The following is a 72089-nucleotide window of genomic DNA, read 5'->3' as shown; positions in this document are numbered from 1 at the left end:
CCTCGCAGCGCCGTTGCCGCCACCGCCGGCCGATGCCTCCGATCCATGCTCTGTGAAAGGATCAAGATGCCCAAGAGGGGGGGGGGTGAATTGGGCTAATTCTAAATTTCTTTGCAATAATTAAGTCCTACGTTTAGCTCAATTAACCCCTTGTGCCTAGAAAGTGTCTATTGATCTACCGCACAAAAGTTTAGCAACCTATGTTCCAATCCTTCTCTAGCATGGCAATTCTATGAAAGTAAATGACAAGAATTGAATTGGTCAAAGTAAAGAGAGAAGGAGGAACGCGACGATGTTTTACCAAGGTATCGGAGAGTCGCCACTCCCCACTAGTCCTCGTTGGAGCACCCACGCAAGGGTGTAGCTCTCTCTTGATCCACCCAAGGATCAAGTGCTCTCTACGGGTTGATTCTTTGACACTCCGTCAGGGTGAATCACCCACAACTGCTCACAACTTGAGTTGGGTCATCCACAAGCTCCGTCGGATGATCACCAAGCTCCCAATCACCACCAAGTCATCTAGGTGATGGCGATCACCAAGAGTAACAAGCACGAACTCTCACTTGACCATGACAAGCCTAATGAGAAGGGTGGATGCACACTTTGCTACTCTTGCTTTCATTAATGAGGGCTCTCTTTAGGATTCTCAAATCTCAATCACCTCACTAGTACCTTGCTCTTTTTGGCACTCTCAAATGTGTTTCTCAGCTGTTGGAATGAGCAAAAGTACCCCCTCACATAAATGGAGGAAGTATTTATAACCTTGGTTGAAAAATGAACCGTTATGTGCCTCTACAGGGTGATCGGACGCTCTGATTAGTTCTCCCCAATCTCCAGTGTTTAAGTTGTGACCGGACGCTGAACAGCATCCGGTCATGATTTTCCCTCTCTGGAACCTTACTGGAGTTGACCAGACGCTGGCACCCAGCGTTTGGTCACTCACCTCTTAGCGTCCGGTCGCATACAGACGATATCACCTTGATCAAATGAACTGATCGGACTCTACGCCAGCGTCCGGTCACTCCAGAACCAGCGTTCGGTCAGCATTTGACCCTCCATTCACTTCCAACTCTCAATCATACGTAAATGAAGTTTGCTCCAATGGATCTAAGGGCTTTTTAGGAGCTACCTAGTGCTAGATTTAGCAAGTGTGCATCACACCTAACTCACTAGACTCACCTAGGTCAAGCTACATATCCATACCCCCTTAATAGTATGGTCAAAGGAAAAACAAAGTCCTAAACTACTCTAAGTGTCTCCTCAACACCAAACGACACTTAGAACTAGTCCATCTTTAACTTTGTCATCCATCCTTTAAAACAGAAACAATTTTCATCGTAGGGGCATGACCACCATGATAGCCCAATCGATCTCCATTACCGTGACCTAACTTAATTGCCTCTGCAAAACACACGTTAGTCACAGTAATCATGTATTGTCATTAATCACTGAAATCCAACTAGGGGCCTAGATGCTTTCAATCTCCCTATTTTTGGTGATTGATGACAATACCACCTCGAGTATGTGAAAGAGATGAGGTTTTTAACATGCTTGGCTCATATAAGCTTTTGACAATAAGAACAAAAGAGTTAGGCAAGCTTATATGACCTAAGCCAACATAATGTACTCCAAAGATATGAAATAAGCATGAGTACAAGTAATAAAGCTCATTTGCATTGGAGTAAAACGCGGAAGCAAAGCAAATGAACATAACACAAGTGATATGACATATAAATAATTCAAAGTAGAGAACACACATGTCACATATCACATAAATATCACGATCACATTAATATCACAATTACGATCACACTTAAGTAGTTCAATGCATAATAGTAAACATGACTGCAAAATGTATCACACATAAAACTCCAAATGTAATAGATAAGCTAATAGATAGACTCCCCCTAAATGTATCGCTCCCCCTAAGACTAACATACTCGATCCCTCTCCCCCTTTGGCATCAAACACCAAAACCTAAGGGTCGGTCAGCGGGGTTGCAGCGGATGAGTCAGGCGCTGAGGTACGAGGAGCAAGATGGAACTATGTGCCATCATCATCTGATCCTGAGCTTTGAGCAGTCTGATCCTCTATAGCTAGAAGCGATGCTGAAGTGGTCTGGATCGGATCTATAACTAGTGCTACCTGCTCTGATGATGCAACTGACGAAGGGAGCGTCTCGGTAGTTCTAGTAATAGGTGCAACTATGGAAGGGCCTAGGACATGTAGCTCTGGTGGTGTAGGCTGCCCTATCAACTCACTGAATAAAGCACTAAGGCTTCTGGAAACTAGGGTGAGCACTGACGAACTCTGAGATGGAGTAAAGCCCGTATGAAGAGGAGTGAACTGCAGGGCTAGCACTGGTGAAGTAAACCACTAAGACACCTACTCTATAGGTGAAAAAAACTATGGCGCTAGCTATCCCTGACTCTGAATCCTACTGGGCTGTACAACTGGAGTCATAGAAGTGGTGGCAGGCTGACCAAGCTAGGGTGAAGGCTGTGGCGGTGGAGCCCCAATAGCTGTCACTACATGCTGCATAAACCCAAGTAGCTGCTGCTACATGAGAAGCTGCTACTGATGCATGGCCTACTGCTGCTGTTGTATAGCCTGGTACTGCTGCTGGATCGCCTGCTACTACCGTTGGAACTCATCCTGCCAAGTCTGTTCTGCTGACTGTGGCTGTTACTGTGACTCTCTCTAAGGCTGACTCTCATCAATAGCCATACGCCGTCCTCCAACCATGACAGTCCTAGCTAGACCATCATGATGGTGCTCAACCTGCTCAAGTGCAGCCCTCGTAGATAGAGAAAGCTGATCTACAATAACAACACCACTCCGAGTACCTCCCCTCTTTACGCGCTCTACGGCCTCTGCAACTGTGGCTTCTCTCGGTGTATCTGCATCAGGGTACTCATGCTTCTTTGTCGCCTTGCCTTTTGCATCTGTAGGTTGGCGAGGTGGGGGCCTCGGATCCTCATCACCGGGACCTCCTCCGACATTCTTGATACGCGCCATCTGATGAAGCTGAGAAGAACAACTATCGCTGACAAAGATCAACTACCAACTATCACTTCCGAGGCTTGGCCTCGATCTGTACTCACGAGCTTGGCCCCGAGTTGACTGACAACTGCCAATGTGACCTCAGAAACACCGACTCGCTGCATGTTAGAATAGATCGGATTTATAAATAGTCACAATATATCTAGAAATACAAAACCCTAAGAAAGCAACCAATAGATACAAAATTGGAAATGAGGGCTTGCTACCTAATGAACCAATGAACCAAAGAACAAGGAATGGATCATGGAGAACCACCGGGTCAGCTAGGGTTAGGGTTGGCACTGCATGGTGAATGTGGCACTGTTGGGTGGAGCAATGCAGTAGGGGAGGCGCTGGCGTGAGGTGATGGCATAGGGAGGTGGCACGGCGGCTCTGATGTGCTGCGGGCGATGCTAGGGCATGGCATGGGCGAGCTGCGGTGGCGTAGATGTGGTGGCGCGTGGGGCATGCGGCGACGCGTGGGCTCGGGAAGGCACGACGCGGTGATGCTGGCATGGGAAGGCGTGGCTATGTGGCGACGGTGTACGGGCGCTGGAGTAGGGCAGCGTCAACGAGATGCGTGGCTAGGGCACGGGCTCGGCGATGTTGGCGCGACGGTTGGGGCTTTAGGTCAACAGTTGACTCGAATATATGGTGGCCTCAACCATGATAGAATAGGAAACAAGATAAGAGTTGGAATCCCGCACAATTTCTACTGACCGGATGCTCTGGTGGCAACGACCGGACACTGCCACCCAGAGTCCGATCGATTCTAGAGAGATCCAAAACCCTGGAATCACGACCAGACGCGTCCAATCACCATTTGCTGGATGCAGCCAGAGTCCGGTCCAACCTGTCTCCTTCGTCTTTGATCGACTGGATGTAGGAACGCCTTCTGATCGGATGCTAAATAGCAGAGTCCGGTCACTCCTTTGTAGCAAGGTTCACCTCCTATGAACTAACTAGACGCTAGACTTCAGAGTCTGATGCAGCGTCCGATCACTATTTTTCCTACAAATCTTCAAAGTCCTTCGTGCTGCCTATTCCCAATCATGTCCCAACTCCAATAAGATCCAAATAAACACCAATTGAGACTAATGTGAGTGACCTCTCTCAAACCCTCATTTTTAAAAAAAATATTTTGCCTTAGGCTATAATTGTTTAAGAAAATAGGCAATAAGAGGGCAATTGAAGATAAACGGCAAAGCAACATTCATACATATGCAATGCAATACTTGAAAGTAAATCTAGTTGCTTGTCTAGTTTGATCCAAGGTTAAGCTTCTTCACATGCTTTACGGCAGTTATCTTAATCATGTAGATAAGCCCTAAGTGCATTACCATAAAGTAAACATGTTATATATTACAATACAATGCAAGGGACAACACAAGCTTATTTTTTAGTGAAGTTACTAAAATCAAGCACATTGAGCTCATTCCGCAATCGACAAAAAGTCACCTCATCTAGCGGTTTAGTGAAGATATCCGCCAATTGATCCTCGGTCCTTACACCTTCTAATGAAATATCATTCTTTGCAACATGATCTCTAAGAAAGTGATGATGAATATCTATATGCTTGGTGCGAGAGTGTTGAACCGGATTATTTGCAAGTTTTACCACACTTTCATTGTCGCACAAAAGAGGTACTTTTTCTAGAACTACTCCATAGTCAAGCAAAGTTTGTTTCATATAAATTATTTGTGCACAACAAGCACCCGCGGCAATGTATTCCGCTTCAGCGGTGGACAAGGCCATACTATTTTGCTTCTTGGAGGACCAAGACACAAGTGATCTACCAAGCAAATGGCACCCTCCGGATGTACTTTTTCTATCAACTTTGCAACCGGCATAATCTAAATCGGAATAGCCAATTAATTCAAATCTAGCTCCTTTGGGATACCAAAGGCCAATGCTTGGTATGTGCTTAAGATACCTAAGGATTCTTTTAACGACAATTAAATGAGTTTCCTTAGGATTAGCTTGAAATCTAGCACACATACACACACTAAACATGATGTCGGGCCTAGATGCGGTCAAATATAATAAGTTACCAATCATAGAGCGGTAGAGAGTTTGATCAACCGTGTTACCTCCCTTATCTAGGTCGAGATGTCCATTAGTTGGCATTGGTGTCTTGATTGGATTACATTCATCCATCTTGAATCTCTTGAGAAGATCATTTATATATTTCTCTTAAGAGATGAAAATCCCTTCTTTCATTTGCTTAACTTGAAAACCAAGAAAGAATGTAAGCTCTCTAATCATTGACATCTCAAACTCCTTTGACATCAATTCACCAAACTCTTTGCAAGAATATTCATTTGATGATCCAAAGATGATATCATCAACATACACTTGACAAATGAAGATATACCCATCAAGCTTCTTGGTGAATAGTGTAGTGTTGACCTTCCCAATGGTGAAACCCTTCTCAATGAGGAAGTCCCAAAGGCGCTCATACCAAGCTCTTGGGGCTTGCTTAAGCCCATATAATGCCTTGGACAACCTATAAATATGATTATGATATCTAGGGTCTTCAAACTCGGAAGGTTGATCAACATAGACTAGTTTATTAATAAAGCCATTTAAAAATACACTTTTCACATCTATTTGACAAAGTTTCATTTTATGATGTGATGCATATGCATGGAGGATACAGAAGGCTTCTAATCTTGCAATCAATGCAAAAGTCTCTCCAAATTCTAAACCTTCAACTTGAGAGAACCCCTTTGCCACTAGTCTTGCCTTGTTCCTCACAACAACGCCTTGATCATCTTGCTTGTTTCAAAACACCCACTTTGTTTCAATGACTCTTGCACCTTTTGGCCGCTCTTCAAGAGTCCAAACTTCATTGCGGGTGAAGTTGTTCAACTCTTCATGTATTGCATTTATCCAATCCAGATTTTGAAGAGCTTCTTCTACCTTAGTAGGCTCAAAATAAGAGACAAAAGAGTGATGTTCAATAAATGAAGTAAGTTTTTGTGAGCGAGTCATTACTCCCTTTGATGGACTCCCTATGATGAGATCTTGTGGATGAGCTAGAAGTAGAGGTGAATTTCTTCTATCAACCACTTGAGGGGGGTTGTGGAGCATCAACATCTTGTGCTTGTACCACCATTTACTCATGGGAGACATGAGTATCTTCATTTTCTACTCTCCCATCTTTTTCACCATCTTGTGGCACACTTGATGAAGGAGGATTGATCACTTGTACATCTTCTTCATCATCATTAGGCTTGATGTCTCCTATCGAAATATTCTTCATGGCCTCCCTCAATGGTTTATCACCTACATCATCAAGATTCTCATGTGCTCCTTGGGAACCATTAGATTTATCAAATTACACATCATATGTTTCTTCAACCAAGCCAGTGGCATGATTAAATACTCTATATGCTTTGGACTTTGATGAGTAACCAATAAGAAAACCAATATCACAATGTCTTTGGAACTTTCCTAGGTGTTGTCGCTTCTTGTAGATGTAGCATTTGCAACCAAACACCCTAAAGAAGGAGATATCCGGCTTCTTCCCATTGAGCAACTCATAAGGTGTCTTGCCAAGAAACTTTTAAAGGAATAGGCGGTTGGATGCATAGCAATCGGTGTTGATAGCTTCCGCCCATAGAGCTTCGAGAGTGTTGTACTCATTAAGCATTATTCTTACAAGAGTGATCAATGTCTGGTTCTTTCTCTCAACTACACTATTTTGTTGAGGAGTATATGTTGTGGAGACTTCATGCTTGATCCCAACTTCATCACAATAGACTTCTATGTTTGTGTTGTCAAATTCTTTACCATTGTCACTTCTAATCTTTTTGAGCTTCACTTCAAACTCATTTTATGCTCTCTTGGCAAACTTCTTGAAGCAAGATGTAACTTTGGATTTGTCATGAAGGAAGAATACTCATGTGTATCTTGAATAGTCATCAATAATCATAAGACAATAAAGATTTCCTCCCAAACTCTTGTATGTTGTTGGTCCAAATAAGTCCATGTGAAGGAGTTCTAGCACTCTTGTGGTTGACATGAAATCTTTTGTTGGATGAGTATTTGCAACTTGCTTGCCGACTTGATATGCACTACAAAGCTTATCCTTCTCAAACTTCACATCCTTCAACCCTCTCACCAAATCATTCTTCATTAGCTTCTTGAGTGAGCTCATCCCAACATGAGCAAGTCTTCTATGCCATAGCCACCCAAGAGTTGTTTTAGTGAATGGGCAAGTCTTCAAATTAGCATCTTCGGAGGTGAAGTCCACTAGATATAGGTTGTTATATCTAAATCCTTTGAATATCACTTGATCATCATCCTTCTTAGATACAACAACTTCCTTCTTGGTAAATAAGCATTGGAAGCCAAGATCACATAATTGTCCAATGGATAGCAAGTTGAAGCTCAATGAAGCAACATATAGCACATTTGAGATAGAATGATCATTTGATATTGCCACTTTGCCCAATCCTTTAACCTTGCCCTTTGAATTATCTCCAAATATGATTCTTTCTTGCCCATCTGCTTCTTCATCTAGTGAGGTGAACATATGAGGATCACCGGTCATATGTTGTGTGCAACCACTATCAATAACCTAATGACTTTCACCAGTCTTGTAGTTCACCTACACACAAGAGATCAAGCTTTAGGAACCCAAACTTCTTGAGGGCCCTTCATCTTCTCAACAAGTGACTTTGCTACCAAAATTTTCTTAGGCCTATTCTTGTTGGGAGGTCCTAAGAACATGATTTTCATCTTCCCACTAGAATCCTTTCTAAGCATGTAATGAGCATTGAAAGCAAAAGGTCTAGCATGCTTGGGCAAGGGTTGTGGTGGTGGAGTTTGGCACTCATGGGCAAAGTGGCCTTCTTGTCCACACTCAAAATATCTCTTTGGCTTTGGCTTTGACTTGTGTTGTTGTTGAGCTTGAGCCTTCTTCTCTTGGTTTGCCAAGTACCCAATGCCACTTCTATCCATTTTCATGATGGCGTTCATTAGTAGCTCACTTTAAAGATGCTTGCCTCTTGTGAACTTGCTCAATCCAATCTTAAGATGCTCTTTCTCCAACTTGAGCTTCTTGTTCTCTTCCTTGAGAGCATCATTATTTTTCTCTTCCTTGAGTGCATCATTATTTTTCTCTTCCTTGAGCTTCTTGTTCTCTTCTTTTAACTTCTCATTCTCAAGAATCAAATCACCATCATGATCAATAGTTTCTAGCACTATGGTGTTGGTGGTTTTGAGCTCTTCAAGATTTTTCTTTAGCTTTTCATTGTCATTCTTGAGCTTGATATACTCATCATAACTATCGGTCTCAACCACTTGCTTGCCCTTGCTAGTAGAACTTTGCTCAATGCTCTCAATGATCAAATCATCACATGATGTAGCTATATCAATCTTAACAACATTGTTAGTAGCATCATGTGGCTCATTGGATAAATATTCTTGAGCAATGACAAAATTATCATGATTAATCTTAAGAGTAGTATATTCTTCTTTTAGCATGTTGTGGCTAGTGATGAGCTCATTGTGTATCTTCTCAAGTTTATCATGTTTATCTTTAAGCTCTTTCTTAGAAGATTTGAGCTCCTTGAGTTTGGATGATATAACATCATTTGCTTCTCTAAGCTCAACACTAGTCTTTTCAGCTATATCACATTTAGCTAAAAGAGAATCATTTTTAGCTTCTAGGTTTTTATTCTTAGCTCTACTCTTTCTAATAATCTTAGTGTATTGATTTAGCAATTTTACAAAATCATCATAAGAAGGTGATTCATATTCATCATCATCACTATCGCTATCATCATTGCTAGCATGTTCATCACCACTACTATCATCATTTGATACCTTGCGATCACCCTTGGCCATAAGGCATATGTGTGTAGAGGATGATGGCGGTCGTGGCGGTGAAGATGATGAAGAGTCAATAACAATGGCGGCCACCTTCTTGTTGTTACTATCATCATTGGATGAGCCACTAGATGAATCAATGTTCGTGAGCCAATCACCGACGATGTAGGCCTTCCCACTTTTCTTCTTCTTGTGGAATTCCTTCTTCTTGCCATCCTTCTTCTTGTATGGCTTATTTTTCTTCTTTTTATCTTCTTCTTCATTACCTGAGTCATATTTCTTGCCCTTGTACTTGTTCTTGTACTTGTCTTTCTTGGGCTTTGTGCATTGGTGTGCTAGATGACTAAGTTCTCCACAATTATAGCAATCCATCTCTAAGATTGGCTTCCTTCTAGAGCTAGTGAAGAACTTCTTTTTCTTCCTATCAAACTTGATGCCACTCTTGTTGAGCTTCTTTAGCATCTTGGCGGTTCTTCTCACCATGAGAGTAAGACTAGCATCATCAACTTCATGATCACTTGAGCTCTCATACTAAAGCCTTGCTTTGCCCTTCTCTTGGCTAGCTTTGAATGCTAAGTCTTTTTCTTTCTTCTTTGTAGAGGATGAGCCATCTTGAGGTGTGATGTGCATGTACATCTCATGAGCATTGATCTTTCTCAAGATTTGTGTTGGTGTAGTGGTGGAACGATCACCTTGATGAAGCACGGTCATAATATGCCCATATTTGTCAATGGGGAGGACACTCAAGATTTTTCTTACAACATCGGATGGTTGCATTTGAGTGAGTCCAAGCCCATTGACTTCCTCTACAAGAACATTCAAATGTGAGTAAATCTCATTAGCACATTCTTTAGGAAGCATCTCAAAAGAGTTAAGCTTTTTCATGACAAGATGATAGCGTTCCTCATGCTCACTCTTTGTTCCCTCATGGAGCACATAAACATCCGACCATAGTGCATGTGTGTCCTTGTGGTTCCTCACCTGGTTAAACACATCTTTGCAAAGGCCTCTAAAGATGGTGTTTCGAGCCTTTGCATTCCATTTCTCGCAATTCACCTCATCGCCTTGTAGGTGTGTAGCATCCCAAGGTTTTGGGAAGCCTTATGAGGCGGCTCTAAGTATTTCAACATCTAGAGCTTCTAAATACGCCTCCATGCAGATTTTCCAATATGAAAAATCATCCCCCTCAAAGATAGGAGGAGGTCCATCCCCATGAAACATCTTTCTCTAGACAATTAAGTCTAATTTGTGAGCATGAGGCTCTGATACCAATTGAAAGGATCAAGATGCCCAAGAGGGAGGGGGGGTGAATTGGGCTAATTCTAAATTTCTTTGCAATAATTAAGTCCTACGGTTAGCTCAATTAACCACTTGTGCCTAGAAAGTGTTTCTATTGATCTACCGTACAAAAGTTTAGCAACCTATGTTCTAATCCTTTTCTAGCATGGCAATTCTATGAAAGTAAATGACAAGAATTGAATTGCTCAAAGTAAATGCTCAAAGTAAAGAGAGAAGGAGGAATGCGGTGATGTTTTGCTGAGGTATCGGAGAGTCACCACTCCCCACTAGTCCTTGTTGGAGCTCCCGCGCAAGGGTGTAGCTCCCCCTTGATCCATACAAGGATCAAGTGCTCTCTATGGGTTGATTCTTTGACACTCCATAACGGTGAATCACCCACAACCGCTCATAACTTGAGTTGGGTCATCCACAAGCTCCGCTGGATGATCACCAAGCTCCCAATCACCACCAAGCCGTCTAGGTGATGGCGATCACCAAGAGTAACAAGCACAAACTCTCACTTGACCATGACAAGCCTAATGAGAAGGGTGGATGCACACTTTGCTACTCTTGCTTTCACTAATGAGGGATCTCTTTGGGATTCTCAAATCTCAATTACCTCACTAGGACTTTGCTCTTCTTGGCACTCTCAAAGGTGTTTCTTAGATGTTGAAATGAGCAAAAGTACCCCCTCACATGAATGGAGGAAGTATTTATAACCTTGGTTGAAAAACGAACCGTTATGTGCCTCTGCGGGGTGACCGGACACTCTGGTTATGTTGACCGGATGCTCTGGTCAGTTCTCCCCGATCTCTAGTGTTTAAGTTGTGACTGGACGCATCTGGTCATGATTTTCCCTCTCTGGAACCTTACTGGAGTTGACCGGATGCTAGGTCTCTCAGCGTCCGGTTGTGTCCAGATGATATCACCTTGATCAAATGAACTGACCGGACTCTACGCCTGCGTCCAGTCAGCATTTGACCCTCCATTCACTTCCAACTCTCGATCATACGTGAATGAAGTTTGCTCTAATGGATCTAAGGGCTTTTTAGGAGCTTCCTAGTGCTAGATTTAGCAAGTGTGCACCACACCTAACTCACTAGACTCACCTAGGTCAAGCTACCCATCCATACCCCCCTTAATAGTACGGCCAAAGGAAAAACAAAGTCCTAAGCTACTCTAAGTGTCTTCTCAACACCAAACGACACTTAGAACTAGTCCATCCTTAACCTTGTCGTCCATCCTTTGAAAACAGAAATGATTTCCATCGTAGAGGCATGACCACCATGATAGCCCAATCGATCTCCATTACCGTGACCTAACTTAATTGCCTTTGCCAAACACACGTTAGTCACAGTAATCACGTATTGTCATTAATCACCGAAACCCATCTAGGGGCCTCGATGCTTTCACTCTGCTTTTGGGGAGTGAGAGCAGGTGAGAATATAGAAATAGAGAGTTTTTAGGGTTTCCAACAATAGGACTGTGACTCATGAACAGTACGTACCGATTGGATAAAAGCAGGGGGACGTTTTTGCAAAATGCGCGTCCATGCCTGGGCCATGCCACGTGGGTCAACCTGTTGGGTTGATTCGCCCTGCGCCTCTATGGGCATGGTCTTCTCGTCGCCCCATGGGGCCGGCCTTTCATCGCTGTAGCTGGTCCGCTAACGCCACGCCCGCCTAGGCCGACCTGGTGCCTTCTGGGCCGCGTGTCTGCATTTGGCTTGCTAGGCCACTCGCGCACCGTGCCCCGCTGGGCTGAATTGGTGGCCACTGGTCTTTAGTTTTCTAAGCACTTGTTAAATTAGTTTTGGAAATAAACTTGTACAATCAATATAAAATTGTGTAGGTGTCAAAAATGGTGAAACGAGTTTTGTTGAGCTCCAATAATTATGATCTATCTAATAGTGTATTTTGTTCATATAGATTCGATATGTTTTTAGGGTTGCTCTAATTAATTTAAAATGCTTAATATTGTTAAAATGTGAACTTGTAGGAACTTCCGTGATAAATCTGCGATAGGGTTGACTCTAGAAATTTTATAGTAAATTACTAATATTATTAGCTACTCACTGTAATTTTTTTAGCTCTAGAATAATTAGTTTGCTAGATAGATAATGATGTCCTATTTCGAATAATGATTAAATTGATAGAATGAAATAAAGAAACAACTTGAGTTTATGTAACTAAAATAATTATTGGGAATTAGCATCTTATTCGACAACATGGATATGTAGCCTAAGTACAGTCGTCGTTAGAACTAGCTCGTTAACTTGAGAGGCGTAAATCATATTTTTACGAGTCACAATTGCTGTCGATTAATTACGTCTTTGCATTGCATCGCGTTGCATATCATATAGGTACGATGATGGATCAACAGAGCAAGTGAAGGATGAGTGGGAATCTAAAGATGGTGTCTTGATGATCGTGTTACCAAGATGGAAAGCTAACATCTGATTATATTTTACCCAGGCAAGCCCCGGTGCATAACCCCTATTTTTGCTGCACTTTAAATTATCTTTGTGCATTAAGTTTTAAGGAGTTGAATGAAACCCAATTGCACATATATATATATATATATCTTTATCCTATGAGTCTTACTAGTATTGTAGGATCGTGTAGATTGCTGTGCTACAGGACTCCGGTAGAAGTCGAGTGATTTCCTGTCACTCGCGAGAGATAAGAAATATATTACTGTATTATTATCACTTGGAAAATATAAATGGTGGAAAAGAAAAATGGTGACCAGGTAGGGATATGGTTTGGGTATTGGTGGGTGTAAGAGGTTGTGTCGCCGTGAACGCGGGGCATAGCTTAGTTACACTACTTTCCCTGTCCGTGTCGGTTAAGGACCGACCATTGCATCAGACGCTAGGCAAGTCACATACTTATTATCCCGAGCATATACTTGGGTATGGGCGCTTGGAAGACTTGTTACTTTCTTGTCATGGGTTCCAGCTCTTTTCGGACCGACTGTCTTGGTGGTTTTTGGGTTAGGAGGTCCTTGCACCGCACTGAGTCTGGGACTCAGGGGCGGGGGCTTGGAGTCCTAGTTTGGATGATGACCTGGACCCCATGACAGGAGGGTAGTTGGTTGGTCCTGCTTGTGCCTGGGGTACAAGCGGGGCATGTGTTTTCGAGGTACCCAGCTAGGGGCATTGAGTCACGAATCGCTGAGTAATCTGGTATGGCTTGTCTTAACTCTAGCACTATAGTAAGAACTGAAAGATGGAAGATAGAAAAAGAAAATATGATTGCTTACCACCTGCTTGAAAGTAGTATAGGTGCTTACATAGAATGGTTAGCTAATGAACTAATGCATTGCTAATAAAAATCGAATATAAGGACGCACATTTAGTAATGCTTTCTGCAGATGCAATAAACCCACAAGCTAGATAGCCTTGCATATTCTTGGAGTCTTTTCTTTCCTCCTGTCGGGTAAGTCTTGCTGAGTATAATTGAGTACTCAGGCTTTTATTTCCCTCTGTTGCAGGTGATAGGTGGATGCTAGAGCTGACCTTTGTGTGTGGATTCCTCCTAGTGGGCTCAGAGAGGATTTCCTTTACGCTGCGATCATAGTTTTTATTTATAACTCTCACTAAATGTTTTTATAAATAAAAGTTTATAATCTGTTGTCATAGTTTATATATCAATGCTTCATCATGCCATGAATAGATAATCATTTCCACTATAATTTTGTTCACATGTTATATCCCGCTGTTAAACTAAATTGTTCATAACTCTGATAATATGATTACATTCCGCTGTTATACTAATAAATATCATACTCTGATGTTGTATTAAAAGTGATGTAAGAAATGGTTAAGAATGATGTAATCTTAATTCTCTCATTTGTGATCCTGATGGAAAAATGTGGATTTTTGGGTTCTCCCCTGGGGTGTGCCCGACGGAACCAAGTCATTTAGTGTTCTCCCTTGAGTGCTTAGTGTCTAATGGAAGATGAGCACTTCTAGGAGGCATTAGATTAGATAGTTCTACCACATTGCCCGACCTTGAGGGCATGGGCCCCGTGTCGCCTGACCATGAGGGTACGAGAGCCGACTTCGACCTTGAGGGCATGGGCTCTAGCCCGCCCGACCCCGAGGGCACGGGCTCTATCTCGCATGATGGGGATCCATACTGCCTCCAACCACTACAGGTCTAAGGGTATGACCCTAGGGTCAAACTTCTGACACTAGGAGGGAAGCAGGCACGTCTTGACGTGACCCGTGGCCACGTCAGGCCATGCTCAAAAGTTCACATCACCAACAGTGATGGGTGCATGGTCGCTGTGCTTCCTAATCCCTATACGGCCGCTGACAGGCATGTCGGTTCACCACATCGTCCGCTGAGACAGGATGGGAGGCCACGACTAGCTGATGATATCGAGGCATGGCACCAATGATGAACAGGAGCCTGACATCATCATCTACAACATCGGCGGGACCCGCATGAAGGAGAAGGAGGATGTGGTGGCCCAGGAGGCCTTCTTCTCCTCGCTTTTTCCCTTTTCTCTCTCTGTAACCTATGCCTTGCCCTTCACCTATAAAGGGGAAGCAGGACGCCCCATGAGGGGCATGAGCACATGGCTGAGTAGTTGAACAAACTCTCAGCACTCTTCAATCCTTCTGCCAGAGACCTAGGATCCGCTTCCTCTCTAGCCCATTTGTAATCCCTACTGCAAACTAGTGCCGGTAACACGAGCAGCAGGAGACTGGACGTAGGGACATTTCACCCAAACTAATATAAATCCTTGTGTCCTCTGAGCACACCATCTGGGCCAGATACGCAAATTCAAAGTCACTAGCCGATGATCTAAAACACCGACAGTTCGTGCCCCAGGTAGGGGCTTTTTATGCATCTCGATGTCCACATCAGGCCTTGTGTAACACCCCTGGTGTTACGAGTTCATTTAGCACCGGGATTTAGGCCTAAGAATAATTTCCAGAACGAGTTTCTCAGATTTTAAAAATTAAATATTGAGCTTATGTTTAAAATATCATTTTTAGCAAACTATATTGAGCAAAGTAATTAAATAGCACTTAAATATTTTGTCTATATGGGTTAGTGTGAAGTATGAACTTTTGCGTGAAATAATTATTGGTGGAAGTTAATCGGGTTAAAACTTAAAATAAAATAGAAATAAAAATGAGAGTGCTGCTGGCCACTCGTCCCACCTACCTTGCTGGTATGACGGTGGTATTTTCCCCTGCTCTGAATCAGTCACCAAATTTATTTGCATCGCGCCGCGTTGTCCCTGCCTTCACTATTATTATTCAGCATCAGCAGCATGACAAGCGGCGATTGCTGGCAATTGATGTGTCATCCGCTGTACTAAGGGTAGTGACTCTACATGCAGCGTTTACCACTCACCAGGCTTTCCAGCATGTGTGCCATCACTGTCGCTCAATCGTGGTCTACCTTTGTTGTCCCGTCGTGCTATTGTCCTGGTCATAGTGCCAAGGTCTGTCTTCATGTCTAGCTAAGTTGAGTCGTCTCACCATGATACTTCACGCACAAGGATGGCCAAGCCAAGTAAATGTCATCGCCCTATTTTTCTCCATCTCACTCTCTCAGTGTCTGCCCCTGTCTGCCTCTGTTTGTCTGCCAAGTTCGGTCGAACCCTCATGCTGCCTTCCTCCCTCCTTTTCTCTCCTGCTCTTCCTGCCTTGTCTACTTGTCTTGCGGCCATGCGTGCACCCACGGTGGTAGCTCCCATCACCGCTGGCCGTCGTGTGCGTGCGCGCGAGTTCCCGTGGGCGCATTGGACCGCTCCACCTCTGGCTCACCATCCCCGCAGCACCCATCAGGGCCAAGCTATCCAGGGTCAGCCCTTCCTTGCACGAGCGCACATGTACCCATGATCCCATTGCTCCTCAGACCGTTGCCGCCTGTGCCTCCATCGCTGCCCCTCCTGTCATCGCCATGGCACAACTCCTCGTTTCGTAGTCCCACTGTGGTGCCCCGGGCCCCGCGTGCGCTGCTCTACCACCCGGCCAGCGCCGCTGCATGCCATGGTCACTGTGCTGTGGCTACCATTGTTCATGCCGGTATAGCTTCACCATGCGTAGCTCCGTGCCCTCCTCTTCCTCCCTGCGCCATGTTCCCATCCAACACGCCCACGGCCGCTGCTGCTCTTGCTGCCAGCCTATCGCCACACACCTGTGGCTCCACCTTGCCTCGCCATTATCGCACCCATGGCTCCTCCTATGCCCATAGCGCCATCCCTTCCTTCCCCGCTGCTCGGCCAAGCGCGTGAGCACATGTACCCCTATGGCCACACTGGATCTCTGACCTCACAGCACTGGCGCCCCTTCTCGCTCCTCCATGGCTTCACCGTCATAGCACCCCGCATTGCCCGTCGGTCGCTTCAGCGCCTGTTCTAGCACCCCTTCCGCACATCATGGCTTCGTGGCGCTCCACCTCCAGTGCCGGAGCCCCCACTGCCGCAAGGGTGAACCTCGTGCGTGTTGCTCATCAGTAGCGCCCGCCATGGCTGCTGCACCTTGCCGCCATGGCTAGTCACCGGTGCACGGCATGCTCGTGCTTTAGCGCTGCTCCGCCTCATGCTGCTCTTCCTGTCCCTGCTCTCCACTTCCCGTGTGTAGTACCGACTGCTCCTTCACCACTGCACCTCTAGCTCTAGACTGCTGCCCTGCCAAGCGTCTCCTCTACTATCTCCCAGCCGTCGACCCCGCTGTTGCCCTATTCCCCTCATGCGCGCGTGCCTCCATGGCCACACTAGAGCAGCAGCCGGTGGCACTGTTCACCGGTCCGCACACCTCTCGTCGTAGTGGCCTCGCCCACCGACACCCGTGCCGCTCCACCATAGTGCCCCATGTTGCTTTGCCTTTGGCTGTCGCCTAGCTACAGCACGTGAGCGCTACCCTCCTTGGTACCCCGGCATCTGCGCTCTGCCTAGTGTCCATGTCATCATGCCATGGCTACGACCCGCAGCGCTGCGCCGATGTCCATTGCCGTTGGGTGCCCTTGCTGGCCACCCGCGCTCATGTCAGGTCCATCTTGGGCGGTCCCTGGCCTTGCCACCAATACCTTCGGGTGCGGCAGGTACCTGCTGCCCCACATGATGACCCACGATGGCACCACCGTCGGCGAACCGCTCTCTTGGCCCGTGGATGGCGTCCCCTGTCAGTGCTCTGTTTTGTGGGAGGAGCCGAGGTGAGAAATCCAAGTGAAATTTTATACAGGGTCCTTACTACAAAATACGTGACCCAAGTGAATAGTGCGTATGTCACATGGATTGATTTAAGAAATGTGCAGGGACCACAACGCAAAAGTGCCACCACGTTGGGTTGCCTAGCGCTTGGACCGGCAAGCTCTCGCCCGTTTGGGCCACCGGCCTCCTCTGTGGGCTGCGCGCCCTGGCTGGGCCGCTGCCTGTGCGTCTGTGGGCCATCCGCTGCTGGGCACCTGGGCCACGTAGCTGCTAGGCTAGTTAGTTGCCGCTGGCCTTTTCCAATTCTAAGTGCTTTTCTAATATAAGTTTCTAGTTAACTTGTAAAATCAATATAAAACAGTATAGGAATCCAAAAATAGTAAAACCAGTTTTGTTGAGTTTCTAAAATCATGATCCATCCAATAGTGTACTTTATTCACATAGTTTGATAATATTTTTTAAAGCTATATAATTAATTTAAGGTGCTTAATATTGTAAAATATAAACTTGTAGGAATTGTTGTGATAAATTGGTAATAGTGTTGAATCTGAAATGTTTATAGTAGGCTCCTAGCAATATTAGGTACTTACTGTAATTTTTGTAGCTCCAGAATAATTAGTTTGCTAAATATATAATGATGCCCTATTTCGAATAATGATTAAATCGATAGAATGAAATAAAGAAACAACTTGGGTTTATGTAACTAAAATAATTGTTGGGAAGTAACGCCTTATCCGACAACATGTATATGTAGCCTAAGTACGATCGTCGTTAGAACTAGCCCATTAACTCGAGAGGTGTAAATCGTATTTTATAAGTCACGGTTGTAGTCGATTAATTGTGTCTTTGCATTGCATCGCATTGCATATCATAAAGGTACGATGATGGATCAACGGATCAATTGAATGATGATTGGGAATCTGAAGATGGTGTAATGGTATTCTCTTCAGAAGATGATGCAATAGGTTTTCTATTTAGATGATGGTGGATGATCTGAAGATGCAAATACTAACTTTTGGTTATATTTTACCCAGGCAAGCCCCGGTGCATAACCTCTACTTTTTTGTAGTTTAAATTATTTTTGTGCATTAAGTTTTAAGGAGTTGAATGAAACCCACTTGCATATATACATCTTATCCTGTGAGTCTTACTAGTATGACTGTTGCTCTCTTGTCGTGGATCCGGCTCTATCCGGACCGACTGTCAGGATTTTGTTTTTGGTGGAGGAGGTCCTTGCACCGCACTGAGTTCGGGACTCAGGGGCAGGGGCTTTGAGTCCCAGTTTAGATGGGGACCTAGACACCCAAGACAGGAGGGTGATGGGTTGGTCTTGCTTATGCCTTGGGTACAAGCGGGGCGTGTGTTTTCAGGGTACCCAGCTGGTGGCTTTGATTCGCGAATCGTCGGCGTTCTAGTACGACTTGTCTATGGTTTTGCATCATAGTAAGAACTGAAAGATGAAAGATGGAAAAAGGAAATCTGATTGCTTATCATCTGCTTGAAAGTAGCACAGGTGCTTACATAGAATGGTTAGTTAATGAACCAATGCAGCTATTAATAAAAATCAAATATAAGGATGCATCCTTACTAATGCTTCCTACAAATGCAATAAACCTATAAGCCAGATAGCCTTGCATATCCTTGGAGTCTTTTCTTTCCTCCTGTTGGGTAAGTCTTGTTGAGTAGAATTGAGTACTCAGGGTTTTATTCCCCTATTGCAGGTGACAGATGGATGCTAGAGCTGACCCTTGTATGTGGATACCTCCTGGTGGGCTCAGCGAGGATTCCTTTGCGCTACGATCGTAGTTGTTATTTATAACTCTAACCAAATGTTTTTATAAATGAAAGTTTCATAATCTATTGTCTTAGTTTATATATCAATACTTCATCATGCCATGATTAGATATTTATTTCCGCTGTAATTCTGATCACATGTTTATATTCCGCCGTTCAATTAAATTGTTTATAACTCTAATAATATGATTACATTCCGCTGTTATAATAATAAATATTATACTCTGGTGTTGTATTAAAAGTGATGTAAGAAATGGCTAAGAATGATGTAAGCTTTATCCTCTCATTTGTGATCCTGATGTAAAAATGTGGATTTTTGGGTTCTCCCCTGGGGTGTGCCCGATGGAACCGAGTAATTTAGGGTTCTCCTTTGGGTGCTTAGTGTCTAATGGAAGACGAGCACTCCTGAGAGGCATTAAATTAGGCGGTTCTGCCATAGGTGGTATCAGAGCATAAATGAGGAAATAAAGCTTCGAAAACCTTTTCTAAACTAAAATTTGACAACCCATTTTTGCAAAAAGTTAGGGCGTTCAACTGTGAACTTATATAAGTAACCCTATTACTATGGTTATGTATCCAGGATAGATGGCACTCTGTTGACTTAGGTAGACTTAATCAATTTTCTGCAGGTACACTGACTCAAGCATAGTCCGATAGTATTGACTAGCTATAGGGATAGAACATTGTGCCAAAACTCTGAGAATGATTGCCCTATATGTTGGCAACAGTGAAAGAACGTATAGGACGTGCATTCATGTATATCCTGTTTGTGCATTATAGCGCTCGTATTGCTTGTAGATATGCCATCCAAAGGTCTCACACATGTCATATTTGTGCATGACTAACTCGTTTCTATTCTAGAGTTAGGTCTGCACTGTGGCTTCATGCTCCGTGTTCACTCGTGGTTCACACCGGTCGTGACCCATGTCTCCCCGTACCCCTTTTTGTGCTCTTGTTGGACCCTTGCCCTGCAGTTGTACTAGTCAGTAATGGCCTCAGACATCGCTCGCCATGAACATGCTGAATTTGGTTGATTCGTCATAGTGATCCCACATGGGAACCCTAGTGGACCATGCCAAGACCACTGCCGCTTCGCCTTTATAAGTAGAGCCTGGCTTAGCCATTGGTATAACCACTCGGCACACTTTAGCTCGCTTAGCTTTTCCTTTTAGCAAGCTTTTCGCTTAGCCTTCCTCACTACCACCGCCAGAAATGGAAGGAGCCTGGGTTAGTAGTTACTGCCTGAACGTTGAGGGTTTTCCTAGAATCCTGCATGCCACCTTGCAAAAGCTTGGAGTCAAAGATTGTCCCGAGTATGAGGGCCATGAATATGAGGAGCATGGCACTGAGCGGTGTGAGGTTACCGTCTACATCGACAGAGTGAAGAGTTCCCCGACCTCACTAAAGCCTGGAGTGTGACCGCAACTGGGCTTGGCTTCATCGACACCTACTAGGTTGTGGCCTGCAAAGCCTTGTGGTACCTCTACCAGATCTATGAGGAGCCCATTGCTTGTACCCCATGCGGTTCTTTCCACCTTTGGATAGGAATCGGTGGGCATGGAGGGCTCTCATGGAGGCCTTGCAAGGGCGGGATGCGCAAGAAGATAGTCCAACCGTGGTGCACTTGATCACGTACCTGCTTGCTCTAGATGAGCAGTATGATCGGCAAGCCTTGGGACTGAGGATCTGCCTCTATCGAGCCAAGGAAGCCGAGATCTTCAACCGGATGCTCTAGGTGCAGCTCACTGAAGCGCATGCTAGTGCTGCAGCTGCTGAGAGCCAGGAGACTACCATGTTAGAAGCTCTGAAGGAGGCTGAAGATCGGTATGTCCATCAGTTGGGTGAGACCTATCTGTTAACTAGGGCCAAGCGGAGGACACTGGTTGATGAAAGGCAAGATGCCTCGATCTTGGAGGGGATCCCTATCCACCCAGCACCTCCATCTTTAGAAGTGTTAGAAATAGAACCCTTGATTCCTCTCACTCAGCCATGCCCCAAGAAGATGTAGATCCATAGCCATTGCGGTAGAAGAATCCGCCAAGCCCAGGAATGAAGATGCATGGTCTAGAGTAGATTAGTTGCCTTAGGATGCTGTACTCGTAGTAGTAGCGCTTGTTGCCGCTGTTCTCTTATCTTGTACTCTTGCCGTTGTTGTCCGTCCATAGTTGTTGGGATTGTCCGTCGTAGGGAAGGTGAATGCTGTGTCATGAGTGGGAGCCTAGATGCCTGCATGATGTACCCACATAAGACCATTGGAACATGCATTTTAGTTATTTTGTTGTGTTTATTGTGTTCATCTACCCTAAGTTTCTTAGACATGCTTAAAGTTTTCAAGGACGATGTTAGTTGGATTACAAGAGAAGTTACCATTCAGATATTAGCAAAGCAGTTGTGATTGGAGAACATAGGACACTGTCTCAACTAATTGTGTATGTCCCAGCAGAACACTTGAATCTCTTTAAATCAAATTCGTCGTTGGATTTGAATTCCTTGTCCCTTGTTGTTTGAATTTTTCCCTTGCAATACTTCTGTTGCTGGATTTTATACTCTGATGTTGTATTAAAAGTTATGTAAGAGATGGCTAAGAATGATGTAAGCTTTATCCTCTCATTTGTGATCCTGATGTAAAAATGTGGATTTTTGGGTTCTCCCCTAGGGTGTGCCCAACGGAACCGAGTAATTTAGTGTTCTCCTTTGGGTGCTTAGTGTCTAATGGAAGACGAGCACTCCTAGGAGGCATTAAATTAGGCAGTTCTACCACACGTTGGATGGCTTATCATGACATCAGCTTGGTCCTAAGAGCATAGGTGTGCTTCGAGAACCTGGAGTTCATCATCATAATGGAGGGAGAGTTGGCGTAGGCTCCCACCGTCATCCAGCCTCTCCACTCCACCGACCTCGACACGATCGTCGAGGCGCTTGAGGAGATGCAGCTGCACACGCTAGAGGCCCATGCCCCTAGGAGCAACTAGCTCCTCAGCTTAAATTATGGGAGGCTAGAGCACCAGCTCGATGCCTTCCTAGGACCCTAACCATCCTAGGAGGACTTGGGCTACCTCACCTTCTCATTCACCAATGTTACGACACAGCTTGCCAGAGGGGAACCGCTATCTCTAGAATACCTCATCCAGAGCACCCCAGTAGCATTTCTGTTTAGTCTACGCAATGCTGCATGGACCATTGGTCACCCCGTGGCGCCACGCATGCAACCATCCCCTACGAACGATGAGTTCACGGGGATGACTGAATACATCGTGGAATCTTTCCACGATCTTCTCATAGGAGATTCAGAGTCATCCGTCGACTCTAACTCTAGCAGGGGGAGCCATCACCCCTCGTGAGAATGTATTATGGTAGGTACCCCTGCGGGGCGTGTCCAAAGCATCCATGAGGGAGGGGCTACCCCACCAAACGACCTTGAGGACGAGGCCGAGGAAGATGCAGGAGCCCTTCCTTGCCTGTGGGTGGAGCAGCTTAGGGCATGGCACAAGGAACTCAAGGATGCGTGACTCCAGCTAGAGCAGGAGCATGTGGAGCCTGAGCAAGAGATCAAGCGCCATAGAGACGGTGGGCGTGCACATGCCATGGCCCGTGACATGAACTAGAGGATCATCAAAGATGATGGAGCCCTCCCACACTTCGCCTAGGCAAGATAGAACATCACTGTCATGGTGGCCTAGCTCCCTAGGCTCTCGAAGCCTACGACACCCGATGATCATTGGGCCCACCGCTAGATCTGCACACTACTCGAGTGTGTAGCGGTGCAGCAGGCAGAAAGCTTGCTGTCTCAGTGATGCGAGCTCGACGCCAGTCAGCACGCGCCCTTGGGATGACATGTTTGGGATGTGTCTATCCACCAGGCATCGCACGACGGTGAGCCACGTGCCGCGGCCTCGGTGCATGAGGGTCTCAGCCTCCACCATGACGCACGAAACACCCTGGATGCCTATAGGTGTGGATGAAGTGACAAGAGAGAGGAAGCCAGTCATGGCTACCACCCTCATTGTGGCTGATGCTATGATAGCTTTGAGGACTAGAGCCCAAGCCCTGACCTGCTAGGACCTTAGGCCTTTGGCCAACACATCCTCAATGCCGCCTTCCCACTATGGTACCGATCGTTGACCAACATCCTAAAATACTCTGGGGAAACAAATCCCGAACTGTAGCTCGAGGATTACTGGCTTGCTTGCCAAACCAGTGGAGCAGATAGTGATAGTTTCATTATCTGCAACCTCCCATTGCTCCTGGCTAATTCAGCGCGAATATGGTTGGAGCACCTTCCGCCCAACTGGATTCAAAGTTGGGCGGACCTAAAGGAGATTTTCGTGGGAAATTTCTAGGGCACCTACATGTGTCTTAGAAACTCATGGGATCTCAAAAACTACCGATAGAAGTCTAGATAAACTCTTCATGAGTACATCTAGCGCTTTTCCTAGTAGTGCAACGAGCTGCTCGACATTGCCGACACCGACATTATAGGAGCCTTCCTATTCGGGACCACCTGTGAGTCCCTAGTTCACAAGCTGGGACACAAGGGCCCACAAACCACCAAGGAGCTCCTCGACATCGCCACCGACCACGCCTTGGATGAGTAGGCAGTCAGAGCGATTTTTGACTACCCTAAGGGCAAGGCAAAGTGGGATGAGGACGCCGGTGAAGGCGCCTCCAACCACCCCAACAAGAAGAAGAACAAGTAGCGGCGCGAGGGCTCGCTCATGGCCGCTATTGACCGCAAGGGCGTTGGAAGCCCATCGAGGGTACCCCAGACCACTTTAAGAAGCTGCTTGAAGGGCCATGCCCGAACAATGCCTTCCCCATCAAGCACCTATACAAACACTGCGCCCTCATGAAGTAGTTCTATCCGGTGGCTCCAACAAGGGGGAGCATAGGAAGGAGCCCAAGCCAGTGGTAGATGATGCCGAGGGGAAGGCGATGGCTTTTCGATGTCAGATGGCTACCTCATGATCTTTAGGGGCTCGACAGCCTATGACTCTAAGTGCCACCAGAAGCTTGTGCGTCATGAGGTCTATACAGCTGAGCTAGCCATGCCTTCCTTCCTCTGATGGTCGGAGTCTGCTATCACCTTTGATCGGATCGACCACCCAGAAAGCATCTCACATCCAGGAAGATACCCGCTCATGGTCAACCCGATCATCGGCATGAAGCGGCTCACCAAGGTGCTGATGAATGGAGGTAGTGGCCTCAACATCATGTACACTAAGGTGCTCAACGCCATGGGAATCAATCAATCACGCATCCGGCCAACCAGGGCGCCTTTCGACGGCATTGTGCCAAGAAAGCAGGCCGTGCCGCTCGGGCAGATCGATCTGCCCATCACCTTTAGGAATCTGACCAATTATAGGACAGAGACCCTTACCTTCGAGGTGGTTGGGTTCCATGGGACCTAACACGCCATCCTAGGACGTCCATGCTATGTGAAGTTCATGGCTATCCTCAACTACACCTATCTGAAGTTGAAGATGCCAGGTCTGCATAGGGTCATCACCATCGACACCTCCTTCCAATGCGCCTATGAGTGTGAAGTTGAGTATCGCAAACATGCCACGGTGATCATCACCTCCAAAGAGCTCACGGCTATCAGGGAGGAGATCATCGAAGAAGTGCCTAACCCCAAGAGGTTTGCCGGGTCTTTTAAGCCTATGGAGGGCACCAAGGAGGTCCTCATAGACCCAGCAGCTCCAAGGGAAAAGTGGTGCGCATCGACATCACGCTTTCCTCCAAATAGGAAAGCATGCTCGTCAACTTCCTCTACGCCAAAAGAGACATCTTTGCGTGGAGACCCTCAGACATGCTAGGCATTCTGAGAGAAGTCACCAAGCACGCATTGAAGATTAGGCCAGGGTCCAAGACAGTGAAGCAGCGCCTGTGTCGCTTCGATGAGGAGAAGCACAGGGCCATGGGTGAGGAGATTGCAAAGCTTTTGGTTGCTAGATTCATCAAGGAGGTGTATCACCCTGAGTGGTTAGCCAATCCCATTCTTGTAAGAAAAAAGAGTGGGAAATGGAAAATGTGTGTTGATTACATGGGTCTCAACAAAGCGTGTCCGAAGGATATGTTTCCTTTGCCATGTATAGACCAAGTAGTAGAATCGACCTCTAGGTGTGAAATCCTTTGCTTCCTTGATGTGTACTCCGGGTACCATGAAATTGCGATGAAAGAGTCTGACCAGCTCGCGACGTCTTTCATCACCCCATTCGAATTGTTCTACTATGTCACAATTTCGTCGGTCTGAAAAACATAGGGGCTACGTATCGGCATTGTAGGCAAACCATTAAAGCCTACATAGACGACATCGTGGTCAAGTCCAAATGGGCTGACCAGCTCGTAGCTGACCTAGAGCAGACTTTCATGAAACTCCGAGCAAACGACATCAAACTCAACCCTTAGAAATGTGTTTTTAGGGTCTCGAGGGGTATGCTGCTGGGTTTTATCATCTCCAAGCATGGCATCGAAGCCAACCTAGAGAAGATCTTGGCCATCACGAGGATGGGCCCAATTTAGAACATAAAGGGGGTACAATGACTTACAGGGTGTCTCGCCATGCTCAGCCATTTTATCTCACGCCTGATGAAGGCCCTAATCCTAGTCCCCTCAACCAATGAGGAACCACTCCTGCTATACATTGTGGGCACCACGCAAGTGGTCCACGCCACCCTAGTGGTAGAGCGGGAAGAAGAGGGACACGCTCTCAAAGTATAGCGTCCCATGTACTTTGTTAGTGAGGTCTTGTCTGATTCCAAGACTCACTATCCCCAAATCTAGAAACTCCTATACATTGTCTTGATCGCCAAGAGGAAGTTGCATCACTACTTCGAGTTGCACCCGCTGACAGTTGTGACGTCCTTCCCTCTCAGCGAGGTTGTCCAAAACTAGGATGCCATAGGAAGAATCATGAAGTGGGCACTCGAGCTGATGGGTCAAGGCATTTCGTATGCCCCTCGGATGGCCATCAAGTCCCAAGTGCTAGCTAATTTTGTTGTAGAATGGACCGAGATCCAAATGCCGCCAGCGACCATCGACCAAGAGTACTAGATGATGTACTTTGATGGATCGCTGATGAACAAAGGCGCCGGCATGGGGCTGGTCTTTGTCTCACCCCTCGAGGTATACATGAGGTACATGGTTTGCATCCATTTCCCTGCCTCCAATAATGTGGCCGAGTATGAGGCACTCATCAATGACCTACATATCGCCGTCGAGTTGGGCATCCGATGGCTTGACGTCCGAGGCGACTCTTAGCTAATCATCGACCAAGTCATGAAGGAGTTAACCTGCTATAGTGCCAAGATGGCTGCATATTGCCAAGAAGTCTGCCAGCTAGAGAACAAGTTTGATGGCCTTGAACTCAACCACATCCTAAGATGGCTCAATGAGGCGACCGACACGCTGGTGAAAAAGGCGTCCGGCCGAGAGCCGGTGCCGACGGGCATCTTCGCCAGCGATCAGTACAAGACCTCGATCTGCTATGAGGAGTCAGAATAGACTAGTGATGGGCTACTTGCCTTGGGCTTAGGGGTAACCTATCGTCGACTCCTTCTGACCCTGAAGTCATGGAGCTTGACAAAGATCTAGCGGCAGAGCCCCACCCTATAGCTGATTGGAGGACGCCTTACCTCGACTACCACCTCCGTGAGGCGCTACAGATGGACAAAATGGAGGCTCGATAGCTCACGAGTGGCGCCAAGTCTTTCATCATTATTGAGGGAGATCTCTAAAAGCGAAGCCACACCGAGATCCTACAGCGCTGCATCCCCATCGAACAAGGGAAGCAGTTGCTGAGAGATATCCACGGTGGGGTCTATGGGCACCATGCCACACCTAGGACCCTAGTCAAAAATGCATTTCAATAGAGCTTCTACTGGCCAACCATAGTAGCCAACGTTGAATAGATTGTGCGCACCTATGAAGGGTGTCAATACTATGCTCGGTAGACCCACCTATCAGCCCAAGCACTCTAAACGATGCCCATCACAAGGTTGTTCGTGGTCTGGGGGCTCGATATGGTCGGACCTCTCAAGAGAGCGCTCGGGGTCTATATGCACTTGTTTGTCACTGTAGACAAGTTTACAAAGTGGATAGAGGCTTGACCAATATCTATGATCAAGTCCAAGCAAGTTGTGTTGTTCTTCCTTGACATCGTCCATCGCTTTGGAGTCCCAAACTCTAAATGACTCCATTATCTGGAAAAAAGTTCCTCCGATTCTATGATGACTATCACATCCGTGTTGATTAGACTGCCGTGGCACACCCTTGCACAAATGGGTAGGTTGAGCGCATGAATGGCATGGTCCTGCATGTCCTTAAGCCTAGGATCTTCAACTAGGTGAACAAATTTGATGGACGATGGGTGGCGGAGCTTCCCATAGTGCTCTAGAGCTTGAGGATGACCCCTAGTCAGGCGACAAGCTACACACCTTTCTTCTTGGTCTATGGTTCCGAGGCGGTCCTCCCAACCAACCTCAACTATGGAGCATCGAGGGTCAGGGCATACAATGAGCGGGTAGCCGAGGCATCCCTCGTGGACGCCATGGATCAGCTCGATGAAGCATGTGATGTTGCCCTCCTCTACTTGGCCAAGTACCAGCAAGCATTGCATCGATACCATAGCCATCGGGTGTGGGGTCAGGCCTTCAATGTTGGGGACCTGGTGCTCCGCCTCATCTAGAGGAACAAGAACCACCACAAGTTCTCTCCACCGTGGGAGGGACCATACGTTGTCGCGAAGGTGCTCCAGCCCGGCACCTACAAGCTCAAGACCATCAATGGCAAGGTCTTCATCAATGCCTAGAAGATCGAGCAACTATGTCGCTTTTACCCCTAATCTATGTGCATACTTACAAAAATGAAGAATGACATTTCTGAAATGAAAAACACTTTCTCTTATCGATTTCGCTATTGTCTCCTCAATCTTCAGTGACACCCGACCCTAGCAACGGGAAGGGATCGGGCCTCACTCGGGGGACAATAATAGTATATCTACCTAAAAACATTCTCTATGCCCGACCCTCTCTTATGTTAAGATCTAGAGACAAGAGTTGCGAAAACAAACACTGAGTAAAACTAGTCAGACTGTAAGAAACCTATGCCCCAGTGGCTACGACATTTTTGCTCACCAATGTGATCAGAGTTTTTTAGCCTGCACCTTGAGCTTTACAGCCTTAACAATGAAAAGGGTCAGAACGCATTAACCTTTTTATATAAAAAAGGAGAAGAGCCAAAAGTCTGTTTGGCCATAACAAAAGTTAAGAACTTGTCCACTTATTACAAGTTCACCGTCTAGCCTATCTAACTAACTAATTCTTCTAGGGGATGATCTCATCCTCTATCTTGGCAGATAAGTCATGTGCCAGAGGGGCCACCTCCTTCTCGATGTCCTCTAGCTTGGCCTTAGATTAACTAGGCAAAAAGCCCTGGCTCATCGTTGCCAGATCGATGTTCTCGTAATGAGAATGGGCGATCACAAACGATCAGTGAATGCCAAAGCGAAGCGCGTCCCTTATGATTTCACATGCTCAATCTATAATCTGGACGACACGAACTATGAACGAGCTCGTCTCCTGCTCTGGGGCCAGTTCAAGGTCATCGAAGACCAGCTAGATGGCGACACATAGGGTATTGTGCCCATCGCTCTCCTTAAGGAGGGATGCCTTCACCTCATCAAGCTCCTTCTCTAGGCCATGACTCTTCGTCACCTCTACCCCAAGCTTGTTGTCGATACCTGTCTAAGTCACATAGCGATCGTGTCAAAAGGCCTACCATGGATTATAGGGAGAAAGACAATAAGGGAAACCAGAGGCCTACCATCCATGTCTGCCCAAAGCCTGTGCACCTCATCATGTTGCTGGGTCACCTCAGCCTCCAGGCGCCAGACCTCTTCCTGAAGCTGACCGACCTCCATGGTGAGCCTGGTAGACACGCCCTTGACCACAACCTTTAGGTCCCTCTCCCCCTCAAGCTCACCCTCGAGGAGGACAATCCGCTACTAGGCGTCGGCACGCTCCTAGCAAGCCAAGTCACACTCCGTGCGGAGCCCCTTTATGGCCTAGAGCAAATTGTTCTGGTCCTTCCATAGCTGCTCAGCCTCCACGGCATCCGTGTGCACCCTCTTGATCAGGGTCATGAGCTTCCTCCTAGCCTCATGGGCATTGTTGTGAGCATCCTTCTCCCAAACTCAGAGGTTGGCCAACTCTCGGGTGGCAGGGCAAGCTCAGCCACCTCCTAATAGGCGACAACAAGCTATGCAGCCAGCCCATCACTCTGCCATGTCTCTTTGGCGAGGTGGTCCCAAACGTCCTTCTTGTGATGAAGAAATTGGGACTTCTCCCGGCTGCGGACCATAAGGGACTACAGAGAGGACATGACTTAGAGGTGTGGAAAGAAAAAATGAGGGTCAGAAAAATAGTCATATCATACCTAGCCAACCAGGGTGATGACATTGCGCAACGAGCGCAACGCGGTGGTCAGGGCACGAATCATGGTCCCAACCTCTATGTGAACACTCCCCCATTCCCTCTCTTCCGCGGCGACGTCAAGGGCAAAAAGTGTTGCCCCTAGGTTCTGCCGGTCTACCCACCGGATTAGGGATCCTCCCCACACGTGTGGGTCACCGTCCACCTAGACCAGAGAATGGGATGGCTCCACGCTGATCCCAAGCGACGCCGACACCTCTTGCGATAGCAACTACTCTAGAGTGGACCCTCTAGTGGTAGAGGGGTGGGTGACGTGGATGTGTAGGCCTACCCCATCGCCACATCCGTTAAAGACACCTTGGGTGCGCCCTCTTCTATCTGCCCCACCATAGACGCGACCACCTGCATGGATGATGGCTTCGGTTGCGCCTTCTCCACTTGTGACGTCGTAGCCACACCTAGCCACGCCATGTCTACCACGGATGCCTCAAGTACATCCTCCTCCATCCGCCCCACTAGGGAGGTAGCCACCCACAGGGATGACGGCTCCAGCTGCATCGCTTCTGCCTACGATGTCGTGGTCACACCCAGCTGCGCCACGCCCACCATGGGTGCCCTAAACGCGCCCTCCTTTGTCTGCTCTCTCATGGACGTAGCCATTGGCTATGCCTCCCCAATCGATGCCGTGGCCACCCCAACACCACTCCCACTCACCTCCAGCGTGGCGCCATCTAGCTCCTGGTGTGTCTACCAGAGGGCGTGGCTCTTCTTTGACGCAAGCCTCTGGAGAGTCCCACGCCCTCCGATGCTGCAAGAGACATGACGGTCAGTTTACGACAAAAATTCATTGGAACAAAAGGATAGAAAAACTCTTGACTCACCTCAATGCCATCGGATGATGATGTTTTGGGGCTGGCCCGCCCGACCATGACTGCTCCTCGTCGGTACATTACCGCTTTGAGCTCGGAGGGTCTAGATGGAGTGGAGTGGCTAGTTCTTGCCGACTCTAGGGGCATCGCGGGAGGCCTAGATGGAGCAGGGCAGCTTGATTCTGCTGGCTCCTAGGGCACATCCTCCCCCTCCTGCCTTGGGGCATGCCACGGGAAAGGCTCCGCCTATAGTAGAGATGGATCCTCATGCCTACCGCCTAGCTCATCCCATTAGACGGGTGACCCAAAACCGTCTCCACCGCCCAGCTCATCCCATTGGACGAGCGACCTAGAACAATCGCCTTCTTCTTCTTCTTCTTCTTCTTCTTCCTCTTCCTCCTCTGAACCCTACCGCCGCTTTCCTCGATTCAGCCTCGCCCGCTGCTTCATGCGCCACCTTGCCTTCTTATTGTCCTTCTCCTTCTTTCTCTTCTCATCCATGGCATGGTTCGCCGCCCTCATGGCTGCATTCTGTGGTAGTGGCGTGATGGAGGCCCAAAAGCCCAACCCCACCGGTAGCTCAACGAAGCCTGCGTCCGGCCAAATCGTGGGATGTCCCAAAATCAGGAACATGGTGTCGGACTCCTCCATCACCTGCTTGATGCGCTGCATGACCTCGTTGTTGTGGAGCGGCCCCTAAGCGAGCACCATCTCATCAACCTACATGTCGGGCATCATCCCATACAACAGGAGGGCACGTGCCATCAACGGTGCCACCCTCCTCGCGTGATATGCCCCGATGACATTGGCCCCATGGAATCCATGGTTCTTTAGGAACACGATGGCATCAAGGATATCGCGCATCCTCTTCTTTTCCTTCTCAGGAGGTCCCCACAACCACACTGGCGGTGCCTCTTCGGTGAGGCGTCTGGTGAAGTCTGGTAAGGGGGTGGCGGCATCATTCTTCACGTAGAACCATTGCGCATGCCACCCCTTGTTGGACCTCAACAACTGATAGGGCATATACGCGATGGACTACTGCCCCCAGAGGTGGATGCCCGCATAGCCCATCAGCATCGGTAGGTCCCGTGCTCTATCCTCTTCTTAAGCAGGGAAATAGAGAAGAAGTACCTCCACAGTTTGAAGTGGGGTTTGATCCCTAGATATCCCTCACACAACACGATGAAGGCCATGATGTGCTAGATCCCATTGGGGTTTAGATGCTACAACTCAATCTAGTAGTGGTGCAGCAGTCCTTGGGAGAACAAATGGGAAGGAATCGTGAGTCTGCGCTCGTAGATGGGAGCAAAGGACATGACATAGCCATCGGGCGGCACCGGCGCATCCTTGCAACCAGAAATGAGCCACTCCACCGCATCGGTCCTCCCGTGGAGAAGACCACGCTTGACGATGCCCTCCATGAGTGCATGGGTGGTGTCAGAGCAATACCACATCTTCATAGGAGGCAAGGGTGGAAGAACGAGAGCTGTGCTGGTGGAGGAAGAGCGAAGGCAATAGATCCAAACGTCGGTGGTGGAAAAGCGGAGAAGGTGAGGTTGCGTTAGGCATGTTAAAAGGTGAAGGGAAAGGTTGCTATTTATAAGGGAAGGTGGCATGAGACGTGAACCATCTGCCTAGATCTATATGCCCACCGCATCACATCACATTGCCTCTCTGAGAAACATGCGCATGCCTCCTCTGGCCGCTCCCTCGAACGCGTCCGCCGTGCCTTGTCACATCACCTCTTCGAGCAACGTGCGCATGCCACCTTTGGCCACTCCCTCGAAGGACGCGTCAGATGATGGTTTGCACCATTCGATGGGCTAAGAACCACCATAGGTAAGGAGGGATATAGAGCTAAAAATGCTCCCACAGCCCATTCAGGCCTAGGAGTTCGAAGGTTGGCCCACTAACAGGTTCACAACCGCTCCGAGGCACCTTTAGAGTGAGTGGTGGAAAGGGATAGGTCCACTAGTGGCTAGTACCTAGGTGCACGAGGGCCATAGGCATCCTGGCCCATGTTCGAGTCTTGATCAGTTCCCAGTCCATGGTTTTTCCTCAAAGAAAGGCAGCAAGCCCTTGGGACTGGTCGAACGGACCCATGAACTATATGGATTGGCCGCCAAGAATAGAGTCAGTCTCCAACTGACCCATGTTGGACCCCTATGGATGGGAAGCTAGGGTCCCACTTGGACTAGCCCATCAACAGCTCACCGAGCACCATGATTCGTCCATCGAGGAAGACATGGCACAGCTCAGACCCTCCGTTTTATCAAAAAAATGCTTGAGGGAGGACGATCACAAGATGAGCTGACCCCTTGACAAGACCCCTGCTACACGTGGGGGCTCAAGGGAAGTTGGACTCATAGGGAGACCGAATATGCAGTCACATGACGATGGCGGATCAATCGGATCCTAGGAAGGGATCGGAATCAAGAGAAATCTTTTTCGCCCCCCGAATCCCATAGCTACATGTTCCCAAGGAGTCCGATCATGATAGAAGGGAATCACAACCCACCAAGGCATCTCGCGGGCAGTAGAAGATCAAAGCCCTTTAAGTCCCTCCATCTGAAAGAGCCTATGAAGGAGTATCCTACTCCTCTGCTGGCTTGGGGGCTACTGTCGGGTATCAGTATTATGGATACCCAAAGAAGGGATCTAAGGACCATGGATGACAAACTTGCCTAGATAATCAAGGACATATTTCTATCTCGACCGACCCCTAAGGGATAGTTTTTGCCTCACTAGACCCCTTGGGCAAGGGCTCCGTGTCGCCCGACCCCTCAGGGGTACGAGAGCCATCTCGCCCGACCCTGAGGGCATGAGCTCCATCTCACCCAACCCCTTGGGCATGGGCCCCATGTCGCTCGACCCCAAGGGTACGAGAGCCATCTCGCCAGACTCTAAGGACATGGGCTCCATCACACCTGACCTCGAGGGCGTGGGCTCCATCTCGCCCGATGAGGATCCATAATGCCTCCAACCACTACGGGTTTGAGGGTATGACCCTGGGGTCAAACTTCTGACATCGGGATGGAAGCATACACATCCCGACGTGACCCGTGGCTACATTAGGCCATGCTTGGGGGTTCACATCGCCAATAGTGATAGGTGCATGGTCGCTGTGCTGCCTAATCCCTTACGGTTGTTGATAGGCACGTCGGTTCACCACGCCGTCTGTCGGGACGGGATGGGACGTCACAACTAGCTGATGACATCGAGGCATGGCACCAGTGGTGAATAGGGGCCTGACATCATCATCTACGGCATTGATGGGACCCGCATGAAGGAGAAGGAGGACACGATAGCCTCAGAGGCCTTCTTCTCCCTCACTTTTCCCCTTTTCAATCTTTTCTCTCTCTGTAACATGCGTCTTCCCCTTCACCTATAAAAGGGGAAGCTGAGGGGCATGAGCACATGGCTGAGCAGCTGAACAAACTCTCAGCACTCTTTAATCCTTCTGCTAGAGACCTGGGATCCGCTCCCTCTCTCGCCCATTTGTAACCCCTACTATAAACTAGTACCAGTAACACTAGTAGCAGTAGACTGGACGTAGGGATATTCCGTATGAACCAGTATAAATCCTTGTGTCCTCCGAGCATAGCATCCGGACTAGACGCGCAGATACAAATTTACTCATCAGTGATCCAAAACACAACACGCAGCCTGGCCAACTGCCTAGGCGTGTCGCTTCTCTTCCATGTCAAGCTCTGCCTCGATGGTGTGCTAAGGCATGCTTGGGAGGATGACATCATCGATTGCATCATTGGGAGACGTTGTGGTCTGGAGGACATTGGAACCAACCTCCTGCGGCCAGCTACAATGAAGACCATTGACCTCTAGGCTTAGACAGCAAACCCGAGCCTCATCCCCAAGAAAGTCTAGCTCACCTTCACCAACCACGCCAAAAATGCCTAGCTTACGTTGATCATGGTGACTGAAACCCCACTGGAGCACTGGCAGCAAGGTACAAAGCATTGCGTCATCGTTCACCTAGAAGAGATTCTCAACTACACTGCCTCCACCATCGATGACAAAGGCAACATCTCCCTAGGTAAAAGATGGCTTCCTAAATGGCATTTGGGAGTTGTTGATGGAGAACAGGTCCCGACACGTGTGTTCTATTGTACTGTTGTAACACTAGGATTCATAGATCTAGCCTTTGATTGTTCTATTCGGTATAAAAGATGAAGCAGTAGATCCTAACAAGTCCTAGTACATCTAGACAGAGAGATGGAGATAGAGAGATAGAGAGATAGGGTTTCGAACCTAAGACCGCAGGGGTGGAAGATCTAGTGGCCTCCATCAGGTTCGTCGATGCAGTCTGCGCACGGGCAACGATGGTTGGGGAAGATGTCGGTGTAGTTGCCGTCATCAAAGCGGGGTGGCATGGCTGGTGGCTTCCCATCACTAGCTATGCCCCTCTTGATCAGATTAGGGTTTGAGTGTCGGTGGGGAGGTCAGCTCAGATCAACCTCGTGATTAGAGCCCCCGGCCCCCACCTCTTTATATAGCGTAGGGTGATAGGGGCCCTCCAGCCATGGTGGGCTGGGCACCCTCGATCAGGGTGCAAATCAAAGGCCCAACTAGGCCGTTGGGTCCAGTTAGGTTAGAGATCAATCTAACAATCTCCCCCTTGATCTCTTTCCATCTTTCACTTTCATATTCTTTACTTTTATTCGTTCCATTATAGATTAGCGCATAGACCATGTCTCATCTTCACGGTCCATTGCCGATAGATTTAACAGCTACAACACACTACTCTGTTCTAAAATAGATACTTATCTTTGGGCCTTCTTTTGTCCAGGAATTATAGGCTTTCCCTTAAACCCATGCCAGCTACATGTTCTTTGAACATGTTGGGTGGTAAGCCTTTTGTAAGTGGATCCGCGAGCATCTTTACTATACTTATATGCTCAAGACTTATGACTTGATCCCAGACTTTATCTTTTACAACATAATACTTTATGTCAATGTGTTTGGCAGCACCACTTGACTTATTATTGTGAGCATACTGTACTGCCGGATTATTATCACAGTATAACTTTAGTGGTCTATAGATGTCGTCAACCACCTTCAAACCGGGTATGAACTTCTTTAACCAATTCACCTGCCCCGTTGCCTCATAACATGCTACAAACTCGGCATACATTGTGGATGATGTAGTGACAGTTTGCTTTGAGCTTTTCTATGAAATAGCTCCCCCTGCGAGAGTGAATACATATCCAGACGTGGATTTTCTACTATCTCCCACATAATCAGAATCTGAATATCCCACTATATGGAGTGAATCAGATCTTCTATACATCATCATGAGGCCTTTCATTCCTTGCAAATAACGCAAGACTTTTTTTACCAATTTCCAATGTTCTATTCTAGGATTGCTCTAGAATCTGCCAAGTAACCCAGTAACAAATGCCAAGTCAGGGCGCATACATACTTGAGCATATTGCAATCTTCCGACAGCTAAAGCATATAGAACCACTTTCATTTGATCGATCTCATATTGGTTCCTAGGGCATTGAAAATCCCCATATCTGTCACCCTTGACTATAGGAGCAGGTGAGGGACTACATTTGTGTATACTGAATTTCTTTAAGATCTTTTCAATGTATGCCTTTTGTGATAGTCCTAATACCCCTTTACTTCTATCTCGGTGAATCTCGATCCCTAGAATGAACGAAGCTTCACCAAGATCTTTCATATCAAACTTTGAGGACAAAAACTTCTTTGTCTCCAGTAGTAGACTGACATCACTACTAGCAAGTAAGATATTGTCCACATACAGGACAAGGAAGATGAACTTCCCATTCTTAAACTTTGTATAGACACAATTGTCCTCTACATTCTCTTTAAACCCAAAATTTTTTATTGTCTGATCAAACTTCAAGTACCACTGTCTTGAAGCTTGTTTTAATCCATAAATGGATTTCTTTAGGCGGCATCCCATTCGTTCTTTTCCTTCCATGACAAAACCTTTCGGTTGTGCCATGTAAACATTTTTCTCCAAGTCTCCATTGAGAAATACCATCTTTACATCCATCTGATGTAATTCTAGATCGTAATGTGCCACTAATGCCATTATGATTCTAAAAGAATCCTTACATGAGACTAGAGAAAAGGTCTCATTGTAATCAATCCATTCTCTTTGCGTAAAGCCTTTTGCCATAAGTCAGGCTTTATATCTCTCTATATTCCCTTGAGAGTCAAGCTTTGTCTTGTAGACCCATTTACAGCCTACTGTTTTGGCTCCTTTAGGAATTATCTCTAAATTCCAAACTTTATTGGCATTTATTGATTTCATTTCATCTTCCATGGCCTCAAGCCACTTTGATGAATGATCACTTCTCATGGCTTCTTCGAATGAGGTGGGATCATCCTCTATTTGAAATTCCTTAGTATTGTACACTTCATAATCAGCAGGAATAGCTGATTTTCTAACTCTTTGAGACCTTCTAGGGGCCTCCACATTTGGCACATCTTCTATTTGAGGCTGTTGTTGCTCCCCCTCATTTGTGGCAATAGATTCTACAGGATCCTGAAGAATAGGTTCCTCATCATCATTCATTGTTGCCACAAGTGGGATAACAATAGGTGCTAGCACTATAGTGTCTTGCATTATCGGTGTAGCAACAACAGGTAGTGAGAAAAATGGCTCATGAATCATCAGAGTGGGTGCATACACCCGCTTCTCTTCAAGGTCAATTTCTCGAGCTACCATGCTCCCCCTCATCATTTCATCCTCTAGGAAGACAACGTGTCTCGTTTCTACAAACTTTGTATGTCTATCTAGACAGTAGAAACAAAAACCTTTTGACTTTTTTGCGTAGCCAATGAAATGGCAACTCACTATTTTGAGATCTAGCTTCCCAATGTTTGGGTTAAATACTTTAGCCTCAGCAAGGCTCCCTCACACACGCAAGTGGTTAAGTGAGGGTACGCTTCCTATCCACAACTCATACGGTGTTTTGGGCACCGATTTACTTGGTACTCTATTGAGAATATGAATGACGGTTTTTAACGCCTGCATCCATGGCCTCAATGGTAAGGTGGAGTAACTTGTCATACTGCGCACCATATCTATTAGGGTACGATTGTGTCTTTCAGCTACTCCATTCTGGTGAGGTTCGCCCAGTGTAGAATACTAGGCTACTATGCCATTCTCCTATAAGAACCATGCAAAAGGTCTAGGAACTTGGCCATATGGGGTATGCCGACCGTTGTACTCTCCCCACGGTCGGACCTGACTATCTTAATCTTTAAATTGTGTTGGTTTTCAACTTCTGCCTTAAATATCTTAAATTTATCCAATGCTTCTTTTTTTTCTTTGATTGGATAAATGTAGCCATAACGGGAGTAATCATTTGTGAATGTTATGAATGAATCATAACCATCCACACTCTTTGTAAGAAATGGACCACAAATGTCTATGTCAATAATCTATAGAATTCATGTGCTTCATTTGGCATCTTTTTAAATTTTCTTTACATACTTTCCTTTTATGCAATCTTTGCATTGATCTAAATCTGAGAGCTCTAATGTAGGAAGAATATCATTCTTAACTAGTCTTTCTATTCTCCCCCTTGAAATATGGCCTAAACGATAGTGCCATAATTTCGACAACGCATCGTGAGCTCTCTTTCGTTTTCTGTTTACATCCGCAGACGAGGATACATTCACATTGTCGCACACAACGTTCCCATTATCTCATACAACATTCAGATCATCACGTACTAATAACAAATAAAGCTTATTTTGTAAGATAGCATTACCAACACATGCATCATTATATGTTATCTTATATTTGCCATTTCCAAAATGGCAATCATAACCATCGTTGTCCAAACATGAAACACTAATCAACTTCCTCTGTAGGGAGGGAACATAAAGAACATATCTAAGTATGAGTTTGAAACCATTAGCTAGCTCTAGAGAAAGATCACCAATGGCTTCAACTTCTGCTTGGACTCCATTTGTGACTTTAACGTGTCTTTCACTTCTTTGCGTAGTCCTCGTCGAACGGAATCCCTGTAAAGAATTAGCAACATGAACAGTTGCACCTGAGTCAATTCACCAAGTAGATTTCGAATACTGTATATACAGGGATTCATTTATGAACGTAATAATGTTCTCACATTTCTTTGCCATAATCATCTTTAGGTAATCGGGACAATCTTTCTTATAATGCCCTGTTTTCTTATAGTGGAGACATTGATTTTTATCCACTATGAACTTATTTTGCTGAGGCTGATGCAACATGTGACCCTTTCCCTTTGACTTTGAGGAGAAGTTTGCATTAGTATTCTTTTTCTTATTATCTTTTAGATAATTGATTGTGCCACCATTGGCAGCCTTCATTCTCTCCTCCTCTTGCACACACATAGCCATGAGCCTCTTCATGTCCCATTTCTCGGGTTGTATGTTATAGTTGACAACAAAAGTGTCAAACTCTTTTAGCAAGGAAGCAAAAACCAGATGGATAAGGAACTCATCCTTGAGAGCCAGATCCATTGGTTTTAGCTTGGATGCCAAATGGCTCATCCTCAGTATGTGCTCTCTTATGCCACCATTACCTGAGTATCTCTCTATCACCAGCTGCTTTATCAGCTGGGTAGCATATGTCTTTGAAGAGCCAGTGAACTGACTCTTTATTCTTTCGAGATACTCAGTGATGGTGTCACACTCTGGGATTGAGCCCACAATAGCAGGCTCAATCGTGTTCTTTATCACTGCTAAACACTTCTTGTTGGTAGTGACCCACTTTCTATGCTCAAGGTCATAGGACATTCTTTGGGATGCAAAATCCCTTTCTCTGGTTGCCCAAGCGGCATCAGCCTCGTTTGTCTCCTGCACCAGTGCCACAGGCTCTGTGGGACACGGTGTGGTGACTACCCAGTCCACCTCAGCAAGAATAAAAGCCAGGTCGATCTTTTTCTTCCACTCAATGTAGTTATCACCTTTTAGAGTGGGGATTTCTTTGATATAACTCATCAAGTTGTATCCGCCTGAAAACACAATTCAAATAATGTGAGAACATAAATGATAACAATAACAATTGCATGCCTTAGTTCAATGTTGGTCAAAATTAAACATACAATTATTCTCTACATTAATTCTATATCACCGTTGGGCAGAAAATAGAATTGATGCGAGACAAAACATCATAATATTGCCATTAATCAACGTTGGTCAGAATAATAACAACATTATAATCAATTAAAACATATCCATTTTTCAAAATTAAATTCTCCTGTTGGTTCGAATTTAATAATGAAAATAACATCTTTAAATACGCAGCGAAAAATCATTCATTTTGATGAATTTTACCCACAGGGAAAAATACTTTTTCTATTTTCTTTTGAGCCAACTTCCATTTTTCAATTTTCTGGAAAAAGAAAAAAAATGAAAACGGGCTCATTCTTTACTATTTCGGCCCAAAACCGACAAAAAGCCGGCTCGGCCCATTGCACCGCGCGCGCACAGGCCGCACCCAGGCCACAACCTAGGCCTGAGCCGGCAAAGTTGCGCGCCCACCTGGGCCACGAGTTGGCCCATTTAATCTTGGTCGTCCGTCTACATCCGACGGCTGCGCGCGCATCTCGCTCGGATAAAACGCCGTCGCGGCCGCCCGAGCAGAAACCCTAGGTCATTTTCATTCTCTCTCTCTCTCTCTCTCTCTCTCTCTCTTCGCCTCACTGCTCCCTCTCTCCTTTCCTCAATACAGCCACAGCAGTCACCGAGCGAGCAAGCGGGCGAATCAGTAGAGCAGCGAGCCCCGACGCCGTCGCCGGCCCCCTCGCCGGCGTGCGCGTTCCCCAGCGGGTGAGCGCGCCGCCGTCGAGCGGCCTGGCCGCGGTGCCCCTGTGGCCGAATCCCGGCGAGTAGTGCCCCCGTCTGGCCCTTTCTTTTCCCCACGCGCCGGCGTGCACGACGGCGAGGTAAGCCACCCCTTTCCCCTCTTCCCCTTTCGGTTTCTTTGGTTCTTGTGCTCGGATTTCATCCGATTTGGGGATTAGAGTTAGGGTTTGGGGATGGGGTTTCACTGTTTATCTTCCCCGTGATTTCTTCATGGGTTTGAGGTTCGGTTTTGACATGAACACGAGCCCTGCTTCTTTAACCCAGTTAGGGTTAGGGTTCATCTGAACCCTATTCTTTTCTCAGATCTGAAAGGATCGAAGTTAGGGTTCAACCGAACCCTTTATCGACCGAAGCCCCCTTCTTCTTTTAGATCCGCACTGGATTTCCTTTTTGATAAGCTAGATCTATTACTAAACGTGGCTCTGGTACCAGTGTTGTACTGTTATAACACTAGGATTCATAGATCTAGCCTTTGACTGTTCTATTCGGTATAAAAGATGAAGCAGTAGATCCTGACAAGTCCTAGTACATCTAGACAGAGAGATGGAGACAGAGAGATAGAGAGATAGGGTTTCGAACCTGAGACCGTAGGGGTAGAAGATCCAGTGGCCTCCATCAGATTCGTCGATGCAGTCTGCGCACAGGCAGCGATGGTCGGGGAAGATGTCGGTATAGTTGCCGTCGTCGGAGCGGGGCGGCGTGGCTGGTGGCTTCCCGTCACTGGCTGCGCCCCTCTTGATCGGATTAGGGTTTGAGTGTCGGTGGGGAGGTCGGCTCAGGTCAACCTCGTGATTATGCTGCCGGCCCCCACCTCTTTATATAGAGCAGGGTGACAGGGGCCCTACAGCCATGGTGGGCTGGGCGCCCCCGATCAGAGCGCAAATCAAAGGCCCAACTGGGCCGTTGGGTCCAGTTAGGTTAGAGATCAATCTAACACGTTTGAGGAGTTCCCGCACCATCCGCCACCGCCTAGGCGCCGTGACCCTACGGAGAAAGAAGGGCAGCACGACCGGCAGCTAAAAGGGAGGTACAACAACAACCACCCCGACTTCTACAAGGGCCATGACAAGCGTCATGGCCACGACGACTACAACTATGACTATGACAACTATGGTCATCGCGGGAGAGACGCCCCTGGCAGATATGTCCGGGGTGAGCGCGGCGAGGCTGGTGGCCACCGCGAGCGAGACCACTCCCCTCCATGCAGTGACTGGGGCCATAGCAACAGATATGGAGGGCGGCAGCGGGCTACCGACTCCGATGCTCAGGCTCCTGCTCTCCAAAACGAGTTCAAGCTACCTTCAGAGCAGGTGAGCGTTTTGTAGGTCACTAAAGAGACAGCTCTGCAGCGCCTCTTCAAAACTTAGGCGCTCGCCCTTTAGGATGCTGTACAGCGCATCCTGGACTGGGCTGGCGGCCAAAGCAACAAGAAAATGGCATCGTCCCTGCAAGCGCTCATGCACGACTACATCAACAAAGCGTGCGCGTTGGCGGCTAGACTAGGGCTACTGGAAGCTCCCCCACCAGCTAGTATGACGGTGCTGCAGGAGGCGGGGAATGAAGCCTTGTCCAAGACCCCTCCCCAGCAAGCTACACCAGGCCGAACTCCATAAGCCATGGTTCCAGCCCGCAACGTCTTCGACCGCATCCTCAATGCACTTCCATCTACAGCGGCAGCAGTGGAAGATAACTCCATAGTTGAGGTTGAAAGGGCCATGGCGTGCATCGAGCTGGCTGCAGAGCTGGATTCCACAGTTCAGGTTCCACAGCCAACCTCTCTAGTGTATTTTTACAACTCTGAACTTCAGGCAAATCCGATTTTCAACATGCTGTCGCCACAAACGAACACCACCCTGGACCCATGTAGTTCCAGTGACGCCCCCGCCTTGCACGGCACGACCAACATCAGTGCAACGCCGGCCCTTACCAATGTTATTGTTGCATAGGCACAAGATGGAGAAGAGGCAGCAGCTGTTGTCACTGGAGGTAGCCAACAGCTGATCAGCGGAGTCGCAGCTCTATTCAGCAAGCCGCCCGAGCCGGTGCTCCAGCAGTAGCCGCACGCAGGGACACCTCCAGCTGTTGTGGCGCCGGCTGCTATGGCTCCGGCTACCCCTAGGCGTCGCCACCGATGCCAGCGCATCTTCGACATGTCCTCGGTATGGCGCAGCACCCGCCTCGCAAATGCTCGCCCCATGACCCAAATGCAGCGTGCTCAATAAAATCTCTGCCGCAAGCTTGGCCTTGTGCATGATGACCTTGAACCTATGGAAACCGCCTTGCAGGAGTACATCGCCATGTTCAACAGGCCGCTGCCGCCAGACGTCATCGCCGCTCTGACAGAAATGTTCAACATCGGCACAGATGAGGCGCATGAAGCTGAAGAGGCGCTAATTTGCATGGTGGGTGAGGGAGTCGAAGAACTCCAAGATGCAACCATGGCGACGACAGCAGCATAACTGCATCCATGGGCATCCAATTTGCGCCCATCAGTTTACTATGAATCAAGCAATTTTCGTCCAGAATTTATATCAGTGTCATCGTGTGCCTTCAGCACCTTCCATTGCCTTTGAGAATGTTTGATTCATTCAACAACCGCCAGAACTACTTAAATTTATTGGGCCCGGGATCTCCCACATGGGTGAGCCGACCGCTCACCGGTGTTCTCACACACACTACGGCTAGAGGTAGAAGAGAGAGGAAGAATAGAGCGCGCGCGCACACAACACAAGCATCAGTGTTGGCCGAAGTTCTGCAGAGGAGATGGTAAAACTGAACTCTCTCACTTTACTGAGTTGCAGTGGTAAACTATATATACAACTCTAACCATCTAATACTAGTACACTGACATGCCAGGCTGTCTGTTAACACTGGATTTTGGTCGATTCTGGAAGATGACAGGTAGACCCACATGCGGGAAGAAGGGTGTTCGGCAAACAAAACAAGCGGTCGGCTAAATGCTTGTGCGGTCGGTTACTCTAGAAGGCGGTAACTCCATTCGGGAAAACAGAAGATGGCAGGCAAGACCGATCGGAAAGATGAGAGTTGTAATAATAAAGGATTCTATAAGTTTAGGGTAAGGAATCGTAAGTTTCCAAGTTTGTTTAGAAGTTCCTTTGTAAATCGTAGTCCTCTAGGACTCACATTTTGTCTAGGGTATAAATATTGACCCTCGACCATTGTAAAAGGGGTTCACAACCAAATCAATACAACTGGCCCCGTGCCAACTTTCGAGTCCTCTTGTCGTGTCGTCGAGTTCTTCGAGAGGAATCATCGATCCGTCGACCTCCGTAAGTTCCGACAACCTTGTTATCATGTTTAGTATCATGCGGTGGATTTAGACGTGATGCAAGTAGTCTTGTTTGTTTTCAATGGTCGTGCGGCGGATCTTTGCTTGACAATCAAGAAGTCTTTGCTTATGCTTTGTGTATGAGTAGATACCGTGCGGCAGGCGTTTACTCAATATGCTTAGTGAAAGCAAGATAGTTATCGGCTCTTTTAGATATGGCAAATCTAAATAGATTCATTAAGTTATCCAGTGTTGCATGTTACGGAATATTTTATATATATATATATATATATTTGTAACACACTTCTGCCCAATCTAGATTGATATTGTTTGGCCTTCTCTCTCTTGTGGTTTTATTCGTGTTTCAACGATCATTGCTTTTTCATAATATCTTTGCAACTAGATAGTGTGCTCATAATGGCCGAATTATTTTAATCTAGGTTGTCACATGTCGCGGGTTCATGCATGTTAATCATGTTTAAGCTTTAACAAAACCAGGTGTCGTGCGGCAGATGCAGGTTTTGGATTAGTTTAATCGTTTTTATTTGCACGTTCCTTCTTCATGGACCCCAATTCGGCTGGACTGCCGAGTTTGGTTATGCGTTAACTCATAATTAATTTCACTTGTTCAACTATGTCTTCCCATGCATGTATATTCGGCGTTCAGGTTTCCACGTGCATTCATCTTACGATTAGCCGAAACGGTTTATGAACTCATTGGCAGACAGCTCTCTATAGCTGTATGTCGTTGTAAGTAGCTTCAGGGCCGTATATGTGGAACTGTCTGGTATTACCCGACATGTTCCGATTTGACATTTAATTGTTTTATCCCTTGTTAGTTTTCAGGTCAAACTGACTGGCACGCTTCCGGATAACGAAACACCCGGGAACCCGATTGAAGCTACGCTTTTTGGCTTGCTGTGTGTGAGGCACAGTGCGTCACATTTTGAGTCAACACACTTTTTGGCACGCTCGGTGGGACCATCTGCTAGTTTAAGATGGCATCTGAGATCAACAATGATCATGTTCTGGATGTAAGCATGGCAGAATTGCCAGATAATTATAAGGATTTAGTGCTACAAGCATGTGAGCAATACCAACGGAAATGCTTGATGTCTTTTTCCAAAAACAAGAGCAATAAAGTATTTCAAAAGCAATCAATGCCAAGGGTTCTTCTTCCGCATCAAATTGATTACACTGAAGAGGAAGATGCTCAGAAGATGGCAGCCCTGGTCTATAAAGCTATGGGAGAAACCATGACAAATCATCACATAGCTTTTCTGAATACCTTTCGGGCAATCATGATCAGTACTTTTAGTCCAATGGTTGATAAATATTTCGAAGAAAATGTTGGACCACTCAGTGGGCCGACGCTTTTCAATGTTCCAAAGCATCAAGAAAAGCCTGTTGGAAAAGAAGTAGCGTCGCCTTCAAATATAGGTGGATTGACTCACACTGAAAAGCAATCACATCCCACCTATGGCCAGGTGACATTTGGTACCACAGGAGAAGTGCCACCTTCAGCTTATAGAGTTTCTCCAGCATCAAACAGATTGCAGAAGAATATGTATGGAGATGGGTATCAAGAATTTACTGATTACAATGCTATCAATGCCGTGCCAAATCCAGGGTATAGAAGTGTTTCAGGATTGCCTTCTGGAGTACAAGTATAAGGAAATCAGGATCCAGGCATTGATGTTTTGATGCACAGGATGGCTGATATGATGCAAAATCAGTTCGGCTTGAAACCAAAGAATCAATTCAATTCATACAAGTCTCCTTATCCAGAATGGTACAACAGAGTGGCGTTGCCTCCAAGGGTGAAGCCTCCAACAGATTTGACCAAGTTTTCTGGTCAAGATGATACTAGTACCATAGAGCACGTCAGTCGGTACTTAATGCAGCTTGGAGAAGCTGCTTCAGATGAAGCTTGGAGAATTCAATATTTTCCTTTGTCTCTTACAGGACCAGCTTTCACATGGTTCACGTCTCTACCAGCTCATTCCATTGGTACGTGGGCAGAACTAGAGCAGAAGTTTCATTCATATTTCTATACGGGTACTAATGAGAAGAAGTTGGTTGATCTCATGAGTCTGAGGATGAGAACAAATGAGACACCATTGGAATATCTTCGCAGATTTAGGGAGACCAAGAATATGTGTTATTCTCTAAATTTACCAGATGATCAACTACCTAGAATAGCTATAGCAGGAATGTTGCCGAATATCAGGGAGAAGTTGTTCGGTTTAGAGTTTAATGATCTTGGCCAACTTGCACAGCGTTTAGCAGCTATGAGTAATCAAGCCCAAGGATTTAGGAGAGATAATCGCTTTCAGAAGAACAATGCCACTAATGAGGTGTATCAAGGCTTTTTGGATGAAGCGACTGAGTATATTAATGAAGATGAGATAGCTGCAGCTGAGTTAAATTAGGCAAAGGAACCCACTCAAGTTAGTCAACGCTGGTTGAAACAACAAAAGGGAACATATGATTTCGATGTTACTAAAGCAGACAGACTTTTTGCATTGTTGATAAAGGAAGGACGCATCAAGTTGCTAGAAGGACATCCTATGTTACGTCCTGAAGGAGTGAAAGACAAAAAGTATTGTGGCTTTCATAACACTAATTCTCACTCTATCAATGATTGCCGAGTGTTCAGAATACGAATCCAGAAAGCTATCCAAGAGGGACACTTGAGGTTTGATGGCAAGATGAAAATTGATGATCAGCCTTTTCCACAAAATATGATTTCTTTCTCTATGAATATGGTCTCTGCCAATGATCTCAAAGGTAAAGGCAAGGTGAAAGTGTTGACTTCTGATAGAGCAAAGGAGAGTGGTGCTGTTGACCCGGATCGGCAAGTCACCAGTAAAGAGCTGCAGCAACGAAGTCGGTTTCAGAGTAGCCGAACCGAGAAAGGTCAAGCTTCCAAACCCAGAGTTACATCACGTATTTTGCTAAACAAGTGGCAGAGGAAACAAGAGAAGGAATACTGTAAGAAGCAATGGTTTATGGAAGAATGCCGGAGGTATGAGGAAGAAGTATACCGAAGGGAGCAAGAAGAATACATGACAGAACAGGAGCAGTCTCATTGGGGTTGTTCGTTCTTTAGGCATTGTTGGAATGAAGGCTTGAGGTTGCCTGCAAGAAATAATTGTCCGGAGTGTAGTGCTCAGTACTCCGAGTATAGGCAATCTCGAGTCAACCGCCGTCCCGTCTATGAAAGACTTGGAACGAAGGTTCCTGAAGATGATCGGCGCTTAAAAATAGATGACTTTGAGAATCAGCAAAGGAAAAGAGTTGCAGGTTCAGGTTGGATTCATGATAGAGTGCATGATGAAGAAGCTGACTTCTATAAATACGTATGGCAAAAAGGACAGTGGTGTCCTCCAAGCCTGAGGAAAAGTCAGAAAAGAAGAGTTCAACGGTTGAGGAATAGGGAGTTGGAACAGGAAGTTACCGAAACAAAGCAAATATGGCGTCCTAAAAAGAAGCCTGATGGATGTGGTCCTTCGGCTAATGCTTGCATGGCTTTCTTCCTTCCATCAGAGTTTATAGCTCCCGAAAGCCAAGATGTCCAAGAAGAGGTGTATTCTGATTTTGATGAAAGTGAATGTCAGGATTTGATGGCTCAGCTTGTATTAACACAGCAGGCTGTTTTTGACAAACCAATCAAGAATCGTCACTTGAGACCACTCTATTTAAAAGGATATGTCAATGGCAAGCCTTTGACCAAGATGTTTGTTGATGGAGGGGCTGCTATCAATATCATGCCTTATACTACCTTCAGGAAACTTGGGATGACTAATGAAGAATTGTTGAAAACTGACATGGTGCTTAGGGACTTTGCTGGAAATCCTTCTGATACCCGAGGTGCTATCCATGTCGAGTTGACTATTGGGTCAAAAACTCTGATTACCACCTTTTTTGTCATTGATGGCAAGGGGGCATATAGTCTACTCTTGGGCAGAGATTGGATCCATGCTAATTGTTGCATTCCTTCAACTATGCATCGAATTCTCATTCAATGGATTGGAGATGATGTTGAAGTTGTACATGCTGATAATTCGGTAAGTGTTGCTGCCACAGAATCTACCTATTGGGAATATGAGGGCGTCGATTGTTTCTCTAGAAAAGTGTGGAAAGAAGGTCCTGTAAATGTTTTCAGCGAAGGCCAACAGCCGATCCAAGCAGTCGGCTCTCATAGCAATTTTTAATGGGAAATCCCGTCGATGGCAACAAAGGAAAGTTGGGACGTGGTTTTATGTCGGCTGATAAATTGGAAGAAATTAATGTTGGTGATGGATCTAAGCCAAGGCCGATGTATATTAGTGCAAAGTTAGACCCAGAATATAAATCAAAGTTGATAGATTTGTTGAAAGAGTTTAAAGATTGTTTTGCTTGGGATTACACGGAAATGCCTGGATTGGATCGTTCCATTGTTGAGCATCGATTACCCATTAAACCTGGATTTCGTCCTTATAAACAACCTCCAAGGAAGATATACAAAGAGGAAGTTTTGGCCGATGTGAAGAAGGAGGTTGAAAGGTTAATAGAAGCAAACTTCATTCGGCCATGCAAGTATGCAGAGTGGATTTCAAATATAGTACCGGTATACAAGAAAAATGGAAAAATGAGAGTTTGCATAGATTTCAGAAATCTTAATAAGGCTACTCCCATGGATGGTTACCCAATGCCAGTTGCCGATTTGCTGGTAGATGCAGCAGCAGGTTATGAAGTCATTAGTTTTATGGATGGTAATGCTGGCTATAACCAAATTTTTATGGCAATAGAAGATATTTCGAAAATAGCTTTCAGATGTCCTGGTCATATTGGTTTGTTCGAATGGATAGTCATGACGTTTGGGTTAAAGAATGCCGGTGCAACTTATCAAAGAGCTATGAATTATATTTTTCACGAGCTGATCGGCAAGATTGTAGAAATCTACATCGATGATGTAGTAGTCAAATCTAGAGATCATGAAAGACATTTAGCCGATTTAAGAAAGACTCTGGAGTGCACAAGAAAGCATGGCTTGAAGATGAATCCAAACAAATGTGCCTTTGGAGTTTCGGCTGGTGAGTTTTTGGGATTTTTAGTTCATAAAGGAGGAATTGAAGTTGGAAAAAAGAGCATGGAAGCAATAGACAAAGTTGTGCCGCCAACTAATCTCACGGAATTACAATCATTGTTAGGCAAAATCAACTTTGTAAGAAGATTCATATCCAATCTGTCAGAGAGAGTTTTACCCTTTTCTCCTTTATTAAAGCTCAAGAAGGATCAAAAATTTGTATGGGGTGACATGCAACAAAAGGCTTTTGATGAGATCAAGCAGTATATGAAGGCACCACCTGTGCTGGTACCTCCACAACTTGACAAGCCTTTTAAGTTGTATGTGGCGGCCGATAGCCTAACGATAGGATCGGCCCTTATGCAAGAGTTTGAAGGAAAAGAAAGAGTCATAGCTTATCTTAGCCGAAAGCTGTTAGACCCGGAAACAAGGTATTCGGCTGCAGAAAAACTTTGCTTGTGTGTATATTACTCATGTACCAAATCTCAGCACTATTTGTTGAATTCCGAATGCGTGGTGGTTTCTAGTTTTGATGTAATCAAGCATATGCTATCAATGCTGATTTTGAATGGAAGAATTGGCAAATGGATTTTAGCGTTGTCGGAATTTAATTTAAGATATGAATCGGCAAAGGCGGTAAAGGGTCAAATTATTGCCGATTTTATTACCCAACATCGGGATCTTTCTGTTGAGGTGATAAGCATTATGCCTTGGGCCTTGTTCTTCGATGGATCATCTTGTAGCAAAGGTGGTGGTGCTGGTATTCTTTTGATTTCCCCACAAGGAAAAGCTTTTGAGTATGCAGTTCCTATTGAATTTCATGTTACTAACAACCAGGCAGAGTATGAAGCATTGCTTAGAGGGCTTCAGCTTCTTATAGAAGTAAAGGCCGATTGCTTTCGAATGAATAAAAATAAGTAAACATAAAGCTGGTTAATCAAGGGAAAGAAGATATCACACTTAAGTTTATTACAAATTCAATGTCTACTGGTTCAGAAGATGATTGATTGCCTCTATGGCCTCAGTCCTGATTCGGCTAACATTATCTAGCACTTTTTGATCTTCATCTTCAGAACTCTGGATGCTGGATAACTTAGTTTTGATCTGCTGATCTTCTTTGATGGTCGAAGCTATCTTTAGTGAAGCTGTTTCTATGATCTTCGGCAAATTAGTTATATGGGCCCTGTGAGACTGAATTTTAGCATTCAGTTCGGCTAGTTGAGCTTCTAGTCTGCTTTTTTCATCCTCCATGGCTTTCAGTTCAGGCTCCAAAGTTGCCAAGGAATTTCTTGTAGTCTGGATATGAGAGTGAAGATCTTTAATCTCCAGCTTTTTCAAAGATCTATCCTTCTGCAAAGCGGTCCTCGAAGATATATTCTTGGTTGCCCTTCTCACCATAGCAAAATGGTTATCAAGATGGGCTATAGATTCTAGGGGAGCCTTGAGAGCAGAGGGGATATCTTGATCAATGAGTTCAAGGAGGTCTTTTATCTGGTCTGCATCCTGAACCAGACTGATGATATCCTTGTTTAGCAGAATGATCACCTCTTTTAGCCGGGCCTGATTTTCCAGCGATAAGGTTTGATGGGAAGTAATCTCTTCACCTTTCTCAATGATGTAATCCTCAATAGAGAAAGAGTAACTGGTGGTCGGTTTAGTGATGTTCTTCTAAAGAAAAGAGATGAAAGAAGGTGTTAGCCGGTTGGATAATTTTGTTAAGATATAGTGTAAAATAAGGAATTACCTGCTGAGCTGGTTGATCATCGGGATGGGTTATACCCTAGCTTGCTGGGGAACTTGGCTGAAGATTCAGAGGGGATAGGTTTGGAGCTTGATCAGGAGAGGTTTCCCTTGTCAGTTCATCTAAGATTTCATCTATTTTCAGTGAAGTAAATGATAATGAGCATAAGAGAATAGATGTTATTAAAAAGAAAGAAAAGGAGAATTGGTTGAACAATGTTACCTATAGTCTCATCAGGTTTATGAGCCTTTGAACCTTCAGCTTCATGAGTCTCTGAAATTTCGCTATCATGAATTTCTTCATCTTCAGTAGAAACTTCAGGGGTTGGTTCTGCAGGCGCTGAGGTATTGCCTAGTGTGGGAATTTTGACTTGTGGCTGCAATGGAAGTAATGAATATAGAGGTAGTCAGGCTTACTGCTAAGTGAGATTGTTGACCTGATAAGAAAATAAAAGATTCATGCCTTAAGGGATAATCTGGCTTTCTTGGTCCTTGGTTTTTTGGGTAAGAGAAAACTTTCAGGTGTTTTCCTTTTGCTTTTTCCTCTCGAAGATGCAGCAACTGAAGTAGCAGGAGTTCTCATGAGTGCCTTTAGAGGTGCTGAATCCAAAGTTGCAGAAGTTTTCATGAATTCCTTTAAGTTTGGAGCATCAAACCCCAGAGCAGGCTTGGGACCAGCCGAATAGTACTGGATTGCTTTGGTTGGGGGAGTAAACTCAAGATCCTGTGCATGACCAGATGTTAAAATAAGAAGTGGATTCAAGAACAAGAAATGATGGGCATAGTGAAATTACCTCACTGTCAGAAGCAGAATCGGGTTGCAAGTTTTTGCATAAAGAATGGACTGATATATTGAAGATATGAGCATGCCATTCTTGCCACCAAGAAACAAAGAAGGGATGAGCAACATCTATTAGCCCAAATGGAGATGGTTCGTATATTGGCAATTCCCATCCTAATTCAAAGACCTTCTTGGCTTCCATTCCTTCTGTTATTACTTCCCTTGACTTTATGATTGTTGAGAAGAGGAATTTTGGAGGCAGTTGGCCACATCCTAATTGTCTGGCCACCATGTTTGGATAATAGAATTCATAGGTGGATTGTACTAATCTCCCATGATGAAATTCGGCTGGCAAAGTGCAAGGTTTGATAAAGGAGTTGAAAATCTTCGTGGATTCTTGGCCTGAACAACCAATTTCATAGCTAAACTTGCAGGGCAAAGTCAGATTTTCATTTTCTCTGTAAGGAAACCAGAGCACATTGCCAAATCCTTTGAAAAATAGCTTGAAGAAATGACCAATGTCTATATCAATGCTTATAGATGATGCTGCTTCCCCATAAGTCTGACAAGCCTTAACCTTTGCTGTGCTGCCTTCAGCATAGTTAACTGAGGGAAAACTTAGGTTGAAGAGGCTCACAGGGGTTATCTGATGCATATATAGCTGGAGCCACATTTGAATTAGCCACCAGGGACCATTCACACAAGAAATTTCTCCACCTTGGCGCATCTGAAGGGTGATCTGATGCATCATATGATAAGCAGACCCTAAGAGATATTTGCCTAGTGGGATCTGAGTGCCTGCAGCTAAGTCTTTAGCCATTACCATGTGATTCAAGGTTGGTTCATTGGATTTTCCACATAAGATGAATCTGCATAGCCACATATTCATGAAGGCTTTCAACTCTTTGTCAGAGACGGCGCCAAATGCATTCATGTAGTTCTGAATATGTCTGACCCATCCACATCCAGAGCTGACGGCTCTTTGATTACTTTTGCTCTTGTACTTGTAGGGATATACTGGCAATGACACATTCAAGCCAGTCATCATGAATACGTCGGCTAGAGTGATGGTCATAATACCATGACCAAAGATAAAGGCATTGATAGCGTCAGACCAAAAATGAGAAGCTGCTATCAGAAGGGAATCATTCCTGGGTGTCTCTGCTAAAGATAACTCAAGACAATGACTGATGTCCTGACTTTCCCAGTGGCTGCTGCTTTTCTCCAGCATTCTCCTGTACCAGTTATGCCATCCGATGATTGGGGGAAATGGCCAATTCTTGAACGTGTTTGGCCATCGGTTTGACGAGGTAATCCCAGACTTGAAAGGAATTCTTTGGGTTTCCTTCTCAATAATTTCAGAAGCGTCAGGATTTCCCATTGGGCCGAGGAAATAGGAGTCGGGGTTGGCAGCATAGGGGATCAAAATCTGGCTCTTGTATTCCTTTAGAAGATGATTGAAATCAGAGGGGAGTAAATCAAAAGAGGAGCGGGAGGATAAGATGAAAGTTGCCAAATATAAGTAAAGTTTACCTCTAGGATTTCATCCTGGGTCGCCATTGAAGATTTGAAGGAGGTCCGAGGTTGCGCTGAAAGCTTGAATTTTTGGGCAACGGCTGCGGTTTTGAACGGTGATGACCTAGGAGGATGAAAGAGCTTGTGGTCAATTTCAGAATAAAACAACTTTTATCCCGAAATTGAGGGGGCATGTGTTAACACTGGATTTTGGTCAATTCTGGAAGATGACAGATAGACCCACATGCGGGAAGAAGGGTGTTCGGTAAACAAAACAAGCGGTCGGCTAAATGCTTGTGCGGTCGGTTACTCTAGAAGGCGGTAACTCCATTCGGGAAAACAGAAGATGGCAGGCAAGACCGATCGGAAAGATGAGAGTTGTAATAATAAAGGAATCTATAAGTTTAGGGTAAGGAATCATAAGTTTCCAAGTTTGTTTAGAAGTTCTTTTGTAAATCGTAGTCCTCTAGGACTCACATTTTGTCTAGGGTATAAATATTGACCCTCGACCATTGTAAAAGGGGTTCACAACCAAATCAATACAACCGGCCCCGTGCCAACTTTCGAGTCCTCTTGTCGTGTCATCGAGTTCTTCGAGAGGAATCATCGATCCGTCGACCTCCGTAAGTTCCGACAACCTTGTTATCATGTTTAGTATCATGCGGTGGATTTAGACGTGATGCAAGTAGTCTTGTTTGTTTTCAATGGTCGTGCGGCGGATCTTTGCTTGACAATCAAGAAGTCTTTGCTTATGCTTTGTGTATGAGTAGATACCGTGCGGCAGGCGTTTACTCAATATGCTTAGTGAAAGCAAGATAGTTATCGGCTCTTTTAGATATGGCAAATCTAAATAGATTCATTAAGTTATCCAGTGTTGCATGTTACGGAATATTTTATATATATATATATATATATTTGTAACACACTTCTGCCCAATCTAGATTGATATTGTTCGGCCTTCTCTCTCTTGTGGTTTTATTCGTGTTTCAACGATCATTGCTTTTTCATAATATCTTTGCAACTAGATAGTGTGCTCATAATGGCCGAATTATTTTAATCTAGGTTGTCACATGTCGTGGGTTCATGCATGTTAATCATGTTTAAGCTTTAACAAAACCAGGTGTCGTGCGGCAGATGCAGGTTTTGGATTAGTTTAATCGTTTTTATTTGCACGTTCCTTCTTCATGGACCCCAATTCGGCTGGACTGCCGAGTTTGGTTATGCGTTAACTCATAATTAATTTCACTTGTTCAACTATGTCTTCCCATGCATGTGTATTCGGCGTTCAGGTTTCCACGTGCATTCATCTTACGATTAGCCAAAACGGTTTATGAACTCATTGGCAGACAGCTCTCTATAGCTGTATGTCGTTGTAAGTGGCTTCAGGGCCGTATATGTGGAACTGTCTGGTATTACCCGACATGTTCCGGTTTGACATTTAATTGTTTTATCCCTTGTTAGTTTTCAGGTCAAACTGACTGGCACGCTTCCGGATAACGAAACACCCGGGAACCCGATTGAAGCTACGCTTTTCAGCTTGCTGTGTGTGAGGCACAGTGCGTCACATTTTGTGTCAACACTGTCATGCCGCTACAGTGACTAGATATGATAGCAGGGCTGACTTTGGTGTCTGCTCCTGCTGTGGCTATAGTGCGGCAGGGGAGCCTTTCGACGTCTGCCCCAGCAGTGGCTACGGTGCAGCAGCAGGGGAGCCCTTTCAGCGCCTGTCCCTGCCGCGCGTACAGAGAGAGAGTAGCAGATTACTTTGCAATTCTTCTCCTAATCCTGCTGCTAACCCTAGAACCTCTACCATGCCGACCATCTTCTTCAGATTCGTGAACCGAAGACGGCCGAGCGGCTTGGTGATGATATCCGTGAGTTACCGACCAGTTTCGATGAACTCGATGATGATCTGCCCTCCATCAACACAGTCCCTGAGAAAGTGAAATTTGACGTCGATGTGCTTGCTCCGGTCGTGAAGTATCGAATTCTTCGCGAGGGCGATGGCGGGCTAGTTGTCCACCATCAGTGCTGGTGGGTGAGCTTCCACACCCGTCAGCTCGCCCAACAGCCGATGCAGCCACACAGCTTGGCACGTCGTTGTGGCCGCTGCCACGTACTCTACCTCTCATGTGGATAGCGCCACCACCTTTTTGTTTCAGCAACAGCCATGAGATTGGAGCCGACCCAAGGAAGACAAGCACGCTAGAGGTTCTCCGCCGTCCGTCGATGTCCCCCGTCATGTCTGCATCACTGAACACAGTGAGCTACAACTCACTTTCGATGGTCTTGGGGAAGATGATCACCTGATCCACTATCTCCTTCATGTAGCGCAGCTGCTGCTTCACCGTGGCCCAGTGATCCTCTCAGGGATCCTCCATGAAGCGGTTGACGTAGCCCACGACAAACGCATTGTCCGGTCTTGTGTGGACTAGGTAGTGTAGACTGCCGATGATGCTCCGATAGAGTGTTCCATCTACCTTCGCCATGGCACTAGCCTTCATTAGCTTTAGCTGCTCCTCCATCGGAGTCATGCACAGCTTGCACTTAGCCATACCGCTCCACTCCTATAGCTTCGAGGCGTACACGCTCTGACCAAGCGTGAGCATCTCCTTCCCCTATCTCACCTCAATGCTGAAGTAATAGGAGAGCACGCCGAGATTGCTCATTCGAAAATGAGCCGCCATCTCATGCTTGAAGCTATCGATGTCCTCCACACGCGCGTCGGTGACGATCAAGTCGTCCACATACACACCGACGATGAGCTCCTCCTTCCCATGTCACCGCATGTAGAGCTCGTGCTCGGTTGCGCACCGCGTGAACCCAAGCTCGCCCAGTGTGGCGTCAAGCTTGGCGTTCCACGCTGGCAGCACATAGAGCGCCTTGCGCAATCGAAGCTCCCTATGCTCCGCTCCCTTGATGGTGAAACCCAAAGGTTGCCTGAGGAAGACTGTCTCGACCAGCTCGCCGTTGAGGAAGGCTGATTTTAGGTCCAGGTGATGGACGCGCCAGTCCTTCGCTGCTGCCAAAGCCAGCAGCAGTCGGATAAACTCTATGCCCACTACCAATGTAGAGACTTCCTCGAAGTCGATGCCCTCGTGCTAGACAAAGCCTTGGGCGATGAGGCATGCCTTGTGCTTGACAATGGCGTTGCGCTCGTCCCGCTTGACCTTGTATACCCACTTCAGGCCAATCGAACGACATCGTGGAGGTGGATCGATGAGCTCCCAAGTCTTATTTTCCTCGATCGCCTTCATCTCCTCCAGCATCGCCCGTCGCCAATTTTCATCACGCTCGGCCAGCGCAAACGTGGGTGATTCCTCTGCACTAACAAGAAGTAGCTCTGGGTCATTGAGCAGCAAACCCGCTAGGCTTAAGGACCCTATGCCACCGACGATGTCGTCCAGCCTATGAAACCGCACCTCCTCACCATCGTGTAAGGCATCCACGAACTCGGTGATGTCGCTTGGAGGTGAGGTGAACTTGATCAACGTCGATGGAGTCCTCTATTTCATCAGAGTGGTCGGCACAGCACCTGGAGTGCTCGGCACCCCGCTGTAGTGCTTGGCACTACTCCTGTACCGCTAGTCACCACTCCTGGAGTGGTTGACACCACTGTAGGAGTGCTCGGCAGCAGTCTTAGAGTGGTCGACATCACTGCAAGACCTCTTAGCTTTGCTATGGGAGCGTTCGGCACCCATCCTGGAGTGGTCAGCACCACCACAAGACCGCTCGGCACCACTATGGGAGCATTCGACACGTATCCTAAAGTGGTTGGCACAACTGTAGGACCGCTTGGCACCACTCCTAGAGTGCTCGGCATCGTCCCAGGAGTGCTCAGCTCTGTTGCTGGAGTGGTCGGCACCTCCTCTCCAGCGTCTCCACCACCGTGGATGACCAAGTGCTCAACGACGAATGTGCTGGTGAAGCCACTAGCTTCCCTCGTGCCCGAACTGTCCTAGTCCTAGGCTACCTTCTCATCGAACACGAAGTCGTGGGAGACAACCACCTTGCCTCTGCGTGGGTCATAGAGTCGGTACACCTTGGTACCTTCCTCATAGCCTAGGAGCACCATTGGTGTGCTCATGTCCTCCAGCTTGGTGAGGGCCGACTTCATCTTCCTGACATGGCCAATGCAGCTGAATGTATGGAGGAAGAACACGCTCATCTTGCGCCTATACCAAGCTTTGAATGGCATCACGCCCTTCAGGGCCTTAGTGGGCGCGCGGTTGAGGATAAACACCACTGTGGTCACCGCCTCTCCCCAAAACTTTGCCGGCATGCTTTTGGCCTTCATCATGGTTCGAGCCATGCCGACCACTGTCTGGTTCCGTCACTCCACCATGCCATTTTGTTGTGGTGAGTACGTTGTGGTGTGGTGTCGCACCACACCCTGTTCCATGCAGCACGCAGCGAACTCCGCCGAAGTGAATTCGCCGCCGCGATCAGTCCGCAGCACGTGCAGCTTTTTATCGCTCTCTGCCTCCACGTGCGCCTTGAACTTCTTGATCGCCTCAGTCGCCTCGTCCTTACTTGTAAGGAGTTGCAGCGACATATAGCGACTACAACCATCCATGAGTAGGAGGAAGTACCACCGACCACCATTTGTGGCTGGCGTGATTGACCCATAGAGATCGTCGTGGACAAGCTCGAGAGTGTCCGTCACGCGATACTTGGCCGCCTTTGGGAACGGTAGCCTCCTCTGCTTTCTGGCCAGGTAGCTATCACACAGCTCACCTGCGTGCTTGATGTGGGGTAGCCCTCAGACCATCTTCTCTAGTTGACCGAGCACGTCGAAGCTGAGATGGCCGAACCGGGCATTCCACAGCCATGGCTCCTCGGTGTGTCATGCTGCCAGGCACACCGACTGCTCCACTTTTAAGTTGAGCAGATACAGCTGGTTCTGGGATTTCTTCACCTTGGTAAGAAGTCGCTGCTCTCGGTCTCTGATCCTGAGGACGCCGTCCTTGATCAGTACCTTGCTGCCACGCTCATCCAGCTGCCCTATGCTGATGATGCTTTAACGTAGCTGCGGGATATAATATACATCTGTCTGCACATGGTGCTCATAGTTCTGGCACCTGAAGATGATGGTGCCACGCCCTCGGATCGTCACCCTTGAGCCATCACCGAACTTCACCGTGCCGGTCACATTGCCGTCGAGCCCATCATGTGGTTGCTGGTGCCAGAGTCCAGGTACCACCGCTGCTCCTACTCGCCGCCCACACGTCTGAGGTGGACTTGGGCGTGCAGTTTGTCGAGGTTGACAGTCTTCAGAGCCTTGCCGTGCCCTTCCACCGCCATCACCTCTCCCTTCTCTTTGGCCTCAACGTCGTGCAGTGCATAGAACGTCGTCATTAGAAGAGTGGCCTCATCATCCTCATCAGCCTGTGCTAAATGAGCATCAACCTTCTTCTCCTGCTTTTGATTTGGGCACTCCTTTGCCTAATGGTCCGTCTTCTCGCAGCGCCGGCAGGCATTGGGGTCGACCTTCTTCTTCTTCTCCAAAGAAGCTTTGCTTCGACGCTTGCCATTTCCACCGCGGCCGGAGGAGGCTTTCCCAGACTTCTTCTCCTTCATCCAGGTACCCCACTCCTTCTTTGTCAGCAGCAGCTTGCCGCTGTCCGTTGTTGTTGTGACCTGCTCTATGCGCTCATCCATCGTCCGTAGATGGCCTGTCACATCCTCAATGGTGAGGGTGGATAAGTCCAGCATCGTCTCTATGGAGAGAGCGATCTGGATGTACTTCACCGGCACGGAGTAGAGGTACTTGGAGACCGCCTCTTCTTCGTCGATGGTGACGTCGTGGCTCCTCAGCTTGCTAATGAGCGACTGCAAGCGGAGGGAGAAGTTCTCCACCGACTCACCATCGTTGAACTTGAGGTTAGCGTACTCCTACTTCAGCAGCTGGGCCATCGTCTTCTTTGTGCGGTTAGAGCCGACGCGCATCGCTGAAATGGTCTCCCACGCCTCCTTAACAGAGTTCTTCACCCCAACGGCTCCCTATACTCCGCTGGTACAACAGTGAGGATAGCCTCCAACGCTGACATGCCGTCTTCTTCGTTGTTGGTGCCCTTGTCAATGGCATTCCAGAGCCATCGGGCTCTGAGCTTGACCTTCATAGTCACCGCCCACTCGCCATAGTTGGTGCGAGTCAGTGTCGGCCAACTGGTGCCGCTGACCTCCCGCACCGTGCGCACGACAACCTCCTGTCGTGGCTGGGCAGCCACAGCAGCGTCGCTGCTGTTGCCCATCTCCAAACTATTCGTCATCGCCAGCGGTTAGTCCGGTGACGACGCTTGTACGGCTCTGATACCTTGTTGGTCCCGAGATCTCCCGCACGGAAGAGCCGACCGCTCACCGGTGTTCTCGCACACACACTACGGCTGGAGGTAGAAGAGGGAGGGAGAACAGAGTGCGCACACACGCAATACAAGCACCAGCGTTGGCCGGAGCTCTACAGAGGAGATGGCAAAACTAAACTCTCTCACTTTGCTAAGTTGCAGTGGGAAGCTATATATATAATTCTACCCATTTAATCCTAGTACACATATGCCAGGCTGTCAGGCTGCTACAATGAATAGATGTGACAGCAGGGCAGACTTTAACGCTTGTCCCTGCTATGGCTATAGTGCGGCAGGGGAGCCTTTCGGCATCTGCTCCTGCAGCGGCTATAGTACAACAGCAGGGGAGCCCTTTCGACGCCTGCCCCTGCCGCGCGTAGAAAGAGAGAGTGGCAGATTACTTTACAAAATTTGGCTCCAGTATGTGTAATCGCTGCATGTCAGCCTTCAGCTAGTAAGATCACGTTCAGATTTGTGCTGCTGCTAGTCTACATTTAAACAAACTTGATGTTGCTGACCTCCAGTAAGATCACGTTCAGTATGCTTTTGCTGCAATCAGTCCCTGGCGGCATTTTTTCAGATGCGGTGCTGCTGCTGCCCACGGCCAGGTTTCAGCACACCCTTGCGCTTCCCCTTAGACAATGTGTGCACAAAGTTTAGACCTGTTATACTGGAACGTCCGCGGGCTAAATCAGCAGGCCCGACGAGACTGCCGTCCATCAAATCTTGGCTGCAACATCCTGCAGCATAGCTTGTCTACAAGAAACTAAGCTGCACCAAATTTGCAAATACGACGCCGCATACCTTGGTGGCTATCGGATGCGCGAGTTTGCTTACAAACCGGCAGCGGGCCCATCACAAACGAGGGGAGGCATTCTCATCCTTTCGAATGGATGCCGGATAAGCTGCAGCGACATTGTCATTGGAGAGTTCCACATCTCGGCGAGCGTCCACCTGAAGGATTCCGGCGTTGCCTTCAGGCTGACGGTGGTGTATGGACCATCGCGACGTGGTGACAAATTACGCTTCCTAGAAGAACTAAAATGGCTAAAGCCAGCGTCGGGCGTGCGTTGGCTAATCACGGGCGACTTCAACCTCATTTATAGAGCCTCGGACAAAAACAATAGAAACCTGAGCCCACGCCTCATGCGGCACTTCCGTGAAGCGCTAGATGAATGTGATCTCTCAGAGATTAGCCTACAAAACCGGAAGTTTACGTGGAGCAACGAGCGACAACGGCCCACACTGACAAAACTTGACCGCTTCTGTAATGCAGAATGGGACGCTACTTTTATCAACCACGTTCTGGAATGCATTATCAACTTCACTCTCCGACCATTGCCCGCTGCTACTATCAAACCAATCGGGGCCTAGAAGACCTAATACGTTCAAATTTGAAAATTATTGGGTCAACCTTCCTGGGTTCAAAGAAGTTGTCAAGCGTGTGCCTCCGACCTCCCACCATGAGCCATTTCACGTCCTGTACCACAAGCTGCTCTACACTTCGCAAAAGCTAAAAACATGGAGTTCGGATGCTAAAAAACTATTCTTCATGGCGCAAGAGGTGATCCTAAGGCTCGACATTGCCCAAGAAAATAGAGAATAGACGCCTGCTGAACAACTTCTATGGTCAAACCTCAAGAAAAGAGTGCTCGGCCTAGCTGTGATTGAAAGAGCAAGATGCAAACAAGCATCCAGACTGTCGACCATCAAATTAGGTGATGCTAACACAAAATTCTTCCATCGAAAAGTCAATACGAGAAGAAGGAAAAATTATATCCAGCGGCTAAGGAACGGCCAGGGTTGGGCAATAAACCATGATGACAAAGCTCGTGTGATACAAGAACATTTTTCAGACTTCATGAGACACCCACCTCGGCGGCAGGTTGACATCAATTGGGAGGCACTGCAGCTGCCGACACATGATCTGAGTGAACTTGAGGTGCCGTTCTCCGAGGAGGAAATAAAGCACGCCGTTCACCAAATGCCGTCGGACAAAGCACCAGGGCCAGACGGATACACTGGGATCTTCTTTAAATCCTGTTGGGATATCATTAAGGCTGATGTTATCAAGGCCGCAAATGCATTCTACTCATTGCGGATAGGCAACCTGGACATCCTAAACTCCGCCAATGTGGTCTTAATTCCTAAAAAAGAAGGCGCCGAGTCCATTACTGATTTCCGACCTATTAGCTTGATCCATTCTTTCACCAAAATCATCGCCAAGCTGTTGGCACTACGTCTAGCGCCACGGATGAGCTCCATCATTTTCACAGCGCAAAGTGCTTTCATAAAAAAAAAGAAGCATACATGACAATTTCATGTCTGTCCGCAACGCAGCAAGAAGATACCACAATTCCAAGCTGCCAACTCTCTTCCTCAAGCTTGACATCACAAAAGCATTCGACTCGATGAGATGGGAATATCTACTTAACCTGCTACATATATTAGGCTTCCCCCGTCGATGGCAAGACTGGATTGCTGCGCTCCTATACACCTCTTCCACGAGGGTGCTGCTGAACGGCGTCCCAAACGCGCCGATCAAGCATGGCAGAGAGCTGCGGCAAGGAGATCCTCTCTCGCCTTTGCTATTCGTCATAGCTATGGATCCCTTGCAAAAGTTACTTGAACTAGCAACAGAAAAAGACTATCTGTCCAAGCTGAGGGGGAGCACGACGCACGACTTAACTCAGAGTGTCGATGTACGCGGATGATACGGCAATTTTTGTCAAGCCAACAAGGGAGGACATGTTAGCGACTTAGCGTTGGCCGACCTCCTCACTTTTTTCGGCGAGGCTTCAGGGCTAAAAACAAATTTCCAGAAATTAACAATCATCCCTATTCGCTGAGAAGGATTGAATCTAAATAACATTATGGCTGGCTCTCCTACGGAGGTCTCACGCTTCCCCATCAAATATCTTGGATTGCCGTTAACGGTTAAACGCCTAAAACGAGTGGACTTCCAACCATTGGTGGACAAAGCGATCAGCAAGCTCACCATCTGGAACGGGCGTCAAATCAACCCGGCAGGCCGCTTGACCTTGGTTAAAGCGGTCCTCACCTCGCAGGCGGTGTACTTCCTCACTTCATTGCGTGCCCCAAAGGAAACACTCAAAGACATTGATCGACAAAGGAAGAAATTCCTTTGGGCGGGAGCCGAGGCGATAACTGGAGGGAAGTGCAAGGTGAACTGGCCCCGATCCGTAAGACCCAAATACTCTTGAGGCTTAAGCATCCTCCACCTTCGGAAGTTTGCTAGGGCCCTCAGGTTGCGATGGTTGTGGCGAGGTTGGTCAACTAATACTGATAGACCATGGGATGGAGAAGAAACACCCTGCAACAAGGTAGACAAGCTCCTCTTTGCAGCGTCTACAAGGCTCACAATTGGAGATGGGGAAAGGGCGTCGTTCTGGAAGAGTGCATGGCTAAACGGCCAACGACCCTATGATGTAGCACCACACCTCTTCTCCATCTCCAAGAGAAAAAACAGAACGCTGCACCTACCTCTACTTGCCAACAATTGGATACACGACATCAACCTTCGGCATCCAAGCTTCTCTGCCCAACATTTTATCGAGTAAATATGTTTATGGCGAGAGACTAGGCGCATCCTGTTGAGAACGGGTACACCAGATGCCCTTACATGGAAATTTGAGGAAAATGGAGAATATTCCGCTTCGTGGGCTTACCACGCCCAGTTCATAGGCGTAACACGCAACGACTTTGAAACCATTATATGGAAACTGTGGGTGCCGCCTAAATGTAAATTCTTTAGTTGGCTTGCCATTCATAACCGAACATGGACCTCTCACATATTGGAAGCCCGGAACTGGCCAAATCAAAGGATCTGTCCACTTTGTAAGATACATGCAGAATCGGGTCTGCACCTCTTCAAAGACTGTAGGTTCACGAAGCGTTTGTGGAGTGAAATCGCCGCCTGGACGGCAACACCTAATTTGCACCTGAATACCTGGCCACCTAGAGAGACACTTGAGAAGTGGTGGACGGCTATATCAGCTGCGCCAAGTGCAAGCGGGAGAGAACTCTGCTCGATCATCATCCTAGTTTGTTGGGAGGTTTGGAAGGAAAGAAATGCAAGAGTTTTCCAACACGTGGAATCCACAAACCTTGCAGTGCTTCAGAAAATCAAGGAAGAGGTGAGAGTGTGGATCATGGCGGGAGCAAAGCACCTAGCTACTATTGTGAGTCACCGCCGTTTGCAGTTTTGATCGGCACCTCCCCTAGTGGAGGTTATTTTTTTCCTCTTTCGCTCTTTGTGTTTGTTATTTTTTAAAGTGGTTGCACAGTGCTTGTTCGGGCGTTCCTTCTTTTTAATATAGCCGGCAGCTCTCTTGTCGGTTCATTTCAAAAAATAGATACATGGTGCTCACAGTGGTATCCCGTGCTCTCATACCATTACAAAAAAAAATCAAAAGAAAATATAGAGCATTACATGCTTACATTTCAAAAAAAAATATGCATGAAGAAATCAAAAGAAAATATGTGTGGGTACATTTTTTTTTAGAAAAGGGAATATGTTAATATCCCAGCTTATATATCGACTAATGCATATAGTTGTTCCTTATTACAAACACAAACACTGTGGTCCACACAATCTCAAAAACAAAAATTGAGGTCCAACAAAGTTTTATTGGAGGAGAAACCAAAAAAAAAAAAAAAATCAGCCCGATGCAGGTCTAGGTGAACAGTTGGCTCGGACCCAATTGTATGCTGATTTTTTTTTTTTTGTTTCTCCTTGCAGAAAACTTTATTGAACCTCAGACTTTGTAAGAACACGCATCTTACATCATGTACTCATACATATTTTTTATTGATTCTTTCTTGCACACTTTGATGTTTCTTTTTTTTTTTTTTGGATTGGAATGAGAGCATGTGATGGCACGGGCTGCTAGCCTCGTTCAGTTGCTTTGGCTGTAGCTATCCTTGTCTGCCCGTCCCTGCCGTTCATTAATTAATAAAATGTGGGTCTGCGGTTTTCTGTTCATTGAGTACTGTACTTCTGAATAAGATGTGAATCAAATTTATCCCAAGACAAGAAGAAAGTAATCATAAACCTCGGTATTATTCTACATTTGACCCGTCCGTTTCCGTATTTTCAGGAAAATCTGGAAACAGTACGGAATGCAGAACGGAGGTGTTCGGAATTGGAACTAAAACGGGAAATGTGTCTTTCTGCCCGTATTTTTGGAATTCCATATTTAGCCGGAATTTTACCGTTTTTTTTTTTTTGATTTTACCGGATTTCATCTTGGCCCATAAACCTTGTACAATACAGTCCAATCCACAAGCGTGATGGCCCATGGCAATCCTGCTCTCTACTTGACAGCTCGGCAGCAGTAAGTGCAAGTATCGTACATTCGTACTTGGTGTTCCTGCTAGTGGCCTTGTAGTCTACATCTACGGGCACAGGCCCAAGTTAAGTACATATACCTACCTATTTATACTTTATTACTTTATACATATGCGGCCAGAAATAAGGCCCAATATTCATCTGTGCAGCCTTACTAGTAAGGGCGACAAAAACTATTGTGTACATAGATACATGTTCTACAGTTATGACAAAGATATATTAAATTAACTAGTTTATTTTCATGTTGGATTGCATTTATGTCTTACCAAAACTATGCGTATTAATGCTATAATTTGTTCACGCTAACCAAAATTATGCCCCATGTATACGAGCATAAAGAACGATGTGCGGTATTCCTACTTAAGTTCTCGGCTTCCGACCGTTTCTGTTGAATTTCCGATCATATTCCGATTCTATTTTCGAACCTGTATTTTCCTAACACGATCCCGTTCCCACAAAAAAATATATAGAAATGGAAGTAGAAATAAGATTTTTCCGTCCGTTTTCATCGCCAGTAGCAATGCTACTGCTATCTTGTTGGATTCCGAACAATTGTGAGGGCTGAAAACGGAACGCGTATGCGTTCTTGTGCCAGATTAGTCTTCCTGGCTGCAATTAACGGCGCGCGGGTAGCCGGAGAACGGCCCCGTTCGGCTTACCCCATATTCAGCTTGTTCGGTCTTTTTTTTAGCCGGAACAGTATTTTTCTCTCACAACAATTCAGCCAGTTTCAGCCAAGTTTCAGACCAGCGAACGGGGCAAACATCTCCTCGTATTCTGTAAATCCATCAATATATATTATCGATAATGATAGGACGCGGACCTCCGTCCCATCTCGACGCTGGGCGTCCACTCCGCCTCGCTGCTGTCGCGCTTCTTCCGTGGCGTGCCACATCCCGTGCCGCTCGCTTCAGCCCATTGCGCTCGTCGCTCGACTGGCCGAGCCAATGCGGGTGCTGGTGCTCGCGCGCCACCGCTGGCGCGGGTGCCGGTGCTGGTGGTGCTCGCTCCGCCCGTCGCGCGCCCTGCCCGCCTGGACGAGCCAAGCCTGATGCTGGTTGCGCTGGTGGTGGTGGTGGTGCTCGCACGCCGTTGGCTTCCACCCCGAGGGATGGAATTGACCAGCTCCGATGTAGCATCCCGAAAATTCAAATCTTAAAATCACTCGGTTAAAAATATTTTCAAAATCTACTTTGAAAACTAAAGTCATATGAGCTCTATTTCTATCCTCCTCAACTCACACACATCTCAAAGCCATCAGAGCTGCACCTCTCTTTGCACTCTTAGAGCGTGTTCGGCTGGCTTAAAGCCAGCCGGCTGGCTTGTTTTTCCTCTCACAGAATCACTGTTCACGTCCTGCCAGAACAGTATTTTTCTCTCACAACAATCAGCCGGAACAGTATTTTTCAGTCCTGCCGAACAGGCCCTTACTCTGCACGCCACCATTTGAATATCTCTAACTGTCCCCCACCTCTCTCACTCGCGTGCGCTCCGCTCGCCCTCGCCCGACAGCGCCTGCGTGCACCGGCCCCGCCACTACCGCCGCGGCCCACCCGTGCCCAGACCCCCTCGCCGACCACAGTGCGCGCGCACCACCGCGACATCGTGGGCCCCACCTCCCATCTCCTTCTTCATCACGCTTGGGCAACAGCAAGTATCAGCAGCTCATACACTCATCCAGCAGCATCTCGCATAGCAAGCGCAGTGCATGCCCTCAGCACACATACAGACAACGCACAGCAAGGTAGAGGACACCAGCATTTATCACGCGCTGATCCAACAGACCCCGGCCACGCCGACAGAATTTTTTATTTTTCAGCCTTTTTTAAAAAAATATTCACAAATAGACTGTTGTGGTTTGATTTTCATTTATGGACCCTGACCCCGGCGCCATGGCTTTTGACGCCGCGGAAACACATCTCGCCGCCATGGCCAATGGCGCCAAGGTCTTGGCGAGACGTCGGACGTGGCGGTGACCTGGCGCCGTAGATCTTGGCGTCGAGCTGTTACCCTATAGATCTTGGCGTTTGAAATGAAACAAGTATAATTGTCCTGAGGAACATGCAAAAACGTCATTGCGGTTTAGCTGGTTAGTACGCACGCGACTTAGCTCAAAGGCCTGGGTTCGAACCCTAGCGTTGAATCTTTTTGCTTGAACATTTTTCTGTTCTGAACATTTTTACAACCAGCGTGAACATTTATATAGTTCTAAACACAGATTTCCTAGAGAGGTCACAACCATATGTACATCCAATTTTACGGTGCGTGCCCAGAGGTTTTAGCTGCTAGATAGACAACCAACGTGGTTCCTCCGGCTTAGCCACCATGGCTGACACCCACAGCCCTAACTTCCACATGCTGCCACCCTTCTTTCTCCGGGTGAACGACCACGGTGGCCTGCGCGTCTTCCAGTGCGCCCTCCTTGCCCTCCCGACTTGTGGTCAGTGTACTGACCATAGGAGGAAGCTCACCTGGCCTCATGGTCTTATCGTCGGTCTGGGAGATGATCTCCCAGTCCTCCGTAACTGACGTGACATCCTCATGTTTCTCACAATACTTCTTGATGTCGTAGAGTGTTGGGAGTATAACGTAGTCGTTGAGCGGGTCATAGAACGGGTCAGGTTCTCCGGCGTGCAGCCAGTGCTGGACGATCACCACATTGTCAAATCATGGACTAATTAGACTTAATAGATTCGTCTCGCAAATTAGCCTTAATCTGTGTAATTAATTTTGTAATTAGCCTATGTTTAATACTTCTAATTGGTATCAAAGAATCGATATGACAGGGCTAAACTTTTGCCAGCGGGAAACAAGTAAAATAACATATTTATTTAGATTAGATTAGTCATCAATGACTTCTGTGTTGATTTTTAGCATCAACACGTACCTAGAAGAACGCCCTAGGTTATCCCTTACGTATGACAACATGTTGTGAGGTGTGTGGGACCATGGGTTGCGGGTTGTGCTAGAGTGAGGCTGTCTAGTCGTCTCATAGGGGTATGTTTTGTTTGTGCCACAATTGGTAAGTCATATTTAATCGGCAGAGGCAAAAAAAAAATGTTAGGTTAACTTTATCTGGAGATAGCCAAAACTAATCTTGTCACAATTGTTTGTATAACATATAGTCACAATTGTTTGTATAACGTTTAGGATCCACATGTAATCATTTTTTCTTCATTAGAACCTAATCATGTGGGATCTTATTTTGTAGATTAATCATAAGGAACATTATGGCTGAAAAGTTCAAATAGAGCGTAAAGACGGGCGTTGAACAGATTACAATTTGATAGGCTTGCACTTTTATACCAAGGGGGGATTTAAAAGCTTCTTTGGGCATTAGGCTCCAATAAAAATTCAAATTTGACAGATATTTTTGGCGTCTCAATGTTGTTTCAATTTGGGCCCGCCGAGATGGGCAAAATTCACCCGAGTTTCAGCACACTTGGACCGAATTAATGTAGGACAGAGGATACTAAACATGGATAAAATGTTCACACATTTTCCACTCTGGTGATGCAATAATATCAAATGCAGTAATCTTTACTCTGAGCAAACAATTATCCCAAGCGAAGTCGAAACTACACATCATGGCGCATATTTATCTGCATATATGGCATACTAAAAAACTTAGACAAAAGATACACTGGATACGGTATTCTGTCTCCTATGAATGCACTTCAGAACATCGTGTGGGGCTTTGTATTCAAAGGATCATGTTAGGCTTACTTGTGCAATGTTTGGCTAAACAGCAAATTCAAGCAGCCTATTCGTTTCAGCTGAAACGATCGTGAATTATTACTGCTGGCTGGTTTGGTGTGAGAGAAAAATAATGTTCTGGCTTATAATCTACAATCGTTTATGACTAAGCGAACAGGCTAAAGACATGTATGACTGCAACTCCGCCCTCCCCCCACCCACCCCACCCACCCAAACAAACAAACAACACAAAAAAACTTCTAGAGTTCTAGTAGCAATAGAAGCATGGTGGCACACAAACACAATACAAGATGATTTGTTTTTTAAGGTGATGAAGGTACAAAAAAAAAACCATAAGATCAGGTAGGCCTATCAATTATCCATTTGTAAACAGAGGCAATTCTCCTAACTAGTCCAAGGGCATAGACAAAGCAGGTGAACAAGTGTTCTGTGACGACAGAATTGAACCACTAAAAAACAACGATAAATGATACTCCAAAGACCATGTATCATATTTTAGAACGATTGGTTGCTGGATCCAACGGCCATGTATCAGATTTTCAACAAAGAACATAGTTTAAGTATAGCGTTCAAAGCAAATAAAACTGGGTAACTTAAATTGCTTCAACCGCGAGTCAACAAACAGTATTTGGTGACAAATTCATGACATCCAATCCAACAAAATAAAAGATTGCAAGAGCTCTTACCCCCCCAACGCCCCCCAAAAAATGCTTCAAACATCATTAATCATAATATATAGTACTGTTACCTAATTTTGAATGTTCAGCTTTACAAAATGTTTGCTGGGATGAAGTAGTGTAACAGTACAAGCAATCCTGACAGCGGTAAGCAGTCAAGTTACCAAGCATATGAATATGTTGTTACATTGAGAGGGTACTGTAAGCTTGGGACTAGGAAGACCTTAAATAGGTACATCGCTTTAAAAGGATAAGTTAAATTGCTTCAACCATGTGTTCCCGGACACGCCTAGCAGGCAGCAGCAAACACCATCCAAAAAGAAAAAAGATGGCAAGTGCTGTCATACCCCAAAGCCTCAAACACCACTAACCATACTATTGCATTATTACCTAAAATTGAATGGTTCACTTTACAGAAGGTTATGCTTGCTGGTATGAAGTAGTATACAAGTAATCAATCACGGAAGCACTAAAGTTACCAAGCAAATAAATAAATGTTCAGTTACATTGAGGGGGTAATTGTAAGCTTGAGGCTTGGAAGACCCTAAAATCTGTACATCGCTGAAACGACACATCCAACTTCAAATGACAGTCTGGTGATGCAATATTGTCAGAAGTGCTGCTTATACTCGTGAGCAAACAATTCTCTCAGGAAGACAACAACAAATAATTAGCATAGTCATTAATATGGCGTCACTCCAGCATTTTAAACAAAAGATACTCCCTCCCGCCTTTTATGTCGGTTAGCGGCGGTTAGCTCAAAATATAAAAGGAGGGTGGGAGTACATGGTTAATTGCTTATCCATTACGTTACTCATCTCTCATGAATGCCTTTCAGCACTTTGGAAGTTGGGATCTAGGAAACTAGTACCCATGCAAAAATAGTAAACTTAGTCTAGCAACGAACTCAAGACATATACTTAACCATGTGAAGAGGAACTGAAATCAGTAACGAACTCCAGCATTTGCATATGACTCAAACTAGACAAATGCCTTTCATTTCTAGTCACAATACATAAACCTAACAACTAGGCCCCTAACAATTGTCCAGTCGTAAACAAAGGCAACCCTCCTCGCTCGTCCAAGGCATAAGCAAAGCAGCTGAAGATTTGGGCTAGCCGAGCTTATCCAACAATACGATTATTTATACCTACTATGACAAGATAAGATCTGCATCATGAAAATGAAACCCTTAACTCTCAGCTGACAGTATTAAACAACGAACAAAAGAATTCCCAATTCATTAACTTTACTTGCCATTAGATAGATGAAAGTAAACAAGCAATAGATTTCTGCCATTGTTCAAGGAGACCCGATCAACATCAACAGTACTAGCAGCCGTCACCGGCATCAGAGCAGCGACACACAGTTAAACATGCCAGAGTTGCCGGCGACGAGATTGATATATAGTTGACACATCTATCACATGACACATGTATCAACAGTATAACAACGAAAAGCAGCAGCAGACTAACAGTACACCGCAGGCCGACTGTGGCAGCCGCCACCGGACCGGAGGCCGGTAGTTTGATTCATTATAGATCAGGTTGGTGGATCGGATTGAAATCGAAGGGAATTACCCAAACAGGCAAGCGAGCCAGCCAGGCAGCCAACTGTCTCAGGAAGACTGTCATTAATATGGCGTTACTCCAGCATTTTAAACAAAAGATACTCCCTCCCGCCTTTTATGTCGGTTACCTCAAAATATAAAAGGAGGGAGGGAGTGCATGGAAAATTGGTTATCCGTTACGTTATTCATCTCTCATGAATGCCTTTCAGCACTTTGGATGTTGGGATCTAGGAAACCAGTACCCATGCAAAAATACTAAACATAGTCTAGCGATGAACTCAAGACATATACTTAACAATGTGGTGAGGAACTGAAATCACTAACGAACTCCAGCATTTGCATATGACTCAAACTAGACAACTGCCTTTCATTTCTAGTCACAAACCAATAACAACTAGGCCTAACAATTGTCCAGTCGTAAACAAAGGTAACTCTCCTCGCTAGTCCAAGGCATAAGCAAAGCAGGTGAAGATTTGGGCTAGCCGAGCACATCCAACAATACGAATTATTTATACCTATGACAAGATAAGATCCGCCTCATGAAAATGAAACCCGTAACCCTCAGCTGACAGTATTAAACAGCGAACAAAAGAATTCCCAATTAATAAACTTTACTTGCCATTAAAAGAAAGTAAACAAGCAACAGATTTCCGCCATTGTTCAAGGAGACCCGATCGACATTAACATTACTAGCAGCCGTCGCTGGCATCACGGAGCAGCAACACATACTTAAACATGCCAGAGTTGCCGGCGACGAGATATAGTTGACACATCTATCACATAACACATGTACCAGCAGTATGACAACGAAAAGCAGCAGCAGACTAACAGTACACCGCAGGCCGACTGCGGCAGCCACCACCGGACCGGAGTCCAGAGGTCGGTAGTTTGATTGTTTATAGATCGGGTCGGTGGATGGGATTGAAATTGAAGGGAATTACCCCAAGCAGGCAGGCAGGCAAGCCAGCCAGCAAGCTACTTCTTGAGGCTGCCGCGGACGCCGGGCTTGGGCTTGGAGGTGGTGGCCTCGGCGGGGGCGGAGGAGTGCAGGTTGACGAGCTTCTCCGGCTCGAAGGGAAGCTTGGGGTGGCGCGCCTCATGGTGGATCTGCATAGACTTGATGTCGGGCGCCGGGATGCGGCAGAGTGGGCACGCCAGCTTCGCGTGCCCACCCTTGTCCTGCCCCAGCCGGTCCGCCTGCCCAGCCTTGCCGCCGCCGCGGTTCGTCGTCGCCGCGGCGATCTTCTCGGCGATCTCCTTCGCCGTGTGCTTCTTCGGCTTCGCCTTCCCCGTCATGGCCGACCCCTCCTCCTCCTCCTCCTCCTCCTCCTCCTCCTCCTCCTCACGCTCTCGCCGCTCGCCGCTCGCCGCCCGCCGCCGCCGCCGCCGCCGCGTCGCCTTCCTAACCCTACTTGTGTTTTGTGTTCTTCGCGGTGATGGGTGAGAGAGGGCGAAACCCGGGCCGCCAATTATTAGCCTCCTGCGGGCTGCGGCCGCACACTGCTTCTCCCCGCGGCGGTAGTCGTCTCGCTTCGGGCCGTCGGATCTGGAACGCGCGGTCCCGATTGTGTGGGCTCGGATTCCACGGACCTATTTGGATATTGTCCGGTGTACGAGACACAAAATTTTTCGTTTGTGCGCGCGACCATACCTGCTCGCCACATTTGATCTTTTTCCATGTCCACTGATATTTAGGGCACGTTTGGACATGACAGTTGATATCATT

General features: G+C 46.6%; 1 protein-coding gene and 1 pseudogene across 1 annotated transcript; one reads left to right on the top strand and one right to left on the bottom strand.

Moving 5' to 3' along the window:
- Positions 1-34360: 34360 nt before the first annotated feature.
- LOC136521216 (uncharacterized) lies at positions 34361-42747 on the top strand (annotated as a pseudogene).
- Positions 42748-70964: 28217 nt separating this feature from the next.
- On the bottom strand, positions 70965-71786 carry LOC136521048 (protein METHYLENE BLUE SENSITIVITY 1-like). Its single transcript, XM_066514762.1, has one exon. The coding sequence runs from the start codon at positions 71657-71659 to the stop codon at positions 71339-71341; it is 321 nt and encodes a 106-aa protein (XP_066370859.1). The 5' UTR covers positions 71660-71786; the 3' UTR covers positions 70965-71338.
- Between the last annotated feature and the right edge of the window lie 303 nt (positions 71787-72089).

The sequence above is a fragment of the Miscanthus floridulus genome, chromosome 18, assembly GCF_019320115.1.
Source record: "Miscanthus floridulus cultivar M001 chromosome 18, ASM1932011v1, whole genome shotgun sequence".
Lineage (NCBI taxonomy): Eukaryota > Viridiplantae > Streptophyta > Magnoliopsida > Poales > Poaceae > Miscanthus > Miscanthus floridulus.
This window is presented reverse-complemented; position numbering and strand designations above follow the sequence as displayed.

Excerpts from the sequence above, each read along its gene's own strand:
- LOC136521048 (XM_066514762.1), bottom strand. The coding sequence starts at position 71,659 with ATGACGGGGAAGGCGAAGCCGAAGAAGCACACGGCGAAGGAGATCGCC.